Below are 54,886 nucleotides of genomic sequence, written 5' to 3' on the forward strand. Positions count from 1 at the left end.
AAGCCTTGATTAGCTACTTCAGCTGTGTTTAATTAGGGTCATAACATTCTAAGGGGCCAGTCACACCAAAAGCGCTTTAAACGCTTGCAAACGCAAGGCGCGACGCACTGCCTTTTTAAAATAAAGAGCAGTGCGACGCGGCTTTTCTTATTGCTAAGCAACCACCGAGTCAGCTGTCTTGTCAATCAAATATTGAAGCGTGAGCGCTCTTTTGCTGTTAACTGTCATACTAGCAGAAACTTTAAAAAGAAACGCTTGCTCTGACCTTGTTTGAGGGTGAGAGGTGCACAAACACGCAGGAGAGAGTGAGCGAGTGGAGTCCGGTTCTTCAAAGCAACTGTAAACTTCCCTCACCACAACGTAAGGCCCGCCTCTCCCCTCATTCGATTGGACAATGGAAAGAGGCGAATGACGTCGGGCGCTTCTCCGCTCTCAGCGCTCCTTCAAAAACGCGAGCGCAGCCAGCGGCAAAAAACCGCAAGGCGCTCGGCGCGCATAAACAGCGCGCAAACACGCCCTGCCCATAGAATATCATTCAAAAAAGGCGCCTGCAACTGCCATAAACGCTTTTGGTGTGACTGGCCCCTAACCCTGCTTCGTTTCACACTGCATGCGTTTGGCACCACAATGCGGGGTTAACACCACAAATGCGGTGCTAACCCTGCTCCAGAGCAGGGTTTCATAACCCTGGGTAAAAAGCGGTGCTAACACCGCTTTCAAATTACAGGTATGAAACGCTCCTTAACCCAGGGTTAAAAGCAGGGTTTAGAATGAAGATAACCCAGGGTTAAGCGCAGTGTGAAAACCCCTAAAGTGTTTGATTACAAACATTCCTTAAAATATCTGCATACATGTTCATCAGAACAAAGAAATGTGAGTCAATGATGTGACCTTAACTATTTTGTTTCTGTATGTTTCAATTAAATATAAAAGGGTTACAATTTCAAAATTTATTTGCAGATTACATTCTATTTTTTTTGAGGACCAAGTCTAAAATTTCTGGTTTTATTTAATTTTGAAAGAATATTTGGGGGATGAATGCAAAAATGTCATTGTGGTGTAACTATTTTTTTATTGAAAATATAAATTCATATATAAAAAATGTGGAATAAAATATAACCATCTAGTTCAGTGTAATTTTTACATAATTTGTCAAAGATTATTTAGAAAACAGAGCTAGACAAATATTACAAAAACGCATTAAAATGTACATTTAGAAATAACTATTTTTTTTTTTTTTGATGATTAGAGGGTGGATAAAATAATTAAAATTTCTCATTCTTTGGCACAATTGGCGATTACAACATTTGACATTTTCAGGTTCATTCAGTCTTAAGTTTCATAAAAGTGGTGCAAATGAAAAATTTGTATTGCATAAAATCAATATAAATACACTATGTGCATTAAAATAATAAACTTGATGCTTTTAAAACAAGTTAATAAAAAAGATTTTTGAATTTCTCATCTTGTCAGCGTTTTTGTTACTGACCCTTATACAGGTTTGTATCAACACGAGGGTGAGTAAATGATGACAGAATTTTGATTTTTGGGTGAACTATTCCTTTAAGGAGTCTTTCAAAAATGTCAGAGCACTCCTGGGCCGTGCCCTCTGTCCTTATGCATAATGTATGTGAAGAATAGGCTATCATGTGAATTATTTAGTCGTAAATTTTGGCCAATGATTGTCTGTTACCTTTATTTTTGTCTTTGTATTTTTGCACTGAAGGCTTTCAATATTTGACTTTAAATTCAAGTGACCTAACATCTTGATCTTGATTCACTTAATGCCCTTTCACAATGATCACCATTATTTATAGCTCACTTTAATGTATCTATCACAAAACTAACTTTTGAAGGCATCATTCTTGCAAACCAACTGGTTTCTTAGCAAGCAGCAGCTGTTATTCACCATCTAAGTTAACTATAGACCCGACATAGCTATTAGTAACCCACTTCTAGGTTACATGGTTACTTGGTAACATGTCAATTTTGTTGGAATAACTTGCGAGATGTATGATATATCCGTCATGTAAGCAAAGTCAACTTTTTGGTTTCATTTAATTTTGGGCTATACGTAGATGTCTCTGATAGTCCAAATATAGCCTTCGTTTTTACCTTTATGTCCGGGCTATATTTGGACAGTTATTAGACATCTTTTAAACCAAAAATTGCTTGCTAGGTTGTGATTTCTGATAAGCCTTGTTTAGAAATGAATACATAATCACATTCTTAGGTTTTGCCCAATAAAGGCAGCTTATCTTACTGTTGAATTAGTCATGTATTGACAAGAACGGACTTCACAATGGATTCCCTCCCTCCTCCACGCATGTCTTCCCTCTGAATCTCTGAAGCATTAAAATGGCTGCCTATGAGCAGGAAATGCCCTTGGCAAGCGCTGTGCCCTCACCTCACCCACTACATCCTTTATCACGTGGCTCATTACAGCCGGCCTGCACAAACCTCTTTATATTTAAATTGACCAGCTGTGTGTTACATCACTGCTCGCAGAAGAGAGAAAGAGAGCGATTATGTCAGCCCACCCTTACGAAACAAAAATATATTGCAGTATATTGGAAAATATCATGTAATATATTAGGCAACATATTCCCATATATGGGATTTAATATTTATATTTTCCAATATATTGAAATATATGCATGAAACATACATGTATATATGATACAATATATATTGCAATCAAGAACAAAAAGGGCACTATATTTTTTACATGTAATAGTTTGTCTTTATATGCTTTGATATATTGCAATATATGCATAGACCATACATGTATATATGAGACAAAATATATTGCATTCAAGAACAAAAAGGGCACTATATTTTTTACATGTAATAGTTTGTCTTTATATGCTTTGATATATTGCAATATATGCATAGACCATACATGTATATATGAAACAAAATATATTGCATTCAAGAACAAAAAGGGCACTATATTTTTTACATGTAATAGTTTGTCTTTATATGCTTTGATATATTGCAATATATGCATGAAACATACATTTATATATGATACAAAATATATTGCAATCAAGAACAAAAAGGGCACTATATATATATAGGCGCGAAGAGAGGACAGGATGCGTAACAGACACCAGCAACAAGGAGGCTGATAGATAGGTCCTGACCTATGATCCTGACGCACACTCCTAATCAGTAGGTGGCGGTAATGCCACTAAAAGTTGTTTGCCAACTGCCAGTAAAACTCAAGAAGAAGAAGAAGAAGAAGAAGGCTGATGTCAGCAGGCTCCAAGGAAACTTCAAGTTTTAAAAGGTATATAAGTTTTCAGAGCTGGTGCTTTTCAGTTTTTATTGCATCTCTGAGAGATTTTTGTGAACAACTTGTTGTTCTGCTCCACAGATGCTGTTTTAAAACAGTTTCCCATAAGGCCAAGGAAGCTGATGTCAGAAAATCTACCAACAGTAGAATCTGCGAGCAAATGGCATTAAGACACCAGGTGAAGAGCAAAAGCATGGGTATGTAAGTGGTTTACATCAGTGAAGAACCAAGGTGGACTCCTAACCAGGATAATGGACTGTTCTTTTGGCAAATGTTTTTTTTTTTTTTGCTTTTTCACAGTTCCCAAAACTTATTGAAAGTTTGTTTATTATTTATTTGTTCATTATTGTCTGTTCATTTTTTTTATTTATATTTTATTTATAGATATTTTATTTATATTTTATAATGGCACTGCTGAAATTTTGAAATAATTTAAGTTGCTTCAATTTATATTTTGTATATTTTTTGTTTAATGGCACTCTTTTAAAATGTAATTTATGTAAATGCAATGCAACACATTTATGTAATGTAATGTAAAGCCAATCACATTTCCTTTGACTGACCATATGCAAAACCTCTTGTGGTTTTAATAGGCCTATAGAGCTCTGTACCTCAAATTGGGTTTAGTATCTGTGCCTGATTAAAAGAAAATAAAGGTGGCTTTTGATAGATTACCCATCAGTCTGTGTTAATATGTGGTGTAAATGTTTGTATATTGCAGGTTGCATATTTAAGTATTTATATATTTTAGATGTTTCATGTACATATACTGTATATATCCCAAATATATTCATACATTGTATGTGCATGTTCTCATATATGTACACACATTGTGCATACATTTACAATAAATATGTACATATATTTCCATCTAATTTTAAATATATGCAAAATGTGTTCCACAATATATCAAACACATATCTACATATATATTTCCATATAGTTGTACATATATTTGAAATATATTCTACCATATAGTAAACATACATGTGACACTATATCTGTACATATATTGTTAATACATGTTCCCATATATGCACACATATTTCCATATTTTCCATCTAGTTTTACATATATGTAAAATGTATTCCACAAGATATCGAACACATATCTACATATATATTTCCATATAGTTGTACATATTTTTGAAATATATTCTACCATATAGTAAACATACATGTGACACTATATCTGTACATATATTTTTAATACATATTCCCATATATGCACATATATTTCCCATATTATTTTACATATATTTAAAATGTATTCCACAATATATCGAACACATATCTACATATATTTCATGTATATTTCCATATAATTTTACATATATTTGAAATATATTCTACCATATAGTAAACATATATGTGAAACTATATCTCTACATATATTGTTAATACATTTTCGCATATAAATCAAAATACAATATTGCAGATATTTATAAATATAATATTTCATATATTTTTTTATATATAAACACATATATTATATCCATGTACAATATATTGAAAGTGGCAATAATTTGTATATTTTGCAGTATACTGCAATATATTACACATATATAGAATATATGTACCATCAATATATTATTCCTTGTATTGCCAATGTATAATATATTGGAAAATGGAAAGTAAAATAATATATTGCAATATATTACAATATATTTCAAGTAATATATTGGTAAATATATTTTCCTTTCGTAAGGGCATAAGATGCAGCAGATGATCCGTGGGGGAGGGAGAGACACAGACTGCTTTCTAAACGGAGGAGGAGGAGCTATTTTCATCATAGGTCACGACATCATCCTCCTCGATCAGTGGTCGTGCCTCAAATCCATTACCTGCCCGCAGCAGCTGTTTGGTCGCCTTGTCACGTCATTCCTAGCTTTTTTATTCACATGGATTATCTCTCTCTCTCTCTTGCTCTCTTTGCAGCTCTTTTTCCCCTTGCTGTCGTTACAACCCTCGTTTTCGCTCCATCACTCTAATGCAGTGTGTCAGAGTCTATGCTGTTGTTGGGTGTGGAGATTCACATTTTTCTTGTTCACACAAACGTATGAATAACGTCTCATACAGTCTCTGTGAAATCCAGCCTGTGGGGCAAAGAGTGATTTGACACAGCCAAATGTCCATATCCAAATTATATAAGTAAATATTTAATTTCATAATAAAATATCTGCTAATTTAATGTGCACCTTTAATGTGTGTGCCCATTTGTGCATGCTTGTATGCGGTCATATGTCTTATCATTGTATCTTATTATTTTTAGATCAGTGTAAAAATCCAAGACTAACCGTCAGTTGTGTGTATTTCAGTGTAAAGGAGAAGGGTAAGGAAGCGTGTAAGGAGCTGATGGAGGCATTTGCTGCCTGTGTGAAGAGCAATGCTGAAGCGTCATGAGGAGCTCAACATGCAGGAAAAGTAATGCACATCCACCTGCTGTTGTTATTTGTTAAACCTATATTATGTTTATGACACATCAGCAGGTGTACCATATATAACGTGTTTTTTTTATAAATCTAAAAACATCTGACAGCTGGCCAGAGTGTTACAAAAAGTTGACTGATTGTTGAGGACATATTAATTTATAGACTCTAATGTCAGTAATTTTGTAATTGTCATTTACGCTTATTGTCTTTATTTGTGTCTTATATCAGAGGTTTACTGCACTGAGTCCTCCACCTTCCCAGCATTCCCTGCAGCTCATGGCACTGGACTAAATGACTCTGATGGGGTTTGGCAGCAGAGAGACCATACCTGTGTCTCTAAACCTTTTGTACCCCTTTTTGTGAAGCTTAAATAGATTCCTCTAACCACCAATTTAGCCCTTATATGGCTGATTGTATTGATCATGTCTGTAGACAGTTTGGGAGATATATATGTGTCTCAGATGCTTTTAAAATGAAATAAAGATTACAAATATGTTTGTAAATGATTTCTTCGTTTCATCTTTGTGTTATTTGTCCTTATTTTAAGCAAAGATTTAAAGACTTAAAGGCATGAAGGTTATCTGTCCACAATCATTTACACACCTATTAGCAGATCCTATCTTATCAAAGAACCTCCACAATTCACGTAAAGATTAGTGTCAACTCGTAAAACGTTCAGGTGGCTGCAGTGAAGGCAAGGATTATGTTGGCTTTATATAATGGGTTTAGATAAACAAAAGGAGATTAAACCCTTAAATGTCACCTATACACTAAACTTCTCAGTTTGACTCATTAACGCCTACTCGAATTTCTTAACTTATCTCATCAGCCCATCAATCAGAACTTAAGCTTCATCTTGAACTGATCTACTAGCAAACTAGAAGAGAGAAGTGTGAAGACTTGTTTTTTAATACAATGCCCTTAGGGTTTGGATGGTGCTCACACATGCAAACAGCGCAAGGCTGGTTGGGTGCTCAGAAAAGAGATCAAAACCAGAAATGCATGCTTATTAAAGGTAAATGCATTGACATGCAGTCTTTATTTGGCTTGCATAAGCAGGGTTGTGAGAAAATCATTTGATACTTACATCAATATATTAACACAAGTAGTTAATGCTATATGTGGAACAAACTATTTTGCAAATATTCAAAGTAAAAGCAAACTTTTTAACAGAGAGAAGTAGGTGTCTCTGTGAAAACCTGCCATGAACATCAGTCTAGTTCAGCTCTTTTCCTAAGGTTGACTTGTTGTGAACACAGATATTATCAGTTATATTTCTATTTGTGATGTGCATCTGCTTGGAGATTCACCGGAAAGAGGGGATGACTTTACCCAAACTCAAAAGTCACCTGGTTACAGACTGTGCATTACTTCAAAGCAGCCGTTTGACATTGAGAAGCACCTCGAGAAACTATAAAAGTAGAAATCAGCCCTGTCTGATGATCTTGATGAGATTACATACAAAAACTCTTGTCAGTAGCTGCAGCAGCATTCAGATGTATAACACAGAAATGGCACAATATTAAAAACGTAGCAAAGTTAAAGTTTATGTCTCACTTTAAGGTGCACTGTGTAAATTTTAGTGTCATCTAGTGGTGAGGTTGCGAATTGCAACCAACGGCTCAGTCCACTGCTCACTCCTCACTTTTGAAATGCATTGAGAAGCTACGATAGCCGCCACTGAAAAGACATGTCATAGTCAGAGACAACTTAGTAAAAAAATGTTGTCCGTTAAGGGCTTCAATAGATACATGGCTTCACAAAATGGCGACTTCCACGTAAGGGATCCTCGGTGTATGTAGATAAAAAAGTCTCATTCTAAGGTAATAAAAACATAGCGGTTCATTATAAAATGGTCTTTATACACCCCTAATGATATAGTTGTGTATATTATTTTGCATTCCTGTCAATAGATCCTTCTAAAAATTACACACTGCACCTTTAAGCAAAATAGCTTTTTAAAGATGAGTAAAATGCCCTCTGCTGTCTGAAAAAAAACTAATGTTACAGACACCACAAAGGGCTTAAAATAGCAAACTTTTCTAAATATTGCTAAGGTAGATAAATTAATAATCCAATGTACATCCAATATTTGGCAATTTGTAAAGGAATAGTTACAAATAGAAAAGGAAAATACTTTCTAATTTAATGACCCTCATGCCATCCCAGATGTATAAAACTTCATTTCTTCAGTTAAACACTTTTATATTTGTTTTTTATTTTATATTAAGTGGTTAAATATACATCTTCTGTAAAACAACAAGTCTGTGAGAGAAAACAATTATTATTTTATCTTATTTAGCAGTTGACACGTTGCGTATCCAGGGAAACATACAGATTAGCATGGTAAGATCTAATATGGCGGCTCACAAACTTTCTCTCACAAATGTAAGCTTTTGCTTTAAAAGACCCACTGGAGTCATTTGGCTTACTTTAATTATGGATGAGTATGTGCTTTTTCGAGCTTTACCATACCCCATGTAAGAATATAACATGATTCTAATATAAAATTATTGGTTTGCGTTTAAATGTCAAGAGGAAGTCATAAACATATTGTATGTCGTACGGGGAATATAAATATTTGCTTAAATTATTCCATTAAGTGTCTTGCCTTGAGAACGCCCCCTTACAATAATTAAAAAATGAGACTCTACTGCCATCTTGTGTTCACGCCCTATCCTACAACCTACAAGGACCTAATTTGGGGATAAAATAAAATAAAACAGGTGCCTTCTTTAGTCATTTTGACTTCTCCGGTTTTTATAATATGAAACAAATATGACAGCCATAACAATCAACAATTTTTACAAAGAAGAAAAATACACAAATTGTAACTAAAAATGTGACTGATCAATATTAATAATGTAGCGAATGAGCTCGATAATGTGAGGAACGTGTTGTCGGGCGGAAATGGGGGTGGTGGTGGTGGGGAGGTATGACGAGCATGTACGATGGGAATCGCGTGAGGGAGGGGACGCAAGCGCCGCAGAACCCGGATGCTGATGCTGCTCGTGTCGGACAGGGAGAAGCAATACAGAGCGAGAAAACAGAAAAAAAGGCCCCGTGGAAATTCTGGAGAACCGAATCCGCATCCGACTTGAGCGGACCGAAGTCAAGCAAGCGATCGCGGCGACTCTAACCCCAAAACGAGATTGAAAGGATGACTGCACGCGCAGTAGCCGAGGCGACGGGAGGAGAGAGAGAAGATGCTGTGATATGCACATAGCCAGCGCGAGAGGGAGGGCGAGAGCGAGGGAGGGAGGGGGAGAAGAGTCTCCTACGCTAGTAAAAGATGCTTGTTTTTTGACCAGGAATGTCTTCTGTGCAAATAAAGCAAGGAATTTCTGCACAAACACTGTAGCCTACAATAGCGCAATGTACACTTGGGACGCGCGCGCGCGGATTATTTGGTGGAAGTGACTGAAGACACTGGGGCTTCCTTCGCCAAAGGGTGGCTGTTTTCTCCCCTACAATTCTCCTGTATTTCCGGATGCGAGGCCTGGGATGTATCGTAGTTTATAGCTCATCCTTCACATCAACAATTTGCTTCAAATAAGACGAAACACTTAATGCGGCGAAGCTTTAAATCATCATTGACAAATGAGAGAAATCTACATTTAGGTCGGAGCGAAAATGTATAAACGTGTCATAAATCAGATTTGCGCTTGTTTCGCAGGATGGATATGGCTAAGTTTTTAATAAATGGATCACTTCCAGTTTGACAATACCGGTATGAATATCGTTTTACAGATAGGATAAACCGATGACTTTACCAATCTAGTACTAATATCGTTGTCTTTAGCTGTCTTAAATAATTATAATAACAACAACAGTAATCAGTTTGCTTTGGTGATAAGCTGTTATTAAAACGCTGTTAAATAAACGGCCCATAAACTGACAGATCCAACCCTACTCCCTCATCCTCCTAACAATTCATATCATAGGTCGCTTATATCGCAATAACAACTGTAGTTTAGGGATATATTCTCGGCTGGACACGTAACCCTATTGTTTTATTTTGATATTTTCAAGCGGAAAATGTTACCGATTGATTTGTGTCAACTTTAAGGAGACAGCAGATGTTTGGGAGTAGGCCACGGCATTGACATCACGCCTCAGCATCCCTGTGTCATCGCTCACCGTCTGTGATGTCTGTACGGCGGTGCTATTATGTGATCAGGACAGATTTGAAAGTACGCTGATTTTTTACCCCATATATTGTCCCATAAACATCGCATTTGAACGAAATGTCCAGTAAAGAGTTGTCGGGGAGTCAGGCAGCTCAGTATGTCGGGCCCTACCGACTGGAAAAAACGCTGGGAAAGGGCCAAACAGGTAAGAGCAAATCCTGTTTGGGATATTAGCATTCTCTTAATGCATCTTTAAAGAATGAATGTATTGAAAGATTGATTTGGTAATAACTAAAGCTGTGACAATATATAACGCAGAGAGTGACAATATATAACGCAGAAATATGCATATGCACGAGAGTGATTCATATCTATATACATTAAAAAGTAGATTATTGTTTTGGCAGGTAAAAGAGAATGAGCATTAATGATTTATGTTATTGTCTTTATAAGCAGTGTGCATACTGTAGGTGTTTTTATTATTTCATTTCGTGCATAGTGTTCTTGACTTGCTGAGTAGTGCTGTATTTTTCTCGGGAGTTGTAAATGGACTTTGATTACTGTAAATGGTGCAGTAAAGTCTAAATGTTGCAAACCTGACGTCCTCTTTTCAGTTTGTAATAGCCCATTTCATCTGGACTTAACTTGTCAGGAAAAATTGGTTCAAAAAGGGTGCCTAACTGTCACTCGGGTGGTACTTTTTTTTTTTAAAGCACAGCTTTACACCTAAAGAGTTCATTTTAGTACCTCAGAGGTACATATTGTTAGCAGAAAATGCACATTAGTGCCTCAAAGGTACATATTGGTACCATGTATACATATGGTACATATTAGGACCCTTTAAAGGGTGCTGGCCCAGTGACAGCTTGGGGCAATTTTTTGACAGTTTTTTCGGACAGTGTAAGATCTTGTGAATGTAATTTTGCTTTAATGTAAGAAGCATCATCAAACACATGTGTACTGGTGTCAGCATAGCAATAAAAACAAATAGACTAACTGTAAGTGAAGTATGTAAAGACATATACAGAACATACTGTATGTATGTAATTTGAGCACATGATCAGAGCACAGATTTTGATTTTAATATTACCCAATTTGAAAAGTGTCTAATGAAGAGTGACTGTACGTGTTGTATTGCAGGTCTGGTGAAGTTAGGAGTTCACTGTATTACAGGACAGAAGGTGGCCATAAAAATAGTTAACAGAGAAAAGCTATCCGAGTCTGTTCTTATGAAAGTAAGTTTTGCATACTCATACACTGTTACAAAACTGCAAATTTACTACGTGGTCCATTATTTTTCTCTTTCACACCATTTTACATACAGTTGCTTTCTAATAACACACCTGCACGTCTAAAACTGCTTTATTAACCACAGTTTAAGCTGTGTCTGCCCTAATGCTTAAAGAAATGTAAGACTTTTCCTGCAAAAGAAGTTGTTTTTGTCCATTTCTACTGTTTGTCAGACTTATTGATGGTATTAATTTACTTTTAATTGAGAGTCATTCTTAAAATTCGATATGTGTGTCTTTCATCTTTGCAACAATGTGTTTCTTTTCTCTTTTCAACTTTCCTTCCATGTTGCTCGCTCTCCCCATTTCTGCAGGTGGAGAGAGAGATAGCTATTCTTAAACTAATAGAACACCCTCATGTCCTTAAACTGTATGATGTGTACGAGAATAACAAATATCTGTAAGTACCGCTCTGTTTCTCCACACATCTGAAGCATGCCTGGCCTTGTCTTGTCTAGACTTACATGCTGCATTCTCTGGAGATGTGCTTGTGTGTATCAGATCGGGAGCATTTTATGTCTGTGCACGTTTTCTTTAATATCTTCTCTTACCCTTTCTTAGGTATTTAGTGCTGGAGCATGTATCGGGTGGGGAACTATTTGACTACCTGGTAAAGAAAGGGAGATTAACCCCTAAAGAGGCTCGAAAATTCTTCAGACAAATCATATCTGCTCTGGACTTCTGTCACAGTCACTCTATATGGTAAAAGTCTCTTTTGTTTGCTTTTTATTTTGTGTGCTGCATACATACATTTACCTACATTCATATTTACCCTAATAATGTTGCATAATTTTGAAGATGTTTGTATGTCCTCTTTAGCAACCAACGATTTTATTGTAATTTTGTAATGAACCTGAAACATTGTCACAATATACATTGTTTTAATATATAGAAGCTTTATAGTTCTCTGTCTATGGTCATGTACATACTCCAGTTTTGCCTTTAATCATCATTTCTATGTGTATTACGACCATTTCTGTCCAGTGTTTGTTGAATTCCAACAAAAGCAAATCTCATGTGCGATATAAAGTCACCCAGCAGCAATGTAAAAGACTGAGTGGACACATTAAAGGGATACTTCACCCATTTGCATTAAGCTTTGTATTAGAACCCCAGTCATGTTTTTGAATGGTCGTGCATCATTTCCTCAGTTTCCGCTGAGACAGGAGAAATACAGATTTCAGTTTTGCACTTCCTTCTTTCAATGATGTAAAAATCATCATTTTGCATCATTGAAAGCAGAAAGTCCAATATCTTTGAGACTACAAGCACCCCTTTTCTCGATCAAATAGGCATCATATTCTAAATGTATGTTACATTTTTCACTACAAATATGATGCACTTTCAATAAAGATTAATGTTTCTACGGGTGAAATGCTCCTTTTAAGATGTGATTAGAAATCAGGGTTATTCCATAAAATGTATGTTTCTAGAAATGAAAAAAAAAACATTAGCATATTGTTATTGAGAAATAAATTTGAAGTTGTTTTCTCTGCAGTGTTCAATATCGGAAAACACTGTATCTTTTTTGGTCCATGTTTTCCCCATTTAAATTTTCATTAAAAAAAAAAATGCAAATAAAACATTACTTCCATTAGGAACTTGACAGAAATTTTGTTGGAAGTTGGCAGAATGAAACAAAAATGATAATTTTACTTAAATACATTCCTATAAAATGCTATATTTAGACAAATTAAAAAATAATTTCGAAGTGGTCACTTAATTTTGTGACTGTATACATGAAGAGTTTGGTTCCAAAATTAAATAACTTACCTTTTTTAAAAATCTTGTTTTTTGATTGTGCATTCCAGTTAATATCAATCAAACTGCAGTTGGTTTATTTTGATTTAAGCCTTCATAACTAAAGAAAATACAGCTAAGTAGCACAATTAAACACAATAAAACATGAAAACATAATAATAAACATGTTTTGACAAAATGTTTAAAAACAAAGTTATCTCGTTTTGGAACCAAACTCTTTATATCTAGCATATTAAAACACTCACATAATATCATGTCTTTTTCAGCCACAGAGATCTTAAACCTGAAAACCTCCTGCTGGATGAGAAGAATAACATCAGAATTGCAGACTTTGGTATGGCTTCCCTACAGGTTGGGGACAGCCTCCTGGAGACCAGCTGTGGGTCAGTATTTTGCTTGTTAATGTGTGTGTAATACTGTGTCTTTGAAGGTAATGTATTAACGGTCTGTGATATGTTTGTCTGCAGATCTCCCCATTATGCATGTCCTGAGGTCATCAGGGTAGGTATTTTTGCTTTAAAGAATAAGCCCTATATGTTTACATATATTTAATGTATAACTCTTCGTAAATCTCACATTATTTCTCTATTTGTCTGCACTATTTTCACAGGGAGAGAAATATGATGGACGCAGGGCTGATGTTTGGAGCTGTGGAGTTATACTCTTTGCTCTTCTGGTGGTAAGTGTAACATTTCCTATTTTTTTGTTTTATTTCAATATGTGACCCAATCTGTAAAAACCCAGTTAAAGTCATTTTTTTGTAATTTCAGAAGTAAATCACCTTACATAACGTAAAGAACATTCTGTGAACCTTGATATCTTTAAAATTGACTAAGTGTGCTTTGACTTCAGCCTGGATTTCACAGACAGGGTCGCATAACTTTTTATATTACATCACACATCAATTCATTTCCATTTTCTTCATTTGCAGAGGAGTGTAGATACTGTAATATCTCAAAATTACATGTAGAGATTAGTCTCAACACATACCTGATTGACTTCTTCTTTCATAGGGAGCGCTGCCGTTTGACCATGATAACCTGCGTCAGCTGCTGGAGAAGGTGAAGAGTGGAGTGTTTCACATGCCTCACTTCATTCCTCCAGACTGTCAGGCTCTCCTCCGTGGCATGATTGAGGTCAACCCTGAGAAACGGCTCACGGTAATCATATGCATCTATAACTACATACCATACAGACAGTTGCATATAACCTTTTTCGTTAAACTTTATAGAAAAGTTACTCTTTGCGTAAATGTGTAGATGATGATTATTATTGTTCATTTTTTTTACAGTTGGAAGAAATCCAAAAACACCCCTGGTATCAGTAAGTATAATTTATAATTTATAAAACAACTGGTTATAGATATAATTTTAAGATTAATTAACATTAAATATAGTTCACCATCATGTTGTTTCAAACATGCCCAGTAAGCTGCCTTTCTGTGAAACACATCATACAATAATTTATAGTAAGATATACAGTTTATGGTGATCAGGTCTGTCAATTTCAAAAGATCAAGAAACTCACCATAAGCACCATAAAATGAGTCCATATTATTTAGTGGTCTTCTGAATATTGGGTAATGAACATAATTGGCCCTATTTTAACGATCTAAGCGCATTGTCTAAAGCGCACAGCGCAACATCTAAATGGGCGTGTCCGAATCCACTTTTGCTAATTTAATGACGGGAAAAATAGTTTGTGCGCCGAGCGCATGGTCGAAAAGGGTAGGTCCTATTGTAATGGGAATATTTTGGGCGTAACGTGCAATAAACCAATGAGAGTCTCAGCTCTCAACCCCTTTAAAAGCCTGTTGCGCTGGCGCTATGTCTAATCCCTATTTAGATGACGGACTTTGTAAACTGAAAATAATTAATTGATGCATTTGTTTTAAGCAAAGCATTTATTTACTTACCAGGCTACAGGTGAAGCAGCTCTTCTAACGTCTCATAATTGGTCTTCATTTATGTCTAAGAGACTCAATAATAATCTTTTACATTCAATCCTTTAATTTTTCATATTTTAAACCGTTTTTGTGCTGCTGTGCATTCATGTATGTGTTAAGCAAACCCGCGTTGTCGTCCCGTTTAGGCGGATATTACTAATGCACTCTTTAAATAACAAAAAACATATTGCGCCATTGACTTTAGACTTTAGACCACAAGTTTTTGTTGGTCAATGGCGTAGTCTATTTTACTTGCCTCAAAATAGCAATGCGCCACCAATGCGCCTGAACACACCTCGTTTAGAGATCAGAATGCCCATATGCGCAAAAGGGGGCACAAATGCATTTGCTATTTAAACAACATGGCGCTAAACGTGAAAATTTTAATTGCGCAGGGTGGAAACTAGCGAAAGACACTTGCGTCGTGCATTGCGCCGTGTGTAAGATAGAGCCCAATGACATTTGAGTAATAATGCCCTATATAGATTTCAAATTATATGATCATCATTGACATTCAAGTTTCGGTTCTTCTATAGACAGTTTCAGCAGTAACAACATAAACAAACAGCTTTCGTGGCAAAATGAAACTTCCGGTAAAGTCCTTTTAGAGTAGTTTATTCTGATAACAACCTAAATAAACAACAAGTAGATGACCTCTTTTCACATAACAGTGATCCATGATCGCCGTCTCCTCTTGTCTTTAGGAAACCAAAACTTTTGTTATGTTCGATGAGGTATTTCTTCCAGAGTTCAGTTTAGCCACTAGTCAGGCCAATAAACAAACAGAAACCGGAAGTTAAAGGGTACATATCATGAAAAGCTGACTTTTTCCATGTTTAAGTGCTATAATTGGGTCCCCAGTGCTTCTATCAAACTAGAAAATGTGAAAAAGATCAACCCAGTAACTAAGTTTTGGTAAACCATTCTCTGCAAGCATGTAAAAAATAAGCAATTGAAATTTTGCTCCCCTTGTGATGTCAGAAGGGGATAGTACCACTCCTTAAACTGCACTGTAATTTAGTGCCGAGATCAGCTCATTTGCATTTAAAAGGACACACCCAAAACGGCACAGTTTTGCTCACACCTACAAAGTGCCAATTTTAACATGCTATAATAAATTATCTATAAAGTATTTTTTTGCTAGAACTTTACATACACACTCTGGGGACACCAAAGATTTATTTGACATCTTAAAAAAGTCTTGTAAAATGTCCCTTTTAACTTCCATTCAGACGCATAACCACGACAACGCACGTGTGTCGGATGAAACTGTTTATATTATTCATGTAATAACAGATGACTGGTGCTATATTTAATAGAGATTAACCATGTAGAGGAATATAAGAATGTTTTAAATGTATAATAGTTGTAATTATGCTATCATATACCTTCTGAACGCCAAATCTAATGCCCGCATTTCTTCTTCAAATGGATTTGTGTCTTTCTCTTTCAGAGGGGGCAGGAATGAGCCGTGTCCAGAGCAGCCGCCTCCTAGACGCGTGTGCGTAAAGAGGATCCTGTCTCTTACCGATCTGGACCCTGATGTTCTGGAGAGCATGCATTCACTGGGCTGTTTCAGAGACCGGGTCAAGCTTACGAGAGACCTGCAGTGTGAAGAGTGAGTTTGAATTTTAGCACGTCATGCAGAAAATATTACAAAAACAAGATTTATAAGGAAATATGTACTTCTACTAAATGGGTATGACTTTTAACTTTCTTGAAAAGAAAGTGTTTTGCACTTGTTACTTCTTTTATTGCCTGTCATCATCATTACCTTCAATTTCTCTTTTTTTTCAGAGAAAACCAGGAGAAGTTGATCTACTATCTTCTGTTGGATAGGAAAGAGCGTTATCCTAGTTATGAAGATGAACATCTTCCACCCAGAAACGATGTTGGTGAGTTTCTGCAGTTTAGGCCTGTGCGTGTTACTGTCACATTCAAAGCCACTGAATACCATGAGAATTGTTGGTTACCTAGCAACCATCTGCCTCCTTTAGGCCTGAAAGTAAGCCAGTTTCCTTAAAGGGTTCCAGTGTGCCTCTAAGGCAAACTTCAGTGATTTGTAAATGTAACATATTGAGGGCTTGTTCCCTAAAATAAACAGATCAGGACTAAAAAGGGATTTCAAGGTGGAGAATCATCATCATTAAGAGTAGACTTCATTGTTCTTAGGATAGTGTATCGAGTGGAATAACGGTGGTGAAGCTTCGATGACACTACCAATGTAATTAGAGGATATAGGTTAAGACAGGGGTCCTCAACCTTTATTACACCGCAGACCAGTTTCAGCTTGAAAAATATTTAGCTGTGGTGCTGTTCGAGTGAGGCTTGTATAACGTTTTAAATGGAAGTAAAGATCAAAGAACCATCCATTAGAAAAAATAACGGTTTTATTTTAGTAGACGTGTAGAAACATATTGTGGCGCATTGTTTTTACTTTCATTGTTTCACAAATTCGCCAGCCCATTCAATCTTAATGATTAACGGTAAACAAACTTGGCTTGCTGTCCTCAAAAGCAGCTTGAACCTTAGTTCAAGTTCAGGTAACAGAACTGCACAGAAGAAAAAAAATGAGCAGTGAAGGAGAAGATGGGGAAGGATGCCAGAAGAATTGCGCAGAGGCACGGAGACTCCCGCTTACCATATGCTTTTAAAGATGATTGCCACAGGAATGAATGTTTAGGTTACTTTCGAACCTACGTTAAAAATTTTACCGTTAAAATATGGTTGCTGCAGTAAAACACTTCACTCTAAAAACAAACGGTGCTATATAGCACCAAAAGTGGTTCTTAAGTTGCTCGTAATCATAGAAGAAGCGTTTTTAGTGCCATATAGCACCGGTGAAGCACCTGTGTAGAACCATATGGGGGCCATATAGCACCACTATAGCACCAAATATGGTTCTACATGGCACTATGTGGTTCTACACAGGGGCATCACAGGTGCTTCACCAGTGCTATATGGCACTAAAAACGGTTCTTCTATGATTACGAGCAAATAACCACTTTTGGTGCTATATAGCACCATTTTTTTTAGAGTGTTTATTTTCATAATGGTGCAACGATCGCTGGATAATCCTGTTGTTGTTTTCCAGAAGCCTGCAATTACTTTTCATTTTCAGTCATTTTCGATGTCATAGAGTTGAATGTCTTCACGTACAGACATGTATGGTTTGCAAGGTACATTTGAAATGATTTATGAAGTCATACCTCTGCAATTCTTTGATCGATTGATCGTGTTTAATAGGTATGCTTAACAATCCTATGTGATCGCAGATGCGCTGGTAGACAGAGAGAGAGTGCGGCACAGTACAAAAGTGGAAATGATCAATGTTATTTGTAGTCGGCTCTGAAATGGCAAAACACCGGATTAATCCATTACGTAGCTATTATACAAACTTTTCCCAGGACGTTCTTGGGACCCGGTGGTTGGGGGACCCCTGGGTTAAAAGATGCCATTATAATTTTTGTGTGCTTGGTAACTATTGATACTTTTACTGCTTTTTATTTGTCACTCATGGTATTAGATGTTGTATGCAGGACCTACTTGCCATGTTGCTTAGAAGCTTTCTCATCGTCAAAAAATCTTATAATACACTTTTAATACACGTGTGTTCACAAATACCCAGTGGTGTTACAGTGGGCGTTTATGTGTTGTGTGATCAGATCCTCCTCGTAAGCGAGTAGATTCGCCCATGTTGACCCGTCACGGACGCTGTCGGCCAGAGAGAAAGAGTTTGGAAGTGCTGAGTGTAACGGAGCAGGGGTCTCCGACACCTCCACGCAGAGCACTGGATACCTCGGCACACAGCCAGAGGTACATGCACATTGTGCAGGATAACTTTGTATTGAAAGCTAGATGTATATTCCACACTTTTCCTTTTGTCGTGTGCCCTTTTAAAGAAAACTTGATATTGTTAACATTTAAAAAATGTGAATTTTTGTAAATACAAGACCGGTTCATATTAATGAGCTGTAAAATATTATAACTGAAATTAAATGAAAATGAAAAGCATGCAATTATAATGTCCTCAAGCATAAAGATATGGTTAAATAACATTCCCTGGTTTTCTAGATCTCGCTCAGTTAGCGGAGCTTCAACCGGCCTCTCGTCGAGTCCTCTGAGCAGCCCTAGAGTAAGTTTCTTTTTCACACAGTTTACTTAACTGCTATTGTAATAGTAATAATATACTACTACTATGTCTAAGTATTGTGTCTGTCTTCGTTCTTGTGGTATGAACTTTAAAGCTGAATTGGATTTAGTTGCTCTTTTATGTTCATCTACCTCATACTGTCTTCATACTGGAGTCATTTTTCACACCTTTAAGAACCAGACACACACACACGCACGTTTATTGTATGTAGTCACGTGTTTAATTTGCATTTTGCACTATATATAACTCACTATTGTTTACTAATTTACACTAGATTTCTTAAGCTTCTCGAACTTTGCATCATTTTCCTAACTCTTCTCGTTTTAAAACTACTGTTAATAATCATATACCATAGCTTTCATTAACTCACATTACCATTGCTGTGTCCATCTCTCCATTCCTCTTTTCCCCCTCTCCGTCCTTCTGTCCTTTTTTTTCCCTACCTGTCAGAGCCCAGTTTTCACTTTCAGCCAAACCGAAGTCACCTCTGCTTCCACCACCCAGTCCAAAGACCCCAAAGCAGGAAGTTCCACCACACCCCGGGCGTCCCAACGCGCGCCTGACCAAAAAACCCAGACCCTACCCTCCAAAGTACCCTCCGAGCGTCCCCACCTGCAGTCTATGAAGTCCCTCCCTCTGCAAACCCCTCCGTCTCCTTCCCCTTCCCCCTCTCCGCTCCTGTCCCCCATCCCTCGCTTCTTCTTCCCTACTCCTTCTGTCCTGAAGTGTGTCACTAAGACCATCTATCCTAACTCTGCCCATGTGTCGCAGGTTACCCCACAGGGCTCCCCACTCCCAACCCCTCTGGGGACCCCTGTGCACCATCCCCAGCTCCCCACCCCCACCCCGCCATCCTCCTCCTCCTCTTCTTCCTCCTCACGAGCTGAAGGGGGTGGTGGTGTGGGTGGTGGTTCCCTCTCCCTAACTCCGCCCTCCAGCCCTGGGGGGAGTGGTGGAATGGCTGCCAGTAGCTCCGCCCACTGGAGGACACGCCTCAACTCCTTCAAGAACAATCTGCTGGGTTCGCCGCGCTTCCACCGTCGAAGGCTACAGGGTGAGTAATGCATAAATCATAATCTTTTTTTCAGAAGTTACTTCTATAATTAAGTCAAATGTATAATAAATATGTCTGCTATGTGTTTAAATAGTACCTACATCAGAAGACATGTCCAGTTTAACTCCAGAGTCCAGCCCTGAGTAAGTACTGAGAGTAACACAGAAAAAAGACAACCAAAAGCTTGTAGACAAGATGGCATTTTGTGTTAAATCACACATTCTTTGCGGTGCATGCTTCTATGATTCAGTGTGTGTGTTTCTGAGCTTTTTAGCATACTTAGCAACTTTTCCCTGAATGTCTAAAACTTTAGGAATAAAGACAGATAAGCAGATACGTACAGTGCCAGCCTTTTTTGCCCACTTTCAGTGGATTTCTAAAGATAACAGATTACTTGACATGCAGATATTACTTGGTAATTTAAAGGTGGGGTCAGTGGCGTTGCTAGACATAAAGCTCTACTGGGGCACAGGCCCCCCATTTTTTGCTGACTTTTTTAAAAGCCTGCTGTGTGCAAGAAGTGTGCAATACTTCTATACAATGTTCTTTGCTTAACCCACTATTCTACAGTGCAACAGTTACTGTGAAAGATACATATATACAAGTGTAATCTTTTTCATATCTAACATTATTAACATGTTTGGAGGCATAAATGGCATAACATGTTTGGAAATAATGACAGCAGAGAACTATTTTCTACATTATACAATGATTAATAACTTAATTTTACAAGAATATTTTAAGAAACCATTCATTTTATGACTGCTATACTAAATAATCTCAGTCATAGTTACTGCTAACTGTTTATGTAGTGTCCTAGAGTTAAATATTAGTAAACTAAATATTAATTTTATATCTTAAAATACATCTGTTAATTTTCTCAGCAACAATGCAATTCTGTAGACTTGACAAGAGGTTTTCCTGAGATTTTTCCCTTAATGTTTGAGACCTGACAGGGTGAGGATGTAGTTTGTCTTACCTCCCTTAAACTCATCATCTCTCCTTTCTTCTTCCCTTTCCCTGCTTTGCACAAAACATTTCTGATGTACATTTACAGAAGCCAATGTAGATCGAGTCAAAATAAGATTAGCATTATTATTTAGAAACTTACTTTATTCTTGTCATGTTTTCATAAGCTAACTCACTCGCGTGGTGTCCCCTTTTGAATGCGGTCGTGGGTGAATGAATGCAAACACGCGCGCGGACATGGATACGTGCGTGCCCACGTCAATGCGACTGCTTCGTTGCTTTTACTAGCGTAAATTGGGTAACTACATTGCATATAGATCCGTTTTTGCAGCGATTGCAGTAGTTAACTGCTAAAATTTAAACTAAAGTAAAAGGGGTCTAGCGACTCCCCTGGGTGGGGTGATCTCTGAAAGTCAGTGTTGACATTTGAAATCACCTAAACAAACACGGCCCTACCCCAATAGAATCTGGACCTTCTTTTGATAAACCAGCCCCACACATACGCAACCCAGGCAATGATGTTGGTTAGTACACACGCCCTTTACTGCTGATTGGCTACAATTGTGTTTCGGTATTCGGCCCGACTCCCTTTTCCAAAGCCAGGGTTCCCACGTGTCCATGAAATCCTTGAAATTTTGTGAATTTGGGTAAAAATATCAAGGCCCTGGGAAGTTTTTAAAACTATACATGCATAGATACAGTTCTTTGAAAGTGCTTTAATCTATTTCATGCAAGAAGTTTTCTGGAAAAAAATCCATATTATTTCCTGTATAGTGTAGAATAATATCATACAAATTCTAGATGCTAAACTGTTTTTTGCATAGTTGTGTTTGACACATGAAAATGTCTCGGGTTACGTATGTTGCTGTTGTTCTCTGAGAAAGGAACAAGACGCTGCGTCTCCCTTGCCATACTTCCTGCGTCCATGTAACGTCCATCTTTTGCAATATTCATATAGCGATTGCAATCTGGGCTCCCGCATCACTCTGCCTTTTTAGTTAAGCCTCACCATTGGTTAAAGTTGATATTTTCATATTGAGACACACTTACCCCTGGATGCGTCCCCAAAGTGTCACTGCAGTGACGCAGCGAGTTCCCTCTAAAGGGAACTTTAACAATGTATTTTAAAAGGTAACACGATGTTACCTTGCTCTCACTTGAAATGTGTCCCCACATTTAGTCCTTGAATTTGAGGGTATTGGACCTGGAAAGTCCTTGAAAGGTCCTTGAATTTGAAGTTAACTAAGGTGTGGGAACCCTGAAAGTGTTTTTCAAAAATCGTGCAGCCAGCTTTTAAACCATTTATGATGTTTACATCACTTGGCTGCTTAACAATTATCCTTTGTTTAATGAGAGCCCAGAAGTCATAACAATGTATATATTTATTTATTATTCATTTATTGCTATAGGCTGGCAAAGAAGTCCTGGTTTGGAAACTTCATCAGTCTGGAGAGAGAAGAGCAGATCTTCGTGGTGATTAGAGACAAACCACTGAGCTCTATCAAGGCTGATATTGTCCACGCCTTTCTATCAGTTAGTACATTACTTTTCATTTTCCTTTCTTTTCCTTTTTTAAGCTTTGCATGATGTTTATATTAATTTATAAATATTCAAACTCTGCATTTCTTCCTCATAGATTCCCTCCTTGAGCCACAGTGTCATCTCTCAGACAAGTTTCCGGGCCGAGTATAAGTCGTCCGGAGGTCCGTCCGTCTTCCAGAAGCCTGTCAAATTTCAGGTGGACATTGCGTTCTCTGAGGGAGAGAGAGAGCGAGAGAGGGACAAAGAAAGAGAAAGAGAAGGGAGGAGGGAGACTGGCATCTACAGTGTCACTTTCACCTTGTTATCAGGTATTTTAATAGAGAGAGAGAGAGAGAGAGAGAAAGTGTGTGTGTCTATACATTTTGTTATTTTTGACAGCTACTCACAATTATGTTTATTTTCCAGGCCCAAGTCGCAGGTTTAAAAGGGTGGTGGAGACAATTCAGGCTCAGCTTCTCAGTACACACGATCAGCCCTCTGTGCAGGCACTTGCAGGTAGGTGCTCTATACCTGAACTACTGCCCAAACACATAGACTCAATGAATTAAAAAAAAGATAATGTCTCAGATTCTATAGCATGTTTAGCCCAAAGCCCTCTCCCCACCCTGCTGTTTTTTCCTGTGCTACCAGATGAGAAGAACGGTCTTTCGTCTCGCCCCCCAAGCACACCGACCCGCCAAAACTCTCGCCGCTCGGAGGGCGGGGGTGATCGCGGTGAGAGAGCAGAACGCGGAGAGCGAGGAGAAGGGAGCAGTATTGGGGGTAGTGGGAGCGTTCTACAAAGGAAAGGGTCCGGAAAGGATAAAACCCGCCTCCTTTCTTCGAATGGAACCCAGTCTCAGCCCTAAGTAAACTATTTAACAACGCTGTAGAGTGTGTGGGGACAAGCCCCGCCCCATGATATTCCCCAGACACGACTCCCTCATAGACCATCTGCACAGTAAATAAAAACAAGGTATGCTCAGCTCCGGTTCTCACATCACTAGTGGAAATCCTGAGGTCCAACTGCGACGGTAGGAGAGTCAGGAAGTCTATCCACCTGGAAGTGTTCTTACTCCTTGCCTGTAACAAATGCAAATAATCACCTGAAAAACAAGAACACCACCAGAGACGATGACATCACTTATTCTTCATAGGAGCAAAGGATTTGAAGTGAAAACAAGATTTTCTGCTTAATGTAAACCCAAGCTATAAATCATTTTACGCAGCAACACTACAAACAAGGAGTTTAACATCTTTTATCCAGTGATCTTATAGCAACAAACTATATCTGCAGCAAGTGGGACAGGAAAGAATGTCTCCCAAACTTTATCCTCATCATCATCATCATCATCATCATTACTATCATTATCAAGAGCAATGATCCATGTGAAAGTCTATTAGAATATAGTAGAAGATAAAAAGAACCGAAAAGTGGAACGTTCTTAATTCTTAACACCACTTGGAGCACAAAAAGGAATTTTAAAACATTGTGTCAAGGAAATGATAGAGGTTTTTTTTCAGAACAGGATTTAGAGTAGGAATATACAATTTGTAACCCCAAGTCAATACTTGAAGTTGCTGGAGTCCTATGTGGCTATACTTGAAGTTAGCCCATATTATGCCTCCTACCTAAAGAAAATAGTTAGATGAGCAGTGTTGAAGATACAGGCTACTTTAAACACTCCAGTCAAACTTGTGGTTTGGATCTAAACTTTGAGATATGTTTGTAGATCCAGACATGTGTGACAAAATCTGTCAGTGTCAAAAATGCAGTGAAGAGTTGGAGAGAAACTTCAGAACATCTCAAATCATCTCCGCTCCTTAAGTAGAGCGCAGGGGGTGAAGAGGCATCAGAAATTCCTATGACATGTTCATATATAGATCGAACAAGAGGAACAAATTAGCCAGTCAAAATCTCTTGGGTCCTACAAACAGGCAAGGAGAGGATAAAGAAACTTGTGTAATGCTTGCTAGAAATTTCAAAATGAATAGAAGTCAGAAGATCCTTTTGGTTTCCTCTTAAATATTTTTATTATGTTGCCATCACCAAAAAAAGACAAAATAGTGCACAAAAGCAAAGTAATTTATTTTTTCATATTTATTTATTTATTTATTTATTTATTGTTCATTCATTTTGTTTGTTTCCAATTAAATGGATATAGTGTTCAGGCTGAAAGTCACAATTTAGAAGATATGTTTCCAAATATTTTAAAACAATGCTGCAAAATGTCTTTTAAAAAACCTTTTCATTAGCATCATTTTCTCATCTCATTTTCATTTCATTTTGGAAAAAAGGAAGCAAATTCACAAAGGAGAAAACTGGAGAACGACTTTAAGAAGTGGGAAGTCTCCCGTGGATTGGAACGGACTTCATATCCTTTCAGGATGTACAATGTAGACTGAAGTGAACCTTATGGAATCAGAGGAATGAAATTGAGGGAAGTCGAAATTTTTCAGCCCTCTGTGTTCACTCTTCATCGAGAATGTTACCCAGACAAGAGCCCAAAGTTTCGGACTCGTGTGTACCAGGCCAGCCCTTTGTACGAAACGCGAGCAGTATTCTCATTTTTTCCACACATGCACACACACAGAGACACAAGTTACTGTTGATGAGAAGACTTTCTTTCTCAAAACTCCTAATATAAAACAAAATGAATGATAACTGGACTTTGATCCTGGAATGCACTGTTCTAAAAAGAGAATTGTATTCAAACAAATAGTTGTCCCTGTCCTCACCCACCCCTGGGAATCGGTGGAGAGCTGTCTTAAGTGCAGACTCAGAATCAGTGGGGCTTTTTAGCTCATTAAATTTAAGTTTAGGTTGTGAATGAGCGAAACCTGATCCTGAATATCCACTTAAAAGCTTTTTCTCCAATAAGCCTCTGCCCTGTAGCCCAGAATCTAATCTTAATGCTCCACCCTCTTTTCCTGACATGAGGAGCACTAAATACTAAGCAAGGTTCTGCTCTGGTCCTCCTTCTGCCACCCTCCCATAACCGTGACACACCCCCAAAAATGGTCAGCCAGTCAGAATAGCATAGCAGATAGACATTTAGCTTCAGACTGGTTACTCATTAAATTCCTGTTAGGTTTTGAAAAGCACATTCAGTGTATTTCAATAGATAAAACATCACAAAAGCAAAAACCACCAGTCAATTTGTTTTTTGAAACATTGAATGTTTAGGAGCATTGTTCGTTAGTTTAATAAGGAGTAGGACCTTATTCTAGTACACTCCAAATGCCTTAAATCCAAATATACAAAATGGCTAGCATGTGCGCTCTCAAACATGCTCATGGTCACAGTCGGATCCCGTCATTTCAAATGCGCAGAGGAGATGCCAGAGCAAAACCCTGAAGATGTTTATTCTCAGGCAGGGTACGTCTGGGAGTGTGCAAATACAGACTGTCTGGACACCAGCTTTGAGTGAATGTGAAAAAAAAACACTCCATATACTTTCTCTGTGTTCATGACACTGTCCTGTTCTGTGTTCTTACCTGGATGTGTCAGACCCTTTTCCCGTTCACATTATGCACTGCAAGATATTCCGTTTTTGTTACTCCCTTGAAACACATACACACATATCACACTTCATATGTATCCTTAATCTTCACTTATTTACCATACATTATATACCTCGTCCTAATCCCGCCTCCAGTCATAGAATTATACTTTAGTCCCACCCCTTCCCTCTTCTGTCATTATATACATATGCCCTGCCTGCCCCCAATGTATGCTCATCCCCCCAATCTCTGTTCATTGTAAACAGAAAATATTACTCATATCTTCATTCTTTATCCATTCAATATTCACCTGATGATTATTGATTATCTTTGTGTCATTACTGATTACTCCTCTTAAGATTGTAAAGCTGTACTCTTTCTTCCCCATCGCGCACAGTAGGAACTTTTTCATAAGAAATGCAAGTCATTCAATTGGAGGGAAAAAATAATGACGAGAAAATAAATGTCTGTGTTATAATAAAAAATGAAAGTGCACTATTATTATTGCCTGTGATAAAGAACAATAAACAATACAAAAATGTTTCTGTGCAGTTCCCCGGTTCTTCGCAGTGTCGCAGTGTTTTGTTGCTAAAAGTTGCTAAATGACGCTGTGACATCACTGCGAAATTACATCATTACGTAAAATCAACGCAAAACAGCATATTTATGTAATATAGTAAATACACATTGAGTTTTCTCAAACTGACAAGCTTCTGCACTTTTGCAGCTATCCACTTTCTATAGCTGTGGCAATGTTGTCTGCTTTGCTTGGTTATATGGTTTTGGATTATTTATATGGTTTGCTGTAGTACAATGTTTTGTGATGTCATACATTTGATTTGCAGTGTGCACAATATGCTAGGCAGTCATCCTCAACTACTGGATTAAGCCACCCTTTAAATTCAGGTACAGACTCACAGGTCCTTGAAAGTTTGTGAATCTGGGGAAAAAATTCAAGGTCCTGGGAAGTTTTTGAAAATATACATACATAGATACAGGTCATTGAAAGTGCTTGAATCTATTTTATGCAAGAAGTTTTCTGGAAAAAAATTCCATATTATTCCCTGTGTAGTGTAGGATAATATCATAAAATTTAATTTCTAGCCTTTTACTCACACGCACTAAACTGTTTGCTTTAAATGCTTATATCTTCTGTATGCAAATGTTGATTCATACCAAAATGCTTTTTTGCATAGTTGTGTTTGAAACGTGAAAACGTTATGTATGTAACTGTTGTTCCCTGATAAGGGAACGAGACGCTGCGTCTCCTTTGCCATACTTCCTGCGTCCTTGTAACACTGTCTTTGGCAATATTTCAGATAGCGATACTTCCTAGCTCCCGCGTCACCCTGTCTTTGTAGTTAAGCCTTACCATTGGTTGAATTTGATATACACATTCAGATGCACTTACACCTGGAAGCGTCACCAAAGTGTCACCGCAGTGATGCAGCACGAGTTCCCTCGAAAGGGAACTGTAACAATGTATCTTAAAAGGTAACATGATGTAACCTTGGTCTCACTTAAAATGTCTCCCCACATTTAATCCTTGAATTTGAGGGTATTGGACCTGGAAAATTCTTGAAGGGTCCTTGAATTTGAAGTTAACCAAGGTAACCCTGTGTACAGTTTTGTTTGAGACATTTCAATGTAGTTAAGTCTCTTCTAGGTTGAACATTCAACTGTGGTTGTTCTTATCATTGTTTTACCATGTGTGGAAAAATTGAATGTGCTACTGCTGCTACCACCCAGATAAATAATTTTGCTGCTATTGCAGCTTCTATGCCGTGCTTTTAATCATCATGTAGCCCCGCCCCTGCACCCGTTGTCTTTAGTCTTGCTGTTTATATTTCTACAGCAGATTTATGAATGAACCGCTCATCTGTTGTGTCACTATACTCCTCTTTAGAATTGAGTCACTTTTCAAAAGTTGCTAAAATTAGCCAAATAAATGTAAACAATTGCTAAATTTGTTGCTAGGTTGTTTTTGGGAAAAAGTTGCTAGTGTAGTCTGAAAAATTGCTAAATCTAGCAACAAAATTGCTAAGTTGGCAACACTGTTTTTATTTATTATTAATGTTTACAAAAATGATGTGAGTTGGGCTTTTGTTAAAAATTGTTGTAAGATAATGTAATGTAATTATTTAAATGTAGTGTGTATTTAGCGAAAGATTGCTCATGTGACACGTGCTGTGTGTTGTCATATAAACGGAATGCAGTAGGTGTGTTCGACTTCATGTGGCGCTGCCCAGACGAAGAGCGTTAACATAAACGTACCGCGAGAGCGAGTCCAAAGCCATGCTTTCGAATCTTTCTCGCGGTATTTGATGTCATGAGGCTATCTGTCTGCGCAGCGTTGCATGAAGTGGAACTCACCCAGTAAAGTTCACGCGCAGATCACTTCAGGTAAGAGCTAACCGGAGGTGAGAGGGTGGGGAACAAAAATCAAACCGGTGTCAGAAAACTATTTACAATACTACACTCGAACACGCAGGTAGGATTTTTTACGTATATCTTTTTTTGTGTTTAAGTGATAAACGAGACATACTGTTTTGTTTATCTTTTCCCTCAACATTGTGCGTGTTGTCCCGTGTAATACGTAGTGTTCAGGGATATTCTCGATTGCTGTATGTGATAATGATAAACATATTTACCTAGAGCATGCCTGGCATTTACTTAATTATGTCTGTTGACTAAACTAGCAAAACTATGCAATTAATCATAATTATATGCTAAATTACATACTTTTTTACATGGACACCTCAGAGGTCCATCAAAACTTTGCTTGACGCCTGGCGGGTGGTCTCGTGAGATATCAGGCAGATTGATGACAGACAGGCGCACTTCTGTAGTAATATTCACACTATCTAGACGCGTGTAGCATTTGAATTTACGCATTTGGCAGACGATTTTATTAAAAGAGACAGTATATTTAAACTACACATTTTTATTTTCGTTTGTCTGTTTGCCTTCTGGGTTTCCTGGGGTCGAACCCATGACCTTTGCGTTGCTAACTTATTGTTCTAGCAACTGAACTGAAGAAACGTACATCGTTATACTTAATTGGTTTTACCAGTTTATCAGCATTTGTGATTTAACCGTCAACATTTCTCATGATTTGTAAGTTTAACTTTTTAGCAACCTTTATCAGTCTAAGTGCCAAACTACACATACCGGATAAACCTGTTTTATGTTAACTCCTGTCTCTTAACCATAAAGAATTTAGGCGTTGTGGATGGCGTAAATAAACTGAGAAATGCATATGCTGATTTAAAGACACAGTGTCAGTAAACACTAACACTACCAGAGAAGCTTTAGAAAGTGTCCAATTTTATAGTTTAATCTAAAGAAAAAAATGTGTGATATGTTGTTGCTAGCTATACATATCCTTCTTCTTGTGCAATGTAATTAAATTTAATAACAATACAACAAACTCTGTTTCTACATATAAATACACCACTGGGGGGCATCAGTGTATTTGTAATAGTTTCTTCATTTCAGTTCATAAGTTTGACTTGACATAGTCAAGACAGATATTCTACACATTTTTAGTACATATTATATCATATTTTATCATGACTTTCGTTAAGATAATGCTTGGGTTTGCAAACGAAACATAAGCCTGATGAAACCTGATGCCATGAATGAATAATACTTTTTTTGATATTTCAGTTATGCAGTGTTCTGTAAAATGCTGTGTGTTCTTTTGGCATCTACAGTACAGCAATGGCAGAGGCACACCAGGCTGTAGCGTTTCAGTTTACCATCACTCCAGAGGGGATCAATCTGCATTTGTCCTACCAAGCCCTCAATCAAATCTACCTCTCTGGACTGCGATCCTGGAAGAAACGTATCAGTAGGATTAAAGTCAGTGACCTCAATCATTGTCTGCTTCTCAGACTCTGAAACCTCATTCAATAAAATCCCAAAACATGTGCAGTGCAGTTTTATTTCATTGTTTCTGGATTGTAATGTTTGGTGTTTTTACTAGACATAGGGCGTCGTTTTTTATTTTCTGATGGCAGGTAAAGACCATACCAAAAACAGACTTTTTGTGCTTTTAGTTATTATTAAAATTCCTTCTTCATCAGTGCTGCTTCATTATTTTACACATTTTAGTTTTTCTGCAAAAATGAATAATACACTTTATTGTCTAGTGGAGTATGGTGATATCACATAGATATTACACAGTAAATTGAGTTTTGGCCAATTTCTTGTCTGCCAAAAGAGCATGTCGTGTCAGTATAGCCCAAACATGTAAGCACATGCTTGTACACAGATTGCATTGATGCTTAAGGACTTTCTGCTTTGTTTCTCGGACAGAACAGAATCATTAAAGGTGTATACCCAGCTAGCCCCTCCTCTTGGCTTTTTGTTGTCATAGCAATCTTGGCCACTATGTACATGCAGTCTGATCCATCTATGGGCATCATTGCTAAGATACGAGAGCACCTACCCCTCAGGTAACACTTCCCTTTACTCAAATTCAAAATGTAAAAAAAAATAAGGCAACCTGATACCTGATAACATTTTTGAGTTGTCTCTAATTGTTTCAGCATTTAGCCAACTCAAATTTATTGAATTTAGTGCTTGATTAAAAATCAAGTCAACAAGTTCACACAAACTGAAAAAACTAAATTTAGATTTTTGTTATATTATTAGATTATATACTATTTATCTATCTGTCTGTCTGTCTGTCTATCTGTATATAGTGAGGAGTTGAATTAGCTTTTTTTAATCTAGTTTCAATTGAGTGCAACAAGAACATTTTAAAGTGAATATGTAAAACAGTAAACTTAAAAGAAATTGTCCACTGATTGAACATTTGTGCTGATGGTTTTCTCTTTGTATCTCCTTCAGTCTGTCTTTGAGTGCTCAGGGTCAGACTGTGTTGTCTGTACTGGTGTTCAGTACTCTTCTGTGGTTGTCTCTCATTCTGGCCCTGAGATTTTGTCTAAAGCTTCTTCTCTCATACCATCAATGGATGTTCGAGCAACATGGTCGAATTTCTACCAAGACGAAAGTTTGGGCGGTCAGTGCATTAAAATTACATTTAGCTTGGCCTGGAGAAAAACCACATAGCTATTTGTCTACTTAATTTCTATAGGAATTACAAATAGCAGTGGTTCGCAAACGTTTTCAGCATGTGGCCCCCCTTGTGTACAGTGCATTTCTTCGCGGCCCCCCCAAAGAAACTTTCTGACAAATTTGTTCTAAAATGTATCATTTTAATTAAACAAAACATATAAAATTATTCAAAGTAGTGCTGTTGGTTAGTAGCCTTATATGTCTTTTTAGTTTAATTACACAGAATTCATGATAAATTCATGTATTTTATAAAATGTCATAAAAATGGCCCCCCAGTTTGAGAACCACTGACCTATAGTATATAGATATGAAGAGTTCAGATGCAAAACCCACTAAGTGCGTCTGGCATTATTTTGGGTTAATTAGCATTTATTTATCAGACTTTTATCTGGATTCTGCCTAAAAGTTTTTATTTCTGAATGGCCTGAGGGTGGGATTAAGCGGATTTGATGCAAAGTGTTTGATGAACATATAGTACCAGTCCAGAGCGTTCAGTAACAATCATTGTCTCATTTTTGACGAAAGTGGCATTTAGCGGCTTTTGCATCCAAGCTCTTCATATATATTGTTTAAGATAGTTAATGATCTGCTTGAAAGAGCCATTTCACCCATGAGTCTTTGTTTATAGAGTTTATAGACAGGAGTTTGTTATTAAGATCACTATGACTCACTAACAAATGATTTGTTTGATTATTTTAAAATGTATTCACATACAGAACATATATATTTTTGCTTTTGTCTCCTGTCTTCTCACACAGACCCTAGTTAGGTTGCTCTCTAGCAGGAAGCCATTACTCTATAGTTATCAGACATCTTTACCACACCTGCCTGTGCCTCCAATTAAAGACACACTGGAAAAAGTGAGTCAACATTTTATAGTGTGCAAACATGAGTGTTGAGAAGTTGTTTCTGAGAAGTGTTTCATATAAATGGAAGGATTCATGGGATTTGGGTTTTGTAAATTACTTCTCTCTCTCTCTCTCTCTCTCTCTCTCTCTCTCTCTCTCTCTCTCTCTCTCTCTCTCTCTTTTTGTGTGTTATAGTATCTTGAGTCAGTGAAGCCATTGCTGAGTGTGGATGATTTTGAGCGAATGAAGAAACTTGCTGCTGATTTTGAGAACAATGTGGGAAAGCGCTTGCAGAGATACCTCAAACTCAAAGCCCTATGGGCCACAAACTATGTACGTGCTGAAATCGGAACTGTTTTTTTTTATCAAAACTAAATTTAGATATTTAACAGTGTAATCATGAATAAAAGTAATGATTATCATGGGCATGTAAATGCACACATATCTTATTTGTATTGTATGGAACCGTGCCCGAGTGTGATTGTCCCCCTTCCGCACTTTCCCATTGGTTTGCACTAGATTGCCCACTGTCAATTTTCCCTGGAGTCAAAATGTGAATTTTCTTCTCTAATCTTTCTTTGTTTTTTCAGGTTAGTGACTGGTGGGAAGAGTATGTTTACCTGCGGGGGCGCAGTCCTATCATGGTCAACAGTAACTATTATGGCATGGTATGTGTGCATATAACATTACCTATTACTACTTTCACTTACATAACGTATCTGGGACGGCTGTTTCTGCTGTGACTCATCAGCTCTCTTTGTGTGACTGTTAACAGTACATTTCTCAATCGTAACATTTTAATGTAACATATTTGCGTAGTGGTTATAATAAAAGTTTATTACAAAGGTTTGATTTCTTAAGATAAGAGCTCACGTACTCGCATGTATCATATGATGTAATCCCACGTTTTAAACACAACATTAATTCAAAGTTTTTTTTTGTATGTGTTAGCATTCTCATTAAGTAAAGATATAATGAACCTTAGTCAGATGTTGATCATTCTTACTACACTAACAAGGCTTCCTAACGTTTTATTCTCTTGTATGGTTTATGTACAGGACTTCTTGTATGTGACGCCAACAACTAACCAGGCAGCTCGAGCTGGAAACAGCATCACAGCCCTGTTTCTTTATCGCCGCAAGGTCAACCGAGAGGAGCTGAAACCTGTATGTTACCCATCCCAAATTCCCACCCAAAACACTGCTTCACTGTCTGTGCTGTCAACACTAGAATTCACAATGGCATTCATGTCTCTACTTGTTCTCGCACTTAGTCATTTTTCAGTTTTTTCTTAAATCGTTCTAATTCGCTGTCCTGGCTTACAGCAAGAATGATGGCTGCGCTGTCAGAAAAAATGGTCAATAAACAGCCCTGGCTGTCACTGGGGAGGTACCCTTTTAAAAAGTACATATTGGCACCTAAAGTTAATATTAGTACCTCAGAGGTGCATATTGGTATCAAATTTGTACATAGTAGGAACATTTTAAAGCATAATACACCTGTGACAGCTTGGGACCATTTTTCTGACAGTGTATATTGTGCTTAAAACAAGAAAAACAGGATGAAATCTGCTTAATCCTGGCCTCAGGTCATTCAGAAATACCGGTTGCTGTCAGATTCCATTAAAGCAACACTATGTAGGTTTTTGACCTTTAAAATAATGTACTTAAAATTACTTCAGTGATAGAACAACTCTTATCTGGACGAATTGTACTGCTGTTGCAACCTGAACAGCCTCCTAGCTGCTACAACACAGCCCCGCCCCTCCCCTGCCTGCAGAAAAGTGTCCGATACAAGGCACTGTTGCGATTTTCAACCACATTGGGGAGCCGTAAGCCAATCTTTCATGGAAACTACATAGTGTTGCTTTAATAGTCTGATAAAAAATGCAAATTTTCAAGAAAACATGTCAGACCAACGTTTTTGCATCTGAGCTCCTCATATAATCATGCTTTAACCCTAAATGGCCCATTTTACCTGATGGCTCACATCACCCTAATAATGTGTGTGAATGGGTAGTTGAGATTATATTAGTGGTGTAACGGATCGCAGTTGATCCCTGAGCCGTACGGATCACGATCCACGGTTCGGCTTGCATGTGATTCGCGGATTAATACGCAAATTTAAATAGGGAAAGTTTTATCATTTGTAAGTGGTTCAAAGGTTTGCAAATGTTAACATTCAAGTGATTTTAAACAGTTTAACTGCAAAACTGCGCTAAAGTGATCAGTTTACTTTACGCACAAACGCACGTGCGGTTGAATGCGTCCGGTCCAGCTCGAGTCAGACATAATCCTTCAAAGATCAGAACTCTTGATGTGTAAACTTTAGAGAGTTGTGCTACTGTCTCTCATACTGTAGTGTATGAAAATACATTTGGCTAATAGAGCAATGAAAAACAACGTAACGTTTTATGTGGGAAGACTGTTATGTTGCGCCGTTTGTAAAACGCCCTCTGTCTGTGTGTGTGCGCTTATTTAAGGGGCTCAGTAGTGCAGAAATGGAGAGATATGCAGTCTGTGCATATTTGGTCTTAAAGAGACAGTAAGCTCAATTGACCTACTTAAGTCTGTGTCATTAATGTTAATCAAACAACCCAAAACAAAGAGAAAATCACTTCTGAAGCTTAAAAAATTAATAATTTCATTTAATTAATACAATAAATGCAGTGTTATTATTCGTTTGATTTCTGTACCTAATGATTTTAGACCTTACTTAATGTGCAACTTTGTTCTTTTTATAAATGTTTGTAATTTCTTGATTTGTTACAAGAATTTTCCCATAATTTTTTTTTCTGATCTGAAAAATGATCCGATCCGTGCCTCAAAAACCGTAATGTGATCCGAACCGTGAGTTTTGTGATCCGTTGTACCCCTTATATACTTTCTGGAAGTTGATAATATTTCAAAATTTGCTAAAAATGCAGCTTTTGTGATATCAAATTTGTTTAAAAACCTTATGGCAGAGCTCAGAACTGGAGAGCTCAAATGCAGAAGCCGCTAAACACCACCTCCATTAAAAATAACATAATGATAGTGACCACAGGCAAAGGTCCGCTTAATCCCAGCCTAAGGCCATTCAGAAGTAACGCTTTGTTGGCAGAATCTGTTAAACGTGATTTTTTTGGCAGTCATCTAAGTGCATGGAAGAATAATTGGATGAACGATGGCATGCATATGTGAATTTCAATTGTCAAGCTGATGAATTTTTTTTTACCCGGTTAAAGGAGATTTACCAAATATTTTAGGATATTGAGTTTCCTCTTGGCTTAAAATAATTAAAGCAAGTAAAATAAACTTTTAAAAGTCCATAAATAAAGTTGGATATGCCAATCCATTTATTAACATAACGAAAACACTGCCAACTCATACCACTGTGATGACAGGAACTTATTTTAATGACTGAATTTAAATCCCAAAAATTTTCACAAATGTTCACATACTAGTTGTACTGACGCACGTCTACTTAAAGGGGACAGAGAAGGAAAAACCATTTTTACCTTGTCTTTGTTGAATAATGGTAGTCTACCCGAATTCACAAACATACAAAAAGTTCTAGACATGCTTAACATCTTAGTCTCATAGAAATTCCTCTTTTAGAAATGTCAGCCAGAAAACAGCCCAATCTGAAAAACTGATGCTTATGACATCACAAGCATCTAACTGCCCCTCCACTTTAAAATAATTGGCTACATTTTTTGAGTGGCAGTAAAGTCAGCCAATCAGTAATGAGATTGCAAGTCAAGCCAGTAGGGGGAGCCAAATAGGAGCAAAACCAGTTATTTAAAGTCCTCCACCCTAATAGAGCTATTTGAGAGAGGTTTTAAGGAAGCTTCTAAGGCATTACAGACCCAAACAAAAATGTTTTTGTCTACATGTCACATCACAGAACAAGGATAAATACTCCGTTCAATCATTCTATGTCACCTTTAACTCTCAGTCTCCATGATTTGCCTATACGCCGTGTCTCACGGTCAAAAACCATGCACCTCACCGTGTGCCACACCTGCAATAATTAGCCCCCGTCTTAAGAAGACTTGTGGCAGATCACAGGGCCAACCCATGCCAATACACAGAATGGCTCCAACATTGACTGAATTTTTGAGCCTTTTACCTTTATTTAGAAAGGAGAGTCAAGATTTCTGAACTGGAGATTTTGCCGCAAAAGATAATCAAATTTGTTGAATACCACTGAAATGACTAAAGTGACATTGGTGAAAATAAGGCATTTCAATTACTGACTAATAACCTTTTTATTCCCATTAAAGTGAAATTACTGAACCTAAACACAAGAGCCTGGTGAAAAAGTGCTCAATTACAAGAAAAAATGTTAGACACAGGGTTTTGCATCTGTGTTCTTCATATGGACTTCCACACGTGTGAATTAAAAATAGATTATAAAATACAATATATGCAACATAACAATACATCATAAGCACAACATATATCATATTGAACTGAGCAGCATTTTTAAATCAATGTTTTAAAGTTTTACAATAAAGAATGAGAAGTTATTGAGGTGATTGAATTCTGTTTTATCTAGAGTCGTATTCCTGGTACTGTCATCCCACTGTGTGCAGCTCAATGTGAACGCATGTTCAACACTACCCGCATACCAGGAGAGGAAACCGGTACACACATTTATACATCTTAAGATGCACATACTCATTAAAAAAGTGGTCTTGTGTTCATGACATAATGTCTTGATCTCTCAGATGTAGTGCAGCACTGGCAGGACAGTGAGTTTGTTGCTGTGTACCACAGGGGCCGATACTTCAGGTTATGGGTGTACCATGCGGGACGGCTGCTGTCACCCAGGGAGATCCAGTACCAGATTCAAAGGATCCTGGATGACCCTTCGCCTCCATTTCCAGGAGAGGACAAACTAGGAGCACTAACAGCAGGAAACAGGTCAGAGAAAAAGCTGTGTCTTTGTGTGTTATCCAGCAGGGGGCATTATGGGATAGTATTTTAAGCAGAGCTGCAGTATATATGCCACCCTGCCAGTAAGCTAAAGTCTTTATGGGGGGATTTACTCTTTTCTACATAAAATCCCACATAATGTACACTCTAAGAATTGCACAGTGTTTTGTGTTATGCTATTTAAGGGTTTAGAATAATCCAGGGCTAGGCTTTAGTTATATTAGGACATTTCAGTTGTTTTTACAAACACGCCTTACAAAAACACAATACTGGTGTGCATCTTGAGACAGAACAGTGGCACTAATTATATATGTTATGATATGTCAGTACAAGGTGTTAATAAATTAGGGTACATCAAACATGCATTTTAGTCTGAGACTAGGATAAGCCCTGTCTGGGAAACTGCACCATTGTGTTGATTTTGTGTTTAAATAAATAGACCCCTTCACAGTTCACGTCATAGGCGGTTCCCACTGCGCATGTCGGGGTCAGAAAAGTCATTACAGCAGATTGAGTTGCGTATTATTCGGTATCGTTAAAAATGCCTACTTGCGTTGTGGGCAAAATGTGCTGTTCCAATAATAACACAGAGATGTGTTTAGTTAAATGTGTTGTCCATAACTAGACACAAAATGTGTTGTTTTAACACACAAAAAAACACATATTATTTAATATTGAGCGTGTAAGGCCATGTCAATCTTAGTATTATTAAATGTTTGATGTTCAGCGACGATTTTTCATTGAGACCGTGCAAGCACAGCAGTTGATAATTCATTTATTGGATTACTAATTCCTTAAGTTCTGATAGCATATTTAAGTATTTGGTTTATATTTGGTCAAACTCTGTTAGTTATGAATGTTACATTAGCTCATGAAGATAATTGATGCTTAAGACGGTTAGTCATTCTATAATTAACCCTCAAACGCTCCTCGTTTTCTGTTAACACTTCTGGCCCTTGGGGTCTATGTGACCCCAAAATTTAAAGCATAATTCTAAGAAAAATAAACATTTTCAATAATACAAATAATATATTTTTTTTTTGTTTACTTCTCATCTATACAATGTGTGTGTGTGTGTGTGTGTGAGAGAAGGAGAGAGAGCATTTCAATTGGGGTCATATTGAAAAAAGCCCTAGTGCTAAAAATCCACTTTTTTGGACAAAACATAGCAAACAGTTGCAAAATCACAACAAATGTAACTACAAAAATTGAAAGTCAGATTTAAAGCAAATGTATTATGCGAACATACTGTATAATACATCCCGAGAGCATTCGGTCATAGGGCTGTGCAAAAATATCGATACAGCTAACTATCATGATACATTTTTCCTCGATAGTGTGTCGATATTTCCATCTCTACTATCGATATTTAAAAACTTTCAAATCCCTCTGTGTGTGTCAAACGACCTCCTCCACCACTGCTGTAGTTGTCGCTGTCCATTTGTCTGTCGTATACAACCATTCGGCCAATGTCTCAGAAGTTAGCAGGAGTGAGAAAATGGCAGAAAATTTCAAAGTCGACGTGTGGACACACTTTGGCTATAAGAAAAAAATCAGCTATATTGTTTTTTTTTTTTACATTTTTGATAAAAAAAGAAAAGAAAAAGTATTGCAATGCGCATCGCACCGTATCGCACCACATCGTGATACGTATTGTACTGTGAGGCCCTTGCCAATACCCAGCCCTATTCGGTCATCACTTTTTGACTAAGGTGGCGTTAAGGCTTTTGCGTCTGATCTCCTCAGTTGTTATAGAAAACATATGGATCATACAGTAAACTAGTCTTTCTCGCTTATTTCACTGAATAATTATAAGTAATATAATCATTAACGTAGTAATCTAAATTAATTTGCCATGCTCTGTTGTAAGCTGTGTTACACTATTTAGGGTTAACCAGAGATACCACTGACGGACAATATTTAACCCATGTCCCCTATGAAAAGACTGCTCTTATGTCATGACCACACGCACCACCACAGAATCAGACATGACACTTGACGAAATATCGTTTTTTATTACATCCTATTCACTAAACATGTTATGTCAGTTGAAACCTGACCTCTCAATGAAACTTTGAAAGCAATTTAAAAAACATATTTTGCATATTTTACTTGTTATGGCTAAAAACTGTCTAATCTAATCTAATCAATAATGAGAAGAATGAGACATCTTAGATATGTTCTTCCTTATTTAAACCAGATTTCATCTAATAAACAGTACACAAGGTTGATGGTACAAGGAAGCTGAGCCTTTTTACACATTTATCTTTTTGTCAGTAAATGTTTATGTATATTAGACAGGTTAGTCACAGGTTATAGAAATCTTTTGAAAACTGCTTTTAGCAACCTTTTTCCTGTCTCTGTTAGGGTGCCATGGGCTCGTGTCCGAAAGCAGTACTTCAGCTCTGGAGTTAATAAGCAATCATTGGACTGCATTGAGAAAGCGGCTTTCTTTGTCACACTTGACGATGAGGAAAAAGGCATGATGGGAGATGATCCTAGGAATTTAGGCGGCTATGCCAAATCCATCCTGCATGGCAAATGTTACGACAGGTGCTTGAGCAGCAGAAAGTCTAATATGAGAACTTAAGAACTTAACAATTTGAAATTAATTTAGCCTGAAATGTATTTTTCTTTCCTCTCTAAGGTGGTTCGATAAGTCATTTTCTCTTGTGGTGTATAAGAATGGAAAGAACGGTCTGAACGCAGAACATTCTTGGGCTGATGCTCCTATAATGGCCCACTTGTGGGAGGTGAGAAGGCAGTAATGAACTTTAAAAAGGGTCTTTTGGTGGTCTTTACACGTGTAATCGAGTTTCTGTATTAGTAGGCAAACCACTGCGTATTTCCCTAAACCACACATTCATGCTTTTAGAATGCACAAACATTGAGTAATCTGTGGGTGGCATATATGGACCTAGAAAGTTTTGACCTTTTCCACAAAAGATTTTTGCAACGGACACAAGTCTTTAATTTTCCACTTACACCTCCAGGCTAACAATAGATTTAACGTGTAGTGAGAGTACAGAGCCTAAAACCTAGTGTAGAAGGTCAGATCGTCTAGTTTTGAGAGAATCAAAAACGTTTGATTTGAGAAGCAGAAGATTTATCCACTTGCTGTTTAGGATCACTATTAAGATATTAACAAGATCTTTATTTCCTGTGTCTCTTTCAGTACACTCTTGCCACAGACAAATTTCAGTTGGGTTACACTACGGACGGAAACTGCAGAGGAGAGGTCGAGCGCTTCTTACCACAACCTCAACGCTTGAGATGGGACATACCGGCCGAGGCAAGACACCACGCATTTTGCATTCATAGTTTCCGTATTTCTAACCTTTTCATCATGCTCGATTTGATGCCACAGGTTCAATTAGCAGAGTCCTCATGAACATCTGTTTGTGTTATGCTCAGAAAACACACTCTTCCTTCTTCCTTTAAAAAACCCACAACAAATAACTAGCTGAACAACATGATAGTCCATTTTAGTCCATTTCCCTTCACTGGCCAACCTATTACCCCACAAATATTTTCTGAAAGATCTTACATGGATTAACTACACGAAGACCAGATAATGTGCATTCTGTGTTCACATTTCCGTGTTTCTTGACCTTGTCAATAAGTTAGTTAGTAATGGTACAATTTCCCCTTAGCAGACTGTTCATGGACTCTGCAAAACATTAACTTTCTTTTACGCTCAGTTACACATATGGGCACACACAGACAAACCACTCTTCCTCCTTCCTCCTCCCTTCTACCTTTCAAAATATGTGGAGAAGTGAAAACGGATGAAATGTACATTCTGCGAATTCTTGTAGCAGACAGGTATGAAAATATTTGTTTTGTAATATCTGCATGGACATTAAAAGGGAAATGTTTCAGACAAAATATTGCAGTATGTCCAGCTACAGTAGTTATTTTCTAGTGATAAACTAATTGCTTAAGTATATGATTTTTTTAGTAAATGTAATATGTTTAGTAGATAATTTGTATTAATGATTGCCAATACAGTGCTTAAATCTGATGCGAGGCATGAGTACACAAGGGTGTCATAGTCACAAAGTCTGTGAAATCAACTATTCTGAGTTTAGACATGCATGTGCCGAGTCAGTTTATGTTTATCGAGTGAATCCTGAAAGCACCCGTATTGGTGAAAAACTTCTCATGCTTTTTAGCTTTAGGGTTCAGTTGCACTTGCCGATGGTTGAAAGCCTTGTATGCAGGCTGATTTTCTGTGATTAACTATTGACATCCCATTCTTTTATAATGAATCCCTGTTTTATTCATTATAAAGACTTTTTATTCATTATAAAGCTCTGCATGGGACTTTCCTCATACTTTGATACTGGTTTAAATGGGTCTGTCCGATTGGGGAATTTCCCGTAGGCCTCTCCTCTGGCCCAGTAGATTAGAGATGAGAAGTGGGGTTTTTGGATGCTTCCTTCTAAGCACAATTTTGATCTGTGAAACTATATCCTCCAAGAACTTCTCAAAGAGATTTAAATCTAACGCGGTCTCTTGAATAGTTAACATCACAGCCATTCAAAGTATGTTCATATGTTGCAACATTTGTTGTGTACTAAACAGTACAGTCAAGTACACATTAAATAAGTACCAATGCTGGTAGCTGAGGGTATGTAGTGATTGTGAAATGAGCAGCTTTTTTCATACTTCATTTTTAAAATGTGAAAAAGATACCTCAATGAGACTTCTTAAAGAGATTTCTATTTATTGGTGTCTCTTTTGGTTAAGTAGACATCAAATAAGTACAAAACTAGTTGAGGTTATGAAGTGTTTGCTAAACACAAAGACGAAGGAAGCCCATTACACTTCGGCTATTAGCCGAATTAACATGGAGTTGCCTGACTTTACAATATTAATTTGTAGTCTGACTTTCTGTATACTCATATGGGGTAAATATTGGACAGAACACACCGCTGGGTTAAATTGACCCAATGCTGGGTTGTTTTAACCCATCTGCTGGGTTATTGTTACCTAATGATTTCATAACAACAAGCCAACATTGGGCCATTTTTAACCCAGCGGTGTGTTCTGTCCAATATTTACCCAAAATGTGATTGTGTTTACAGTGCGCAATATAACGTGTTCATGTTTCACATGTAAAAAACACATTATTTTTCACACAATTTGTCTGTATACTACTGTTTTCAGTGTCCTAAAAACAGGCTGATGTCTTCCTTGTTCTATGAAGTCCCTCCTTCAGAAATACGTATCGAGTTCTGATTGTGTAGCTTGTTTAGTGTTTAGGACGGGGTGTGCACTGCGCTCGCCGCTGGGTTCCGCGCAGCCAAGCGATTTGTGCTCTGATGGCCAGATCAAAGTAGGCGGGGTTTTCAATAAATTACTACAGTGTATTTGCTTTAAATAGTGGATGAGGAATACAGAGACTGATGTTGCCCGTCTCCATTTCACGTAACTTTAAGCTGCCTACCTACAACAATCTACCTGATTTAAAACACACCTGACATGCTAACTTGAATTGCTACGTGTTTCCATGACACAGCTTTTCTTTCCGATGTTTCTGTAGGATTGTAAACTTGTACTATAATGCTCTGGGAATTCCGAAACACACAGTATAAGCTTTTCGTCCATTTTTTATAAACTTTCTGAGTTGCTAACACGTTAGAACCAATGGGGAATAACACCACTTCTGTTGCCTAAATGCGTGCACTATTTGATCACATGAGCTGTAAAGGGTCTATTGACGTCATTTAATCGGGAAGTATAAGGCTGTAGTCAAGTAGAGGGCTGTAGTACAAACCGGCCGTTCGCTTTGAAAGGCGAATTTTGTTAAAGAAAATATATCACCTGGCAGTAAACTTTGAGCTTTATAATTTTACAGGTATTATTTATGCTATTATAGCAACATGACACACTAACTAGGGTTTAAAAAATGGGATCAGAAAGAACGTGACCTTTAACAAGCACAAAGCATCTGTAACAAGGTTTGGGAGCAAACGGAATTAGAAGTCTCGCTTGAATGGTTTAGGTTTTGTTATTTTCAATGCTCAAACATTGGAAATGTGAAGATGAAAAAGATCCTAGCAGGTGCATTAAAGTATTTCTTTTTTTTGTGTTCAAATAGGTCTGCTGTATATGTACAACCCCGGGTCGGAGGGAGTTGGGACACTGTAGAGATTGTGAGTGGGAGGGGAATGGAATAATTTACTAATCACATAAACTTATATTTTATTCACAGTAGAATATAGATAACTTATACAACAGTTCTTTCTGGTTCTCGAATCTGATTGGCTAAGAGTCGTGCAATATTCTACTGATAACGGCACAGTAACCGCTTCACCTTTCGTATCATTCAGCCACCTAGTGAATGGAGGTCCTCTAAACAGGCTTATCTCTGAATGGAAAAACTGCAGGCACACACAGACACACACAACCGCGCTGCTTTGAATCACTCTCCGTGTGTCTCATTAGTTCACTAGCTCGTAAATCAGTCTGTGAAGTTATTATTCCGTCAAAGATCAGCGCTCTTGGATGTTACGTTAAAGTTAATGGGAGTAATGTCTTGTCACATCGTGTGGACGATTAACACTTGGAAAGAGAAATGTAAACACTAATTTTTTTCTGGAGCTATATCTCTTATGAGAACGCGATAACACCGTGGAACTGCAGGTAAGCACAGCAGCTTTTAAATGTGGACATTGATCATTTATTTAATCGCGACGTGACTATTAAAACATGTTATGAGATATTGCCACTGGTATATTTATAAGCAGCATGCAAAAACATCTCTCTGACACTTATAAAAAATATAGTACTGACAAGAACAAAGTTTAAAAATAATAATCGAGTGCTCGTATCGCGTTAAGAATAAATGAGAAAGCAATAGTAACGTTACACAAGTATAGTTTTATTAACTTTTACCTCGCGCCAAAACAATAACAACACAAAAGACACTATATATGAATAAAAAAACAAGTAATAGTTTGATCATGACACCAAATACTGCTGATTTGATCTCATTTTGACCATCAAAAACAAACAAGGCCAGCATGAGAGCCAGGGAATCCCTGTCAGAGATGTAGCCCAGAGAGGGCGGTGGTCAGCGGGGTGAGTGAACACTGACGTCCGCAAATGCTTTGGTTCTCATACGTACCGAATCTCACTAAGCAAACGTTCACTGCACTGCATCATATACAGGAATGCTACTGTAATGGAAATCATAACATGGGCTCTGGAATACTTCCAGAAAACACTGTCGGTGAACACAATCCACCGTGCCATTCGCCGTTGCCAGCTAAAACTCTATAGGTAAAAAAAGCCATATCTAAACATGACCCAGAAGCGCAGGCGTTTTCTCTGGGCAAGGCTCATTTAAAATGGACTTTGGGAAAGTGGAAAACTGTTCTGTGGTCAGACGAATCAAAATTTGAAGTTCTTTTTGGAAAACTGGGACGCCATTTCATCCGGACTAAAGAGGACAAGGACATGCCAAGTTGTTATTAACGCTCATTTCAGAAACATGCATCTCTGATGTTATGGGGATGCATGAGTGCTTGTGGCATGGGCAGCTTATACATCTGGAAAGGCACCATCAATGCTGAAAGGTTTATCCAAGTTTTAGAGCAACATAAACTCTCATTCAGACGTCGTCTCTTTCAGGAAGACTTTGCATTTTCCAACATGACATTGCCAGACCACATACTGCATCAATTACAACGTCAAGACTGCGTAGAAGAAGGATCTGAGTACTGAAATGGCCAGCCTGAAGTCCAGATCTGTCACCCACAGAAAACATTCGGCGCATCATAAAGAGGAAGATGCGACAAAGAAGACCTAAGACAGTTGAGCAACTAAAAGCCTGTTTTAGACAAGATGGGACAACATTCCTATTCCTAAACATTGGTCCTACTCCAGCTGTTCCTTATATGTACATTGAACTTTTCCGGCCTCTTATTGCTACCTGTCCCAACTTTTTTTGGAATGTGTAGCTCTCATGAAATCCAAAATGAGCCAATATTTGGCATGACATTTCAAAATGTCTCACTTTCTACATTTGAATAATTGTGAATAAAATATAAGTTTATGGGATTTGTGGATTGTTCCATTCCTGTTTTGCTCACGGTTTCTGCAGTGTCCCAGCTTTTTCTGATTTGGGATTGTAGTTTTGAATATACCAAGCATGTGCATAGAGTTTGTCTTTTTGTTTTGTCTGTGATTTCATGTTTTCTTCTCTCTACTATTCTTTAAATAAGAAATATAAAGCCAAATTTTTTGCTGTTTGCAGCTGACGTTTTAGACAGGGAGCAACTTGACATATTATATAATAATTAAGTGTGAGTGCCGACATCATTGTAAAATCGGCAGAGCTTGAATGAATACCATTTAACCTCCTAGCCATCATGGAATGAGCCCATCTCTCCTGCTTTACAGGTTCAGGCACAAGTTTCTGAATCTCTTGCTGTTGCACAAGCACTGGCGGATGATGTGGACTGCTATGTGTTTCCCTTCAGAGAGTTTGGAAAGGGCCTTATAAAGAAAAACAAAACAAGCCCCGACTCCTTCGTGCAGCTAGCCCTGCAGCTGGCATATTACAGGGTATTTTTTTCAATTATTCTGTCATTAAGCATTGATACATGTTTTGGTGTTAGATTATATATAACACTGCTCACATTTTTAAAAGGTCAATTTTTCCGCTAGGAAATTAGACATCCGCTTGTGTTTCTCATGCAATGCATCCGATCAAACAAATTTCATGACAAATCTCATTCTGAAAGGATTGCAATTGGTGCTGTTTTTTACAATTTCAAGTAACCACATAATTTCTTTGAACTTCAGGATAAAGGAGCATTTTGTCTTACATATGAGGCCTCTATGACACGTCTGTTTCGAGAGGGTCGCACTGAGACTGTTCGCTCCTGCTCCAATGAAAGCTCTGCCTTTGTCCGTGCATTTGAAGCTGGAGAGGTGGGACCAATACTTTGAATCTCATGAATTCATGTGTTTCTAGATAGTGGTTTAAATTCTGGACTTTTCTTAAAATCCTTAACAACTGGGTTCAGTTTAACATTTTTATTTTATTTTTATTATTTATTCACTCTCAGGTGTATAGACGTTTTAGGGCCATAAACAAACGGCTTTTGTGGCCCAAACATACCTTTATGTTGACCTTAGTTCAAATTAGGGCTGGGAAAAGATTAATCGTGATTAATCGCATATCAAATAAAAGTAATTTTTTGCATAATATATACATACATATATTCATGTCAGATTTTTTACATTTATATATCAATTTTTTATTTATATATAATTTAGAATATATAGAAAATATAAATAAATATATACACACACATGTAAATGTTTCTTAAATACATTCATGAATGTGTGTGTATTTATATGTACATAATAATGACACACAGCACACACTCATATATTATGCCAAAAATCGATTTTATTTTGTATGCGATTAATCGCGATGAATCTGTTCCCAGCCCTAGTTCAAATCATAGCTAAAGCTTATCAAAAGATTAATCGTGATTAATCGCATACAAAATAAAAGTAATTTTTTGCATAATATATGTGTGTGTACTATGTGTAATTATTGTGTATATTTAACCACACACACATACATATATTCATGTCAGATTTTTTTATTTATATATAATTTTTTTATTTATATATAATATAGAATATATAAAAATATAAATAAATATATACACAAATAATGTAAATGTAAATGTTTCTTAAATACATACATGAAGGTGTGTGTATTTATATGTACATAATAGTGACACACAGCACACACTCATATATTATGCCAAAAATCACTTTTATTTTGTATGTGATTAATCGCGATTAATCTGTTTCCAGCCCTAATCATAGCTAAAGCTTATCAACCATTACACTAAGCTAACGCTACTGTGTAAAATTAATTTATGCGCGCTACACATCCTTTCTTGTGCAGAGAATCTCCTTTGTCTCTCTCTCTCTCTCTCTCTCTCTCTCTTTCTCTCTCTCTCACTCTCTGTCTGCACTCCTGGGCCTTTTTATCCGGTCTTCCCACGCCAATAACTGAGACAGACCAGTATTACTCATTTGTATTTGACCCACTTACCGCTCATCTCCCAACTCTCTCTATCGCTACAGACCTCGCTGAACCAGGCCCCCAACGCCACCTGGAAGTTTTGGCATGTGACATTAGATTTAGCATGCGGATAGTTTAGTCTGGTATGAACTGCTATGGTATGCATTTGGATTAACATCTGTGCCCCATGTTCACAAAACATAAGGCTTTAACTGTAATTAGCTGGTTTAGGAGAATTAATTTTATTACTTCTACATTTTTACTCAGACTATTAAACCACCCGAATCAAAGACAAGGCTTAAGGCTACTACTAGGTTAAAACACATGTTTGAGCTGTCTCAACTGAAAATAACAGATACAGAAAATATGCCAGTGCCAGTGATTTGTCTCAAGATACAAACCAGTGTTGTTTTCTAAGATATGTTTATAAACGATGGTTAAAGGTCACATAACACCCAGTGCTAATCTTATGTTAATCTTGACTATGAGTATTACTGCATCCTTCATATCTCCGAAGAATCTTTAGTTTTAGCATCAAGGTCAACACGCCCTTTCTTTTAACTGACGATTGCTTCTCATTCCTTAGTAGAAGTTGCTCTCAGCTGCTTTGTGAACAGGTTTGAGGAGGTAACTCTTAGATAAGAACTTTTGAGGAGAACTATAAAATAATGTTTTGTGAATACAGGCCCTGGCTATAATCACTCATAATATTCATAACTATAATCATATAATTTTATTAAATCAGGTGAAGGTTTACCAGAGGACACAAAGAATTTTCTTTAGTCTATGTTAAGGGACTTCTTACATGGCCAATAATTAAGTCCATTCATTTTCTTTTAGGACCAAGAACATTGTCTCAAACTCTTCAGAAAGGCTGCTGAGAAGCATCAGAATCTCTACCGTCTGGCCATGACTGGATCAGGCATCGACAGGCACCTCTTTTGCCTTTATGTGGTCTCCAAATACCTAGGGACAGAATCTCCTTTTCTTAAAGAGGTCAGTGTGTATTTGTGTTGGTGTGGCTGATTCATATTTTCCTAGCAGTTACATTTATGTTTGTTTGTTTATAAAGCACACAAATTACAGCACAGTGCTGGCCAAGGTGCTGTAAAAAGAATTTCTAAACACATCTATAAAAGAAAGGAAATATATGAATATTGAATATATATGAAAACAAGTATTTGAACACCCTGCTATTTTGCAAGTTCTCCCACTTAGAAATCATGGAGGGGTCTGAAATGGTCATCGTAGGTGCATGTCCACTGTGACATAATCTAAAAAAATCCAGAAATCACAATGTATAATTTTGTTATTTATTTGAAACCATTTATTTGTATGATACAGCTGCAAAAAAGTATTTGAACACCTGTCTATCAGCTAGAATTCTGACCCTCAAAGACCTGTTAGTCTGCCTTTAAAATGCAACCTCCACTCCATTTATTATCCTAAATCAGATGCACCTGTTTGATTTCGTTAGCTGCATAAAGACACCTGTCCACCCCATAATCAGTAAGATTGCCAACCGCCATTAAAAGAAGAAGAAGATAATCAGTAAGAAACCAACTCCTAACGTGGCCAAGAAAAGCTGTCCAAAGACACTAGAGATAAAATTGTACACCTCCACAAGGCTGTAAAGGGCTACAGGGAAATTTCCAAGCAGCTTGGTGAAAAAGGTCCACTGTTGGAGCAATCATTAGAAAATGGAAGAAGCTAAACGTGACTGTCAATCTCCCTCGGACTGGGGCTCCATGCAAGATCTCACCTTGTGGGGTCTCAATGATCCTAAGAAAGATGAGAAATCAGCCCAGAACTACATGACCTGAATCGAGCTGGGACCACCGTTTCCAAGGTTACTGTGGATAATACACATGGTTTGAAATCATGCATGGCACGGAAGGTTCCCCTGCTTAAACCAGCACATGCCCAGGCCCGTCATGCGATGAGACCAAAATAGAACTTTTTGGTCATAATTCCACTAAACTTGTTTGGAGGAAGAAGAATGATGAGTACCATCCCAAGAACACAATCCCTACTGTAAAGCATGGGGGTGGTAGCATCATGCTTTGGGGGTGTTTTTCTGCACATGGGACAGGGCGAATGCACTGTATTAAGGAAAGGATGACCGGGCCATGTATTGCGAGATTTTGGGGAACAACCTCCTTCCTTCAGTTAGAGCATTGAAGATGGGTCGAGGCTGGGTCTTCCAAAATGACAATGACCCGAAGCACACAGCCAGGATAACCAAGGCTCTGTAAGAAGCATATCATGGTTCTAGCGTGGCCTAGCCCAGACCTAACCCAATAGAGAATCTTTGGAGGGAGCGCAAACTCCGTGTTTCTCAGTGACAGGCCAGAAACCTGACTAAGCTTTTAACACATTTTGTTTAATTTTAACACATTATGTGTCATTTTGTGTTAAAATAATACACAAGTTGTGTTAAAAGTATCAAGTTTCAATAATAAAACAGAAATGGGTGGATTCTGGGATTACGCATTTAGTGTGTGGTCCCAGAATCAAGACTAATTTAAAACATCCGTTCCAGGAGTGTAATGTGGAAAGGTAATAAATTCCAAAGTCTAGGAGCGATATCTCAGATGGCACGGTGCCATGGGAACAGCAAGAAGCAGCTGATTAGACGACCTAAGGAATCTAATAGGAATGTGACGCTTTAAAGGTCTTTAAGATAGGAAGGTGTCAACCCATTTAAAGATTTAAAATCAATCACTAAGCGTACTGGCAGCCACCCAAGAGGGGAACAATTTTTGGTAATATGCTCACGTTTTCATGTGCCTGTCATCATCCTGGCTGCTGCATTTTGAACAGCCTGCAGATGTGATAATGCTTTCTGACTAACTTCTACAGTAAATTGAATTGCAATTCTCCAATCGAGAGTTTGGCAGATGCTTTTATCCACAGTGCATTACAAGGTATCTATTTTCATCAGTGTGTGTGTTCTCTGGGTTCGAACTCATGACCTGCTAATGCTGTACCTGATGCTTTTTTATTATGTGAACCATTATGGTTGATCATCTTTATAAATCACCACATATACATGATGTGGATCAATGTTGTCAGGAGACGGAGGGGGATGGAGATTGTCATGAAAAGTGTCTGAAGTGTTATTGATTTTATTTTGGTCACAGACATGCTTGGGGAAAAGTGTTGTCTCAGTAGATTGTTTATCTTTGAAGTGCTAATGTGTAGTGTAAATGACTGTTTTAATGGACTACAGAGTATATTTATTGATTTTACCCAAAGCAATTTGCAATTAGGAAGCATTTTTCAAGCCAGCAATAAGAAACAGCATTGAAGCTAGGGAAGAAGAGAGCAGTAGAAAAGAAAGAAAAGTGTTATGTACAACAACAACAACAAATAAACAATGGACTCTAAAGGATTTGACGAATGAAGCTTGAATTGATGTAAGCAATATGTGATGGCTTGTGATTTGCAGGTCTTGTCAGAGCCTTGGCGTCTCTCCACCTCACAGACTCCTGTTCAACAGATAGAGCTGTTTGATCTGGTCAATTATCCAGAGTTCATCTCGCTGGGTGGAGGCTTCGGTCCGGTAAGCTTCTTTCATAACCAGAAAGTGAACTGACATGCACACAGACCGAATTCATACGGTGTTGTTGCTTTGCATTCATTTTGTGTCCCTCTCTAAGGTGGCGGATGATGGGTATGGCGTATCCTACATCATCATGGGAGAGGAAATGATCAGCTTCCACGTGTCCAGCAAGCACTCCTGCAAAACAACTGTAAGAGCAACTTAAACACTACACTGATGTAAACCCTTAATGAAATGCCCAAAATGATACTTGTACTTTCATGAATATACAGTATGTACATGTAATAGGGTGTGGCGTTCCCACTAGAATAACTGCGGGTGTTTTGTCAGCTTTCAGGAATGTATTTCTATACTACAAAAATGTGTAGTTAAAGGCACATTTTTGAAATAAAATTTCCAAATAATTACTATCACAATGCATATGCGGATTAACCATATGGGCAATTGGGGGAAAGCCCAGGGGCAACAAAATCTTAGAGTCACCAACTGAAACCAGCAAATTAACATTTTATTTTCATGAATTGAAAAAAAAGGGCGGATCACACAGAATGCGGTTTTAACGGTTAAAAGACGCATAAACAGCACATAAAACGCTCAGGGCCTATAGAAAACAATAAAAAAAAGGTGCCTCTCATTGCCATAAACAAAATTTGTGTTATAGACAACAATGACACAACAATGATTTTACGCACTTTCCCTGCTATCTGAACTGGTTAGGGACAATTATATCTTATAAAGAATGTGAATTCTTGCAGGATCAATTGTGAGTATGTGGGTGGGGGCACCTATATGGGGCAGTTGCCCAGGGGCACCACAAGGTCTTGAAGGGATAGTTCACTTTGGAGTGGGGGTTCTGTCATCATTTACTCATCATCATCATGTTGTTCTAGACCTGTATGAATTTCTTTTTTCTGATGAACACAAAAGAAGATATTTTGAGAAATGATGGTAAACACACAGCAGTAAGTGACCATTGACTTTCATAGTAGGAAAAATATTTTGGAAGTATTGTGAAAAATGACTAAGAAAATATTTTGATAAATGATGGTAAGCACACAGTTGACGGTACCCATGAAATTCCATCATATTTTTTTATTCCTACTATGGAAGTCTATGGTCACTTATCTTCTTTTGTGTTTGTCAGAAAAAAGAAAATGTATGCAGGTTTGACACAGCATGAGGATGAGTGAATGATGACGGAATTTTCATTTTAAAGTGAACTATCCCTTTAATACGCCTACAGTGTTTAAGGTGCAATGTAATATACATAACTTTATTATCAGTGGTGACTGGCTTATGACATCAGAGACATGAAAGTATAGCTCTTAAAATGCTGTTGCAATAGTTTGATGTCCAAGGCCGATCAAGCTGCTTCTTGTTGTTTAGCAGCCTCAGTAAAAACTAAACTGCAGCTAAATATGATTTTGTGCACACATTGTTCACGTATTTTCATGTAAGTGCGGCCAAATATACCCACTGTTGGGATGTTGCCATGTCTGGTTGCCAACAACTGAGAAAAAGCTTTGCTTTAAAGGGCTAGTTCACCCAAAGATGAAAATTCTGTCATTGTTTACTTACTCTCATGTTGTTACAAACCTGTATAAATTTCAGATTTCAAAATTTCAAATTTCGCTTTTCTTTCTGACGAACACAAAGGAAGATATTTTAAGGAATGTTTGTAACCAAACCATTTCGCGGACCCCATTTACTTCCATAGTATTATTTTTTCCTACTATGGAAGTGAATGGGGTCCACAAATGGTTTGTTATACAAGGTTGTAACAACATGAGATTAAGTAAATGACATAATTTTCTATTTTTGGGTGAACTATCCCTGACTTTGCTAAGTTGTTTACCTTTAAAGCAGAAGTAGGACTTTTTGACATGGCAGCTTGCCATGTTTTTGTGTTAGCTTCCTGTGTCTGTTTGGTGTTTAAACATCTGACATCCAAAACACACAAGATAATTCATCCACACTCTTTTGAACTCAGTCGGTGGCATCATTTCTATATAATTGATTTCATGTGCTTTATTTCCTCTTGTTTGTAGGACTCTCAGAAATTTGGTTACAAGATCAATCAAGCCATGATGGACATAATGACTCTCCTGAAGCCAGATTTTAGGACACTCACAAAAGTCAGCCCTGATAAATAGTTTTAAATCATGACGAATGGGTAATATTTATGTTTTTATTTACATACTGTAAGACGATCTATTATCTGACATATATTATTGAAGTAAGTGTCATTATAATATCACACCTGTGACATCCCTAGACACAGACCACTTGTCCGGGGAATGACAATTCGATGATAATTCTGTCAGTTATTGTGCACATTCAGATTTAATAACTGGGTTTTGTAGGATGGTGATGTGCAGAGAGGAAATGGTTAAAGCGATGGGGCGAGCTCTTCTGGCAGAAAGGCACGGTGCCTTTAAGACTAACATAGTTTTCAATATTTGGTATGTTCAATGAAAATTTAATTCAGAAAGGATGAGTCATCATTAATAATTGTTACAAATAAATAATTAAATCATATTTTTTGTTTCAGAGTTTTTTTGTATGTCCATATCAGTTGGTAAATTTGTCTTTGCCAGAAAGACAAATTTGCCTGGTGCCTGGCGGCACTCTAATCTGTCTTTATGGCCAAGTACTATGTGTTTTTATTAGTGCAAGTGTTTTTTTTTAACTAGTTTCAGTCCGATGCAGTTAGTATTTACAAGTTCAGTGCCACTTTGTTAAAATTGCAAATGCACTTTCACCCATCTGTTCACCTAGGCACATGAAATTGGCTATTTGTTCTGGTCTGAAAATCAGGTGTATTTAGGCATATTGTTGGCAGGTTGCTATTTTAAGGAAACTGAAAATGATTGATGCTAAATTCATTTGCGCAGTAATATTCTTATTTATTTAAATAGTGCATTAGTAATATGCCACCCATATGGGTGCACAATGCGCATACACTGTTTATTACACACACGCAGCACACAAACATGAAATCAATATTAAAAATGAAAGGATTACGAAGTAAAAGATTATTATTGTGTACATAAAGATAAAAATGTCTATGTCATAATGGATAGTCATTGCATGTATCAAAATTACCTATTTGAAGGAATGACGAATACAGACCCGTTTCCTGTTTGGAGAAGCGTTTAGTCTTTGCTCTTGCAATTTCTGCCATGTAAATAGCAAATCCCCCATAATGCAAGCACAGTTGACAAGAATATATCACACTTTAAGAAACATACAGTAACAGTATGCTAACATAACATTACATGCGTACGAGAACAGGAAAGTAACATAAGTGATTTACTTAATACGGCTATTTAAAAAATATTGGTTAAATCATGCAAAACCTAGTTGACCAGATCTCTCTTACATCAGGGAACATGATAGTCCATTTGCCAACTTTGTTGTCCACAATGAAGTAGACTAACGTTAGAATTGTTTATTGAGCAATCTTACTTGCGTTCTTGATGCTATGTCTGACATTGTTTGACAAGAAATAGATTTAGCAAGTCATTTACCAACACAGATTGAATATTTACTGGATATAACACTCATGTGACGTCATGGCTGTTTACTTTTAGTTGCTATGATGCTTTTTTCTGAAAACATACATACACATTTTAATACAATTTAAACTGATTTTAGAAAAACAAATATTGTATCACATGTTGAATATAGCATGATTAAGCTTGATATTACATATCACAATTTCCTTCAATGTAGCACAGTCCTAGTGGGGATGCATATGGATAAGCAGAAAGACATACAGTACAAAGTTCATTTTGGCAGACAGTGGTTATTGCATGATGCTTAAATGCATTATCTGTTTTCCTGGAGTACTTGTGACATAAACTATGGCCATTCACATTAAAAAAGATCAATTTAATGGCATTAAGCTTTTGGGGAAAGAACTAAAATACTTGCAACTAGTAGATGACACTGCCTTTTTTAAACTTAGAAATTAGAAAATCTATTGATTGTGTTAATATTTTGACTTATTTGTAAACATTAAAGGACAAGTTCAGTATTTTACACTTAAAGCCCTGTTTTCAGATTGTTTATGATGAACGGTTTTGACTGAAATTTGGACATATGATGCTGTCTCGAGAATTTTCGGGTGTTTGTGTTTCACCTCCCACCTCCACAGTGGCTGCGTGGGTGCACGGGAGCAGTCCTTCCTAAGGTGCATTGAACTTTCGTTTGCAAAGACGTGAAACTCACCGAGTGGTCGGGGGTGTTCACTGGTATGCTCACACAGAAATCGCTGCAAAAGATGCTTTCTAACAGGTTTTATCGTAGTTTTTGTCCAACTCCATTGACTTGTATTAGATGTGAG

General features: G+C 37.4%; 2 protein-coding genes across 7 annotated transcripts; both read left to right on the plus strand.

Moving 5' to 3' along the window:
- Window positions 1–8,097: 8,097 nt before the first annotated feature.
- Window positions 8,098–26,596, plus strand: brsk1b (BR serine/threonine kinase 1b). Of its 5 annotated transcripts, none has more exons than XM_055193872.2 (20): window positions 8,098–8,176; window positions 9,799–10,064; window positions 11,000–11,094; window positions 11,463–11,548; window positions 11,710–11,850; window positions 13,176–13,292; window positions 13,377–13,410; window positions 13,520–13,588; window positions 13,923–14,069; window positions 14,201–14,232; window positions 16,287–16,472; window positions 16,652–16,749; window positions 18,520–18,670; window positions 18,929–18,989; window positions 19,458–20,061; window positions 20,156–20,204; window positions 22,440–22,563; window positions 22,667–22,880; window positions 22,978–23,067; window positions 23,203–26,596. In XM_055193872.2, exons 2-20 carry the CDS (start codon window positions 9,977–9,979, stop codon window positions 23,418–23,420), a joined length of 2,604 nt encoding a protein of 867 aa, XP_055049847.1. In that variant the 5' UTR covers window positions 8,098–8,176; window positions 9,799–9,976; the 3' UTR covers window positions 23,421–26,596. The 5 variants fall into 5 exon arrangements, with proteins under 5 accessions (XP_055049847.1, XP_055049848.1, XP_055049849.1 ...); XM_055193873.2 differs by having other exon boundaries at window positions 8,099–8,176; window positions 16,308–16,472; XM_055193874.2 differs by having other exon boundaries at window positions 8,100–8,176; window positions 19,779–20,061.
- Window positions 26,597–28,320: 1,724 nt separating this feature from the next.
- cpt1a2b (carnitine palmitoyltransferase 1A2b) lies at window positions 28,321–53,076 on the plus strand. Of its 2 annotated transcripts, none has more exons than XM_055193878.2 (19): window positions 28,321–28,458; window positions 29,772–29,919; window positions 30,381–30,515; window positions 30,913–31,084; window positions 31,899–32,000; window positions 32,184–32,321; window positions 32,579–32,656; window positions 33,047–33,154; window positions 36,531–36,618; window positions 36,703–36,898; window positions 39,278–39,463; window positions 39,558–39,663; window positions 40,086–40,202; window positions 45,323–45,487; window positions 45,728–45,856; window positions 47,814–47,969; window positions 50,425–50,538; window positions 50,636–50,728; window positions 52,587–53,076. In XM_055193878.2, the coding sequence occupies exons 3-19, from the start codon at window positions 30,451–30,453 to the stop codon at window positions 52,689–52,691; spliced, it is 2,118 nt and encodes a 705-aa protein (XP_055049853.2). In that variant the 5' UTR covers window positions 28,321–28,458; window positions 29,772–29,919; window positions 30,381–30,450; the 3' UTR covers window positions 52,692–53,076. The 2 variants fall into 2 exon arrangements, with proteins under 2 accessions (XP_055049853.2, XP_055049852.2); XM_055193877.2 differs by having other exon boundaries at window positions 28,388–28,546; window positions 30,376–30,515.
- The last annotated feature ends 1,810 nt before the right edge of the window (window positions 53,077–54,886 follow it).

Source organism: Misgurnus anguillicaudatus, chromosome 19 (genome assembly GCF_027580225.2).
Source record: "Misgurnus anguillicaudatus chromosome 19, ASM2758022v2, whole genome shotgun sequence".
NCBI lineage: Eukaryota > Metazoa > Chordata > Actinopteri > Cypriniformes > Cobitidae > Misgurnus > Misgurnus anguillicaudatus.

Coding starts and splice junctions, on each gene's coding strand:
- cpt1a2b (XM_055193877.2), top strand. CDS start 29,779: ATGGCAGAGGCACACCAGGCTGTAGCGTTTCAGTTTACCATCACTCCA. Junction 39,664..40,085: donor TAATGGCCCACTTGTGGGAG/GTGAGAAGGCAG, acceptor TGTCTCTTTCAG/TACACTCTTGCCACAGACAA. Junction 47,970..50,424: donor AATCTCCTTTTCTTAAAGAG/GTCAGTGTGTAT, acceptor TGTGATTTGCAG/GTCTTGTCAGAGCCTTGGCG.
- brsk1b (XM_055193872.2), top strand. CDS start 9,977: ATGTCCAGTAAAGAGTTGTCGGGGAGTCAGGCAGCTCAGTATGTCGGG. Junction 22,564..22,666: donor TTGTCCACGCCTTTCTATCA/GTTAGTACATTA, acceptor TCTTCCTCATAG/ATTCCCTCCTTGAGCCACAG. Junction 23,068..23,202: donor CTCTGTGCAGGCACTTGCAG/GTAGGTGCTCTA, acceptor CTGTGCTACCAG/ATGAGAAGAACGGTCTTTCG.